The 72,089-nt window shown below is 42.8% G+C and overlaps 10 protein-coding genes across 10 annotated transcripts; 4 read left to right on the forward strand and 6 right to left on the reverse strand.

The window, feature by feature from the left end:
* Positions 1-976: 976 nt before the first annotated feature.
* LOC311004687 (trace amine-associated receptor 13c-like) lies at positions 977-2,153 on the forward strand (the record flags this gene model as incomplete). Its single annotated transcript, XM_083996859.1, has 2 exons — positions 977-1,149; positions 1,361-2,153. The coding sequence occupies 2 exons, from the start codon at positions 977-979 to the stop codon at positions 2,151-2,153; spliced, it is 966 nt and encodes a 321-aa protein (XP_083852985.1).
* Positions 2,154-5,398: 3,245 nt separating this feature from the next.
* LOC311004688 (trace amine-associated receptor 13c-like) lies at positions 5,399-6,543 on the reverse strand (the record flags this gene model as incomplete). Its single annotated transcript, XM_083996860.1, has 2 exons — positions 5,399-6,191; positions 6,311-6,543. 2 exons carry the CDS (start codon positions 6,541-6,543, stop codon positions 5,399-5,401), a joined length of 1,026 nt encoding a protein of 341 aa, XP_083852986.1.
* Positions 6,544-10,353: 3,810 nt separating this feature from the next.
* LOC311004689 (trace amine-associated receptor 13c-like) lies at positions 10,354-11,498 on the reverse strand (the record flags this gene model as incomplete). Its single annotated transcript, XM_083996861.1, has 2 exons — positions 10,354-11,146; positions 11,266-11,498. 2 exons carry the CDS (start codon positions 11,496-11,498, stop codon positions 10,354-10,356), a joined length of 1,026 nt encoding a protein of 341 aa, XP_083852987.1.
* Positions 11,499-14,747: 3,249 nt separating this feature from the next.
* On the forward strand, positions 14,748-15,962 carry LOC311004690 (trace amine-associated receptor 13c-like; the record flags this gene model as incomplete). The annotated part of the gene is made up of 2 exons (XM_083996862.1): positions 14,748-14,914; positions 15,146-15,962. 2 exons carry the CDS (start codon positions 14,748-14,750, stop codon positions 15,960-15,962), a joined length of 984 nt encoding a protein of 327 aa, XP_083852988.1.
* A 3,250-nt stretch (positions 15,963-19,212) lies between these two features.
* On the reverse strand, positions 19,213-20,442 carry LOC311004691 (trace amine-associated receptor 13c-like; the record flags this gene model as incomplete). Its single annotated transcript, XM_083996863.1, has 2 exons — positions 19,213-20,029; positions 20,267-20,442. 2 exons carry the CDS (start codon positions 20,440-20,442, stop codon positions 19,213-19,215), a joined length of 993 nt encoding a protein of 330 aa, XP_083852989.1.
* Positions 20,443-24,091: 3,649 nt separating this feature from the next.
* Positions 24,092-25,318, reverse strand: LOC311004692 (trace amine-associated receptor 13c-like; the record flags this gene model as incomplete). Its single annotated transcript, XM_083996864.1, has 2 exons — positions 24,092-24,908; positions 25,143-25,318. The coding sequence occupies 2 exons, from the start codon at positions 25,316-25,318 to the stop codon at positions 24,092-24,094; spliced, it is 993 nt and encodes a 330-aa protein (XP_083852990.1).
* Positions 25,319-30,622: 5,304 nt separating this feature from the next.
* LOC311004693 (trace amine-associated receptor 13c-like) lies at positions 30,623-31,862 on the reverse strand (the record flags this gene model as incomplete). Its single annotated transcript, XM_083996865.1, has 2 exons — positions 30,623-31,439; positions 31,687-31,862. 2 exons carry the CDS (start codon positions 31,860-31,862, stop codon positions 30,623-30,625), a joined length of 993 nt encoding a protein of 330 aa, XP_083852991.1.
* A 2,566-nt stretch (positions 31,863-34,428) lies between these two features.
* Positions 34,429-35,660, reverse strand: LOC311004694 (trace amine-associated receptor 13c-like; the record flags this gene model as incomplete). Its single annotated transcript, XM_083996866.1, has 2 exons — positions 34,429-35,245; positions 35,485-35,660. 2 exons carry the CDS (start codon positions 35,658-35,660, stop codon positions 34,429-34,431), a joined length of 993 nt encoding a protein of 330 aa, XP_083852992.1.
* A 2,937-nt stretch (positions 35,661-38,597) lies between these two features.
* Positions 38,598-39,931, forward strand: LOC311004695 (trace amine-associated receptor 13c-like; the record flags this gene model as incomplete). The annotated part of the gene is made up of 2 exons (XM_083996867.1): positions 38,598-38,761; positions 39,127-39,931. The coding sequence occupies 2 exons, from the start codon at positions 38,598-38,600 to the stop codon at positions 39,929-39,931; spliced, it is 969 nt and encodes a 322-aa protein (XP_083852993.1).
* A 2,148-nt stretch (positions 39,932-42,079) lies between these two features.
* On the forward strand, positions 42,080-48,583 carry LOC311004696 (trace amine-associated receptor 13c-like; the record flags this gene model as incomplete). The annotated part of the gene is made up of 3 exons (XM_083996868.1): positions 42,080-42,527; positions 47,227-47,410; positions 47,782-48,583. The coding sequence occupies 3 exons, from the start codon at positions 42,080-42,082 to the stop codon at positions 48,581-48,583; spliced, it is 1,434 nt and encodes a 477-aa protein (XP_083852994.1).
* Between the last annotated feature and the right edge of the window lie 23,506 nt (positions 48,584-72,089).

Below are 72,089 nucleotides of genomic sequence, written 5' to 3' on the forward strand. Positions count from 1 at the left end.
AACGTCAAAGTCACTGTTCTGCTTGACATGTTTCTTTCCACAAAAAGCTTGTTTTCTCAGTGTTTTGGTCAAAAACTGCTGTTTTTGGCGAAACCAGCCTACGTTCTACTGCTGTTTACAAAAGAACGGAAAAAGGTAGAAACAAACTTTTTTTTCCTATTGAACAAAGAGAGTCTACTCTTTCTCTTGGTAGTTTCGGTGTTTATATAGTCATAGAACACAATATTCTGTGGGTCTTATAAGATCGTTCAAAATGCTCTAAAACGGCTGGCAGTATGGGGCTCTCTGATCTGAAAATGGCTGGCAGCCAATGAGTTAATCTGCGATCAGCCAGCAGTGCCAGAAGCAAAAGCACAGGTGTGGGAGGAGTTCAGAGAGGCCTGGTAGAAGGACTTTCAGGATATTCTGGAAAACCCCTTTGGCGACTCAGGAAAGGGAAGCAAAGCTTGACCCAGGCCATGTACAATTGGGAGGGGGTTTGACCAGTCAGTCAGCATGTGTTTTGTAGACTTGATGAAGGCATATGACTATGTCCCCCAGGGGACCTTGTGGGGATGCTACAAGCCATTTGGTGTCTGTACAACCAAATTGAGAGGTGTGTCTGCATTCTTGACTCAAGGTCAAACACATTTCCGGTGAGGGTTGAGTACGGCCAGTTTGGTGAGCCTCCGGATCGTATCTCTGCTTTTTGCAGATGATGTTGTCCTGATGACATCATCAGAACAAGACCTCTGGTGCTTGCTAGAACAGTTTGTAGCAGAGTGAGGCTCTAGTAATTATGTGATGTTTGAGCTTAAAAAAATGTACACGAATTTCAGCTCAAGATGAAGATGAGCACTGGAAACTTTATTATTTTATTCAGTCTCTGTGGAGACAAAAAGGTGGTGAGGTCATGGGAGTGGGCAGAAAGGAAAGAGATAAATCAGCTGTATGACAAAGAGCTACAGCAGCTCAGCAGCAGCTCATCTCTCTGGTGATGAAGACCTTGGAGGGAAGTGAACTCTGCTTTCCACAACTGCTCAACGCCTCCTGCAGGAAGCCAAAGTATCCTCACTTTGAGATCATGCTGACTTACACTGTGCTGTCATCCATCTCTCTGCTCACTGTGACTCTCAACCTGCTGGTCATCATCTCTATCTCGTACTTCAAGTAAATAAATATTTCATTTCCGCATAAAAGTGCGAAATAGTGATGTTAAATTAAGAATCAGTGGTACAGAATACAGGGACTGTCTGATTTCAGTTTGAGAAAATGTTCTTTACAGTGTTGTTAGGAAAAAATATTTAATTTTGACTTTGTTTTCATCTGAATTATGATTATGACTTTTTACCTATAGTGTTTTAATGGTCTTTCTCTCCAGGAAACTCCACACCCCCACCAACCACCTCCTGCTCTCTCTGGCTGTATCAGACTTTTCTGTGGGGCTCCTCATGATTTTACAAATGACGGTCATAGATGGCTGCTGGTTGCTCGGTGACCTGATGTGTGCTCTCTATCAGTATCTGGCATATATTATCACATCTTCATCAGTAGGAAACATGGTGCTCATATCTGTTGACCGCTATGTGGCCATTTGTGACCCTATGCATTACTCCACCAAAGTCACTCAGAAAACAGCTCAAATCTGTGTTTATTTGTGTTGGTCAGGTTCTTTAATCGTACAAAGTCTTCATCTGATGGACAACCTGAAACAACCAGGCAGGTATAACTCCTGTTTTGGAGAGTGTGTGGTTGGCATCAACTACATTGCTGGATTTACAGATGTTATTTTGACCTTTATTGCTCCAATTACTGTTATTGTTGTTCTGTATATGAGGGTTTTTGTTGTGGCTGTTTCTCAAGCTCGTGCCATGCGTTCTCATACTGTAGCTGTCACTGCTAAGAAATCTGAGCTGAAAGCAGCCAGGACTCTGGGTGTTGTTGTGGTTGTGTTTATCATATGTATCTGCCCATATTATTGTCTCTCTCTTTCAAGCCAAGAGCAATTGGTGAATGCTTCATCTGCAACTTTTTTAATATATTTGATTTATCTGAACTCCTGTCTAAACCCAATCATCTACACCTTGTTTTACCCATGGTTTAGGAAATCAGTGAAACTCATTCTTATACTTAAGATACTGCAGCCTGACTCTAGTTACATGAACATACAATAGAGGGAGACACTGAAATGAGCTCCTTACTATGAACAGGGAGATTAACTTCTTGTTTAATGTTGTAATGAAATAACATGTGCAAAACTCTAAAAGAAGATATCAAGAGTTTCAAGTGGTTTATTGTCTCTCTTACATGCAAATTACTCTTTTACATTGTGTGTTACACAACAGAACTGACTGAGAAAAAACAAGCACTGAAACTCTGCAATGTTTGCTGCCTCACACAGGATTTTAAATAATTTTATATGAATTACATCTGATTGAGTCTGTCCTTAGTCCTTACCTGAGACTATGAACACAGTTACAGGGTTCCCACTCTTTTCTTGAAATCATTTTCCAGGACATTTTCAGTTGCTACAGTCTGACCGACATGTTATTACGTCACGTATACACTAATACATCCCCCGTCCCATTCAGGCTTTGAAGAAGTTTGTTTGTTTTTCATATTGTAAGAATGCTGGGTAGCTTTAAAAAAAAAAAAAAAAAAAAATTTTGATTGTTTTTTCTCTGATATTTAAAAAAATCTTTACTATTATATATTTAAATACTGTTAACCTTATTGGTTCCAGTATTTTCTGGGTTAGTTTTGTTTTTATGTATGTTTGTTTGTTTTTCATATTGTAAGAATGCTGGGTAGCTTAATTTAGCATAATATAAGCATTATGATTCTGCCTGTGCCTTTTCAGTGACTATTTTGTCGATAATGTTTGTAGCTATTATGTGATGTGACTGAATAAAGAATTTCATCATCATCATTGTACCTTATATTGTACATTTAACCAGTTTGTTGTTTATTCCTCTCTCACCCCCAGAATTCTGATTTAAAGAGATAGTTCAACATTTTGGCAAATTGGCCTATTGTCATAATCCCTATAGTCATAGCAGTAGGTTCGTTGCCTTTAATTGTCGGTACAAGCTATTTTTAGATTGGCGGAGCAGAGCTGCTCAGAGCTACACTACGGAGGCTCATGGGATTTCTTGGTTTCCCTCATCAAACTCATCACATACACAATCCAACAACTCCAAAACGCTCTGGTGGACAAGTTGTGACCTGCACATTCACCACGCTATGAGATAATAACAGAATGTTATTATATGAGACAGAGTTGTTTTAGAGGCAAATTCATGCAAAACCGCTGATTTGCATTCCCGTCGGGGGCAGTTTTTCAGCAAGCAGTCTTTGTATTTGCCTCGAAAACAACTCTGTCTGGTAACATTACATTATAATCTCATATTGGTGAATGTGCAGGTCACAACTTGTACACCAGAGCGTTTTGGAATTGTGTATTTGATGAGTTTGATGAGGGAAACCAAGAAATCATGAGCCTCCATAGCATAGCTCTGAGCAGCTCATGGCTCTGCTCCACTGTTCTAAAAATAGCTTGCACTGACAATTAAAGGTAACGGGGCCCATTTGCCAAAATGTTGAACTATCCCTTTAAAGATGTGCAGTCTGTGGCTCCGATTTATGTATGAAATAATCTCTTACATGCTTAGAAAGTATGTCAAATTTATCAAAGAACAACACAAAAACAAGTTTTTGTTTTTAAACCAGGGTTAGGGTTCTCTGTGCTCTTGGTCCAACACTGGAAACACTCATCAACTAACAGTCTATAGTTTTCTCACTCATAATTTCTTTGGAAAACAAATCCTTATATTAGTGGGGTCTGAAAAAGTCAAATCGAGCTCTGGTAGCTGATGTCACGATGTGATAAATACATTTCCAGGACAACTCAAGCTTTTATTTGACTTTGTCTCTCATTTTCCATGTGTTTTCCATGACTGGAAAATTGGTCAACCATTTTCACATTTACATCAGTAGCCTAAAATGAATTACAGTAAAATGATTTACAGTGAACCGATCGGTCTACATTTAATTGAATAATTAAAGAATACAACAGGGGGAAATTCGGTGTGACCTGCTTGGTTTTTTGGGCCCGTCCGTGTCACAAAGCTCCTTGCTTCTCTCCGGTGTTGAGTCAGACCGGGTTCTATAGCCCTGTTATCCTCCCCAGTGTTTCACATTCATTCATTCATTCGTGGTGGTGGCCGCCGCAAATAGATTTTTCGGCTTTTGGCTCGACCAACGCAAAATTGTTCTGTTCATTAATTCGCTGTTTCTCTGTTATTGTCACACACACACAGAAGCGTGCATGCATGCATGACAGTAGTGTGTGGTAAAAGCAAAACTCGTATGGTCCGACCCCCCCCCCCCCCCCTTTTTTATTTGCGTCATTGCTTTTTTTTTATTTGCGTCATTGCTTTTTAAAAATTTGCATCCCAGCGTTCCTTTTTATTTGCAGCGTTTCTTTTTATTTGCAGCTTTCATTTTTATTTGCAGAAAGTGGACTATTGGATGGCAAGATTCATGACTGGCTGGTTTACAACGTTAAAGAAATGTACTGTTGTGACTGTCGTATGCATGGCTCTGAGAAAGTCAAATCAAATCAATTTGTAATTGCAGCGGTGTCTGGCAGTGCGTGTGTGCATGCGTGTGTGTGTAAACGTGGTACGTGTGTGTGATCAAGCTAACTGTGAATTGTCATTCATATTTTTAGGATGGATGAATTGAAGGGGTTAAATGCAAACCAGGCCCCAGTCTTCATGCACTCCATAGCAGAAGTTGAAGGGAAGAAGGTGAAATAGGAGATATCTGCCTCCAAGTTTATCTCCAGAATGGTAGATGGATTCACAGACAGCAGTGTAATAGAAGATGAGGTAATCTACAGACCTTAGATCGAGTAGAGAAGGAAAGTCAAGGTGCAGTTTGTGGGGATCCAGGCACTGAACATGTAACAGACGCAGTGTGCTCCATGTCTGCAGTCAATAGCAGTGAGAATGAATGGAAGGAGAAACTAGTTGCATGTGCAACAGATGCAGCAGTAATGACAGGATCTAAGACAGGCATGGTCATCCGGCTTCGTGGGGAAAAGTCCTAGGAGTCCACTGTATGACACCCCGCTTGGAAATGGTGTTTAAAGTTGTCATGAAAACCAACAGTCTGTGTAGAAAAGTTGAGGATCTTGACTGGCCTGTTTTATCACAGAAGCCCACTGAACAGAGCCACATTAATAGAAATCATAATGACAATGTTTAAATTATTCTTAATCTTCGTAGTTGACAGTTTCAGTCAGTTCTGTTGTGTAACAGACATAACATTTTAGAGTTTTTCACGTGTTATTTATTTTTAAATCATTAAACAAGAAGTTCATTTTCCTGTAAGAGGATCATTTCAGTGTCTCTCTCTATTGTATGTTGATGTAACATGAGTCAGGCTGCAGTATCTTAAGTATAAGAATGAGTTTCACTGATTTCCTAAACCATGGGTAAAACAAGGTGTAGATGATTGGGTTAAGACAGGAGTTCAGATAAACCAAATAAATTACAAAAGATGCAGATGAAGTATTCAGCAAGTTATCTTTGCTTGAAAGAGAGAGACAATAATATGGGCAGATACATATGATAAACACAACCACAACAACACCCAGAGTCCTGGCTGCTTTCAGCTCAGATTTCTTAGCAGTGACAGCTACAGTATGAGAACGCATGGCACGAGCCTGAGAAACAGCCACAACAAAGACCCTCATATACAGAACAACAATAACAGTAATTGGAGCAATAAAGGTCAAAATAACATCTGTAAATCCAGCAATGTAGTCGATTCCAACCACACACTCTCCAAAACAGGAGTTATACCTGCCTGGTTGTTTCAGGTTGTCCATCAGAAGAAGACCTTGTATGAATATAGAACCTGACCAACACAAATAAACACAGATTTGAGCTGTTTTCTGAGTGGCTTTGGTGGAGTAATGCATAGGGTCACAAATGGCCACATAGCGGTCAACGGATATGAGCACCATGTTTCCTACTGATGAAGAAGTGATCATATATGCCAGATACTGATATAAAACACACACCAGGTCACCGAGCAACCAGCAGCCGTCTATGACCATTGTTTGAAAAATCATGAGGAGCCCCACAGAAAGGTCTGATACAGCCAAAGAGAGCAGGAGGTGGTTGGTGGGGGTGTGGAGTTTCCTGGAGAGAAAGACCAGTAAAATATTAACCATATTATATGTAAAATATACATTATAATTTAGATAAAATCAAATCATCGCTATTTGGCAGTTGTATGCAGAAATAAAATATTTATCTACTTGAAGTGGGAGATAGAGATGATGACCAGCAGGTTGAGAGTCACAGTGAGCAGAGAAATGAACGACAGCAAAGTGAAAGTCAGCATGATCTCAAAGTGAGGATACTTTAGCTTCCTGCAGGAGGTGTTGAGCATTTGTGGAAAGCAGAGTTCAGTTTCCTCCAAGGTCTCCATCACCAGAGAGATGAGCTGCTGCTGAGCTGCTGTAGCTCTTTGACCAAAGGTCTGTGTCATACAGCTGATTTATCTCTTTCCTTTCTGCCCACTCTTCCATGACCTCACTACCTTTTGTCTCCACAGAGACTTAATTACAAAGTTTCCAGTGCTCATCTTCATCTTGAGCTGAAATTCATGTAATTTTTTTAAGAGCTCAAACATCAAATTGTCACTTGAACCTCACTCTGCTGCAAACTGTTCCAGCAAGCACCGGAGGTCTTGTTCTGATGATGTCATCAGGACAACATCATCTGCAAAAAGCAGAGATACGATCTCACAAAACCGGTCGTACTCCAACCCTCACCGGAAATGTGTTTGACTTTGAGTAAAGAATGCAGACACAAATCTCACTTTGGTTGTACAGGCACCAATTGGCTTGTAGCACTGAGCCCTGTACCCCATACTCCGACAGTTCCCCCCACAAGGTCCCCTGGGGGACATAGTCATATGCCTTCCTCAAGTCTCCTCCGACGCACCTTCAAATGCATAATAAAAGATTTATCAGCCTTAATAAGACATTGTTCTCGCTTTAGATCCAGTACCTGCAAAAAGCACAGTTTACTGTAAACAAGTAAACTTATAATAGATGAGCAATAAAGTATAATGTTAATAAATCAAACAAAAAAAAGATTAATAAAGGCATGACAAAGACACCATGGTTGGGTTAGATTGATACTCATGAAGATTTTATTAATGTTCTTAAGCATCAACAAACAGTTAACAAGTTTCTTATAAGTTATTATAAATCTCTTATAGTCTGCTATTAACTATATTATAATGAGACTATTAATACTTGTTAGCACTTATAAGAGCCTTATTACCTATTAACTAACGCTTATTACACAGACCTTAAGATTAATAAAGACATAATGATTGGGCTAGTTGAGTCAATATATGTGTTTGTAATGTTATTATGAACAATTATAAGATACTCATAAGGATTTTATTAATGTTCATAAGCATCAACAAACAGTTAACTAAGTTTATTATAAGTTATTATAAATCTCTTATAGTCTGCTATTAACTATATTATAATGAGTCTATTAATACATATATAGTCTTATAAATGCATAATAATGTTAATAAGCATCTTGTAATCACTTATAAGGGCCTTATTACCTATTAACTAATGCTTATTACAAGGACCTTAATATAAAGCGTTACCGCTTAATTTAGCATAATATAAGCATTATGATTCTGCCTGTGCCTTTTCAGTGACTATTTTGTCGATAATGTTTGTAGCTATTATGTGATGTGACTGAATAAAGAATTTCATCATCATCATTGTACCTTATATTGTACATTTAACCAGTTTGTTGTTTATTCCTCTCTCACCCCCAGAATTCTGATTTAAAGAGATAGTTCAACATTTTGGCAAATTGGCCTATTGTCATAATCCCTATAGTCATAGCAGTAGGTTCGTTGCCTTTAATTGTCGGTACAAGCTATTTTTAGATTGGCGGAGCAGAGCCGCGAGCTGCTCAGAGCTACACTACGGAGGCTCATGGGATTTCTTGGTTTCCCTCATCAAACTCATCACATACACAATCCAACAACTCCAAAACGCTCTGGTGGACAAGTTGTGACCTGCACATTCACCACGCTATGAGATAATAACAGAATGTTATTATATGAGACAGAGTTGTTTTAGAGGCAAATTCATGCAAAACCGCTGATTTGCATTCCCGTCGGGGGCAGTTTTTCAGCAAGCAGTCTTTGTATTTTCCTCGAAAACAACTCTGTCTGGTAACATTACATTATAATCTCATATTGGTGAATGTGCAGGTCACAACTTGTACACCAGAGCGTTTTGGAATTGTTGGATTGTGTATTTGATGAGTTTGATGAGGGAAACCAAGAAATCATGAGCCTCCATAGCGTAGCTCTGAGCAGCTCATGGCTCTGCTCCACTGTTCTAAAAATAGCTTGCACTGACAATTAAAGGTAACGGGGCCAATTTGCCAAAATGTTGAACTATCCCTTTAAAGATGTGCAGTCTGTGGCTCCGACTTATGTATGAAATAATCTCTTACATGCTTAGAAAGTATGTCAAATTTATCAAAGAACAACACAAAAACAAGTTTTTGTTTTTAAACCAGGGTTAGGGTTCTCTGTGCTCTTGGTCCAACACTGGAAACACTCATCAACTAACAGTCTATAGTTTTCTCACTCATAATTTCTTTGGAAAACAAATCCTTATATTAGTGGGGTCTGAAAAAGTCAAATCGAGCTCTGGTAGCTGATGTCACGATGTGATAAATACATTTCCAGGACAACTCAAGCTTTTATTTGACTTTGTCTCTCATTTTCCATGTGTTTTCCATGACTGGAAAATTGGTCAACCATTTTCACATTTACATCAGTAGCCTAAATAAATGATTTACAGTGAACCGATCGGTCTACATTTAATTGAATAATTAAAGAATACAACAGGGGGAAATTCGGTGTGACCTGCTTGGTTTTTTGGGCACGTCCGTGTCACAAAGCTCCTTGCTTCTCTCCGGTGTTGAGTCAGACCGGGTTCTATAGCCCTGTTATCCTCCCCAGTGTTTCTGTTTCACATTCATTCATTCATTCGTGGTGGTGGTCGCCACAAATAGATTTTTCGGCTTTTGGCTCGACCAACGCAAAATTGTCCTGTTCATTAATTCTCTGTTTCTCTGTTATTGTCATACACACACAGAAGCGTGCATGCATGCATGACAGTAGTGTGTGGTAAAAGCAAAACTCGTATGGTCCGACCCCCCCCCGCCCCCCCTTTTTTATTTGCGTCATTGCTTTTTTAAAATTTGCATCCCAGCGTTCCTTTTTATTTGCAGCGTTTCTTTTTATTTGTAGCTTTCATTTTTATTTGCAGAAAGTGGACTATTGGATGGCAAGATTCATGACTGGCTGGTTTACAACGTTAAAGAAATGTACTGTTGTGACTGTCGTATGCATGGCTCTGAGAAAGTCAAATCAAATCAATTTGTAATTGCAGCGGTGTCTGGCAGTGCGTGTGTGCATGCGTGTGTGTGTAAACGTGGTATGTGTGTGTGATCAAGCTAACTGTGAATTGTCATTCATATTTTTAGGATGGATGAATTGAAGGGGTTAAATGCAAACCAGGCCCCAGTCTTCATGCACTCCATAGCAGAAGTTGAAGGGAAGAAGGTGAAATAGGAGATATCTGCCTCCAAGTTTATCTCCAGAATGGTAGATGGATTCACAGGCAGCAGTGTAATAGAAGAAGAGGTAATCTACAGACCTTAGATCGAGTAGAGAAGGAAAGTCAAGGTGCAGTTTGTGGGGATCCAGGCACTGAACATGTAACAGACGCAGTGTGCTCCATGTCTGCAGTCAATAGCAGTGAGAATGAATGGAAGGAGAAACTAGTTGCATGTGCAACAGATGCAGCAGTAATGACAGGATCTAAGACAGGCATGGTCATCCGGCTTCGTGGGGAAAAGTCCTAGGAGTCCACTGTATGACACCCCGCTTGGAAATGGTGTTTAAAGTTGTCATGAAAACCAACAGTCTGTGTAGAAAAGTTGAGGATCTTGACTGGCCTGTTCACCTTTTATCACAGAAGCCCACTGAACAGAGCCACATTAATAGAAATCATAATGACAATGTTTAAATTATTATTAATCGTCGTAGTTGACAGTTTCAGTCAGTTCTGTTGTGTAACAGACATAATGTCATTTCCATGGAAGAAAGACAACAAAAAAATTCTTTATATCTTTTTTTCTTTTTCTTTTTTTTTAGAGTTTTTCACGTGTTATTTATTTTTAAATCATTAAACAAGAAGTTCATTTTCCTGTAAGAAGCTCATTTCAGTGTCTCTCTCTATTGTATGTTGATGTAACATGAGTCAGGCTGCAGTATCTTAAGTATAAGAATGAGTTTCACTGATTTCCTAAACCATGGGTAAAACAAGGTGTAGATGATTGGGTTAAGACAGGAGTTCAGATAAACCAAATAAATTACAAAAGATGCAGATGAAGTATTCAACAAGTTATCTTCGCTTGAAAGAGAGAGACAATAATATGGGCAGATACATATGATAAACACAACCACAACAAAACCCAGAGTCCTGGCTGCTTTCAGCTCAGATTTCTTAGCAGTGACAGCTACAGTATGAGAACGCATGGCACGAGCCTGAGAAACAGCCACAACAAAGACCCTCATATACAGAACAATAATAACAGTAATTGGAGCAATAAAGGTCAAAATAACATCTGTAAATCCAGCAATGTAGTTGATTCCAACCGCACACTCTCCAAAACAGGAGTTATACCTGCCTGGTTGTTTCAGGTTGTCCATCAGATGAAGACCTTGTATGACTATAGAACCTGACCAACACAAATAAACACAGATTTGAGCTGTTTTCTGAGTGACTTTGGTGGAGTAATGCATAGGGTCACAAATGGCCACATAGCGGTCAACAGATATGAGCACCATGTTTCCTACTGATGAAGAAGTGATCATATATGCCAGATACTGATATAAAACACACACCAGGTCACCGAGCAACCAGCAGCCGTCTATGACCATTGTTTGAAAAATCATGAGGAGCCCCACAGAAAGGTCTGATACAGCCAAAGAGAGCAGGAGGTGGTTGGTGGGGGTGTGGAGTTTCCTGGAGAGAAAGACCAGTAAAATATTAACCATATTATATGTAAAATATACATTATAATTTAGATAAAATCAAATCATCGCTATTTGGCAGTTGTATGCAGAAATAAAATATTTATCTACTTGAAGTGGGAGATAGAGATGATGACCAGCAGGTTGAGAGTCACAGTGAGCAGAGAAATGAACGACAGCAAAGTGAAAGTCAGCATGATCTCAAAGTGAGGATACTTTAGCTTCCTGCAGGAGGTGTTGAGCATTTGTGGAAAGCAGAGTTCAGTTTCCTCCAAGGTCTCCATCACCAGAGAGATGAGCTGCTGCTGAGCTGCTGTAGCTCTTTGACCAAAGGTCTGTGTCATACAGCTGATTTATCTCTTTCCTTTCTGCCCACTCTTCCATGACCTCACTACCTTTTGTCTCCACAGAGACTTAATTACAAAGTTTCCAGTGCTCATCTTCATCTTGAGCTGAAATTCATGTAATTTTTTTAAGAGCTCAAACATCAAATTGTCACTTGAACCTCACTCTGCTGCAAACTGTTCCAGCAAGCACCGGAGGTCTTGTTCTGATGATGTCATCAGGACAACATCATCTGCAAAAAGCAGAGATACGATCTCACAAAACCGGTCGTACTCCAACCCTCACCCGAAATGTGTTTGACTTTGAGTAAAGAATGCAGACACAAATCTCACTTTGGTTGTACAGGCACCAATTGGCTTGTAGCACTGAGCCCTGTACCCCATACTCCGACAGTTCCCCCCACAAGGTCCCCTGGGGGACATAGTCATATGCCTTCCTCAAGTCTACAAAATACAAGTTGACAGACTGGTCAAACCCCCTCCCAATTGTATATGGCCTGGGTCAAGCTCTGCTTCCCCTTCCCGAGTCGCCAAAGGGTTTTCCAGAATTTCCTGGAGGCCAACTGAAAGTCCTCTTACAAGGCCTCTCTGAACTCCTCCCACACCTGAGTTTTTGCTTCTGGCCCTGCTGGCTGCTCGCAGATAAAGTCTTCCAACTGATGTACCCAGTTCACCTTCACTACTCATTTGGGTTTACTGGGTCTGTCCATCAGCCTACACCACAACTTGATCCAACTCACCTCCAGGTGGTGATAAGTTGACAGCTTTTCCTCTCTCTTGAAGTAAGTGTCCAGAACATACAGTCAACAGGTCTGGACATGGGACCACCATGATCATCAAACATAGGCTTAAGGTGCTCTGGTACCAAGTACACTTATCCGGGTCCGGGTGCACTCACTCACCCATAAAGGACGTGCAAACCAGACTACAAAGTAATCATTGAACTCTTGGCGCAATGGTTTGCATCATCGGTTACCGTGTGGGAGATCAGGGTTCAAACCCCACCGGGGGTAGTCTGTACCGAAACATAATGCAGAGGGCCAGATTAAAGCAGAAGTAAGCGATTCCGGTCGTTTTGGCTAACTTCTTGTCAGCCGATGGAGTTAGCAGTCCCAGCCCTCATCCCTACGTCACCACATTCACGCGCATCCCTTGGCTGCACACACAGAGAGGACCGCCCCTTTATGCCGTTCTCTCTCCTCATTGGATAAAGGTTGTAGGATACAAGGAAAGTTTTCTCCTCGGCTTACAGCAGAGCAGAGTGTTGACAGACCCGTGTTTCGGACCAAACACTCTATATAAGTGATTGCTGTCGGAAGATATAACTATTTAAAGATCCCATATTATACTCTTTTTACTAAATTTCACTGAGCTGTCAGACATCCAACTAAACTGTAGTATTCGAAATGTATTGCCCCAAACTGATCCGTGGTCCTGAATGTCGGCTGTCTAAAAGTCGCTCAAATAAGCTCTACTGAGAACAAGCTGTTTCTGTGCCTGCACCTTTAAGTAACATGGTTACTGTACACGGCAAAGATTATTACCACTTTATGACTTAAAATTGGTCTGTATTTCATCAATTTAGCTCAGGAGTTTCTTGCTGTGCACTGCAGCCTTAGAAATAGACGTGGTAGGCGTTTTATCGTGCTGAGAGGCCGGCCTCACTCCCGTCGTGACATCACCACAGGAGCTGAGTCTGAACAGCCTGTATGAGCACCGTTTTACCAGTCGGTGGGCTGCAGAGTCGATGCAGGACCCGTTTGCTTTCCTCATTCTAGGAGTTGGTAGGCTCAGGGAGGATCAGTTTATGTATGTAGACACCAGAAAAAACATGTTTTTCATAACATGGGACCTTTAAGACTTATATGAACACAAACATTCCGCTTACTTCTGCTTTAACATCGGCTACACAACAACATCATACACTTCAATTAATTAAAATAAGAGATAAAAATGATTAAATCCCAGGGTTATCGAATGCATATTAAAAACAGATTAAGTGCTAATTAAAAGCCAAAACATAAAAATGGGTTAGGGTTAGGGTTTCCCTCTCAAAGGATAATCACAGTTTTTTACCATCTGGACCTAATTTCTTGCATAAAATACGATCATTTACTCACCAATAACTTCGTATAATGTGAGTCTACAGGGCAGCGGAATGCAGCCTCTAAATAACACATTTTCTGCCACAAAACTTGTTCATTTCACCAGTATTTTGTTATGATACGCTAGTGCTATTCCCCTCTGAGTCCGGGGTGACCTGTTATCAACATCCGGGGTCTGTAGTTTGTTGACCTACTAACCTCTGACCTGGATGACATCATCTCCGAGCGCTGCCCGACTCATTGTGATAATAATCATTCCGCTTCGGCATTCAGCTCCATTTTTAGTGCAACTAGCCGGAGCTTTAGTGAGTCCAGGTTGTGCAGAGGAAGCCTGTGGAAGCTGAACTTTGTCCAGCTGCTCATTTTGTTCTGACAAGTCGGAAACACACAGAAACAAACCGTAGCATTAGCAGTAGCAACAAGCCGTGCAGCGCGGCGCTCGGAGACGACATCATCCAGGTCAGAGGTCAGTAGGTCAACCTACAGACCCCGGATGTTGATAACAGCTAACCCCGGACTCAGAAGGGAATAGCACTTGCATATCATAACAAAATATTGGTGAAATGAACGAGTTTTGCGGCAGATAATGTGTTATTTAGAGGCTGCATTCTGCTGCCCCGTGTACTCGCATTATATGGATATACGCGGCTCTCCGCTAGATCTAATTTCGTCGGAACGACTTGTAATGACACCAAAGTTATCTGGGTGAGTAAATGATCATATTTTATGCTAGAAATAAGGTCCAGATTGTAAAAAACGGTAATTATCCTTTAAGGTGCTTCTTGAAAGCCTCAACAGAATCAGCTTTTCTAATCACCATGATCCTTTGTTGTTTTTTTTACAAAATCATCAACATTAATCTTTGCTCCCTGTTTTGATTAAGAGACCCCTAGTGACTGGAATAACACACTGTGGATTTAAAACAAATAGTTTTTTCAACATTCCTGTATTTACAGTGAATCCAGACCAAAGGATGAAGTAGATTCTCAGATGACAAAAAATCTAAATAAGAAATGGAGGAAGGAGTTGATGCAATCGCATCGAAAAATTGCAGTAGTAGACCACAGGAGATGATGGGAGGGGCCTTACGTCGACGATGTAATGGATGAGATATGGTCAAAATTGGGAGCTTCAATCTCTGACGATGGAGACTCCAAAAGGAACTGAACTCTGCTTTCCACAGCTCCTCAATGACTCCTGCAAGAAACCCCTGCCGCCTCAGTCTTATACTGTTTACACTGTGATCTCCTCCATCTCTCTTTTCACTGCAGCCCTCAACCTGCTGGTCATCATCTCCATCTCACACTTCAGGTACAGATACTTGCTTATGCCAATTTTTTCTTGTAATGATAATTCATGGTTCAAGTTATTTAATTGAAGTGAAAGTTGTTAATGAAGTTGTTCTTTCAATTTTTTTTAAACTCCTAACTTGACATTATTTATGAATTAAAGAGAGTGAGGAAGATGTCATTTTTAAACATGCGAATGTCAACAATTGCTATTGCTTATCATCTTACATAGTATTATATCCTCTATCCCCAGGAAGCTCCACAGACCCACCAACCTCCTGATCCTCTCCCTGGCCGTCTCAGACCTCCTAACGGGTCTGCTGCTGATGCCGGTTAAAATCCTTCAAACAGAGGCCTGTTGGTTCCTTGGTGAACTAATGTGTGCTCTATATTACATTGTAATTTTTATCATTACCTCCTCGTCGGTTGGAAATATGGTGCTCATTTCGATTGATCGCTTCATGGCTATTTGTGACCCTCTACGTTACACCACTAGAGCAACTCTGGGCAGAACGAGAGTGTGTATTTGTCTGTGTTGGATCTGCTCAGCTCTATACAATAGTCTAATTTTAAAAGACTTTTTGCAACATCCTTATTCACAAAACTCCTGCCATGGAGAGTGTGTTGTGTTCTTCAGCTATATTACAGGAGTTATTGACTTTGTTTTTACCTTTATTGGACCTGTTGCCGTCATCATAGTTCTGTACATGAGAGTATTTGTAGTGGCTGTGTCTCATGCTGTGAGGCCTCGAATTTCACCTGCAACACGCCAGCGTTCAGTGAGCGTCACTGCTAAGAAATCTGAGCTGAAAGCAGCCAGGACTCTTGGTGTTGTTATAGTTGTGTTTTTAATGAGCTTCTGTCCGTATTACTGTGTCAGTATCATTAGCCAGGCAACCTGGTTCAATTCTTCTCACCTTCAAGCCTTTATCTTGTGCTTGTTTTATATAAACTCCTGTCTAAACCCTGTTATCTATGCCCTTTTCTATCCCTGGTTTAGGAAGTCTGTTAGACTCATTGTTACTCTTAAGATACTGCAGCCATCCTCCTGTGAGGTCAGCATGCTGTAGAGAGAGACTCTGAATGAAACCTTCAATAATGACATTGCTGAGTAATTTGTATTAGCAGTTTTATTTGCCAATACTGGGCTGTGGTACATATTCCGGCTCGCTGTGAAAAGAAAGTATAGGTTTAACTTCTAACTCTTTAAATTGTGACCCACAGTTGTCAGCAGATACATCTGCCAAGTTTGTGGTGTAAATAACAGTGACCTGAAACCACAAAAAACGTAATGTTATTATGTATTTTAGCTACAACTAACTACTTAAATGTAACAGTTTGTTCCTTTCTTGGCCCTGGTTGTTTTAGAGTACTATAAGAGAGGTCTTTCTTTACAGAAAACCCTAATAAAACACAAATAACAAATCCCTATCCATCGTCTTGCCTCTCTGTATATAAAAAATACAACCGTCAGTGGCAGCAAACAGATGTTTACCGGTTGCATGTTCATCCTCTACACCCAGAAGAGTAATTATCTGTTATGTAAGTGTTCCTAAAATGTTGAAGTGGCCTCTAGTGACAAGTCTGTACAGATGTTTCCAGCAAGCAGCTGATAGATTGTATTGTTATGTTGATGTGACACGCACTCCTGTTTTGTGACACTAACTGATTAACTTTAATTGTTCACACAAACATAATGACACCTTCGAACTAAGTGGATCTAAAATAATGCAGGTTTATGAGAAAGGAAACACATTCAACACACCTAGTTGACCTTCAGGATTTTGCAAGATGCACAAAAAACACTACAAGGCTGACTTTAAGGTTTGACAGCTTTGGGCAGTTGATGAGCACAAGTGTCCCTCTTGGGAAAAATCTGTCTAACAAACCTGTAAAGCAGGTTTCTTAAGATGCCCAAATATAGACTTCCATTGAGACCTGTCACCGCTGTCAAAAGAAGCCGTCACGCTCCTTTGTCTGCACCAAACTTAAGCCCTTTGAGCTTTTAATAACTTTCAGGCTCATTCTTTGGTTCAGGTTTGGCTGCAGTGCTTAAAGGGATAGTTCACCCTAGAATGATATTTCGCTCATTATCTACTCACCCTCATGTTGACTAAGGGCTGGAAGAATTATCAGAGTCCACCGTCCCTTCTCTGAGTTACAGGGGGTCTCGGCGTAGCAGTGCATTTCAATGCAACGGTTGCAAAGGGACACCAGAGCTCTTCGTAAAAAAACACACACAAAAAAACATCCAAATACCTCCATGATGCTCGTATGTAATGTCCGTCTTGTGCTGAAGCCCCAAATTGCGTAATTGTCCCGAAAAAAATTAAATAAGTCTATATTTTAAGCTTGTTTGTAGCGGAAGCTTCTCGTCTTCTTCTTCTTCTCCTATTCCTGGTCCGTCCAAATATCGCGTGATTCGCAGTAACCGCACTGACGCCGGCGCAAATCACGCGATATTTGGACGGACCAGGAAGAGGAGCTTCGAGAAGCTTCCGCTACAAACAAGCTTAAAATATAGACTTATTTAATTTTTTTCGAGACAATTACGCAATTTGGGGCTTCAGCACAAGACGGACATTACATACGAGCATCATGGAGGTATTTGGATGTTTTTTTGTGTGTGTTTTTTTACGAAGAGCTCTGGTGTCCCTTTGCAACCGTTGCATTGAAATGCACTGCTACGCCGAGACCCCCTGTAACTCAGAGAAGGGACGGTGGACTCTGATAATTCTTCCAGCCCTTAGTCAACATGATGGTGAGTAGATAATGAGCGAAATATCATTCTAGGGTGAACTATCCCTTTAATTTACTTTAATGTCTGACTACATATCCAGGTGCACGACTGATGCACACTCTCTATAGTTAATTAGCCACTAGGACAATTTTTATGTGTTGTTATTGACAACCTCAGTGATTGTGTGAGAAGGAACAGGGTTCAGTGTATTTGGCTTCACCTGATTGAAAAACAGACAAAAACACAAGACACATAAGTGCCCTTCAGGCTCTGGTAGTGTTGTCAAAGGGCTCCTAATGGCATGAACACTTACTTTGACATGTAAAATATGTAAATGGTCCTTTGAAGACAAGAGAGATTTCTTCTTTCATTAGTTCCACTGCATTGCAGCTGGAAAATTCTCTTTTACTGGATGAAACTAAAAAACGTTTAATCTTCTTTTTCTCCTTTTTATTTTGCAAATAATAACCCAAGACAACACAACGTAGCACAGCACAACACAATATTCACTGAAACATGGTCCCTGACTGTGTAGTCAGGAAATTTCAGATGTAAGAAAAAAGAGAAACTTGAGAAGAAGCCATATATGTTGCAACATGTTGCACTTGCTACATTTGCAGTTTGATTATTGGAGAATTCAATTCAATTGAATTCAATCAATTCAAGTGTCTAGCAGCTCTAATCAAATAATAGTTTAATAGTAGTTTAATAGTATTTATTTTAACTAAATTTTAAATATTTACTGGCTTTAGAGAAATTGAACACAATGCTAAGAAATTCATCACGGCATTAGGTTTTTACAAGTTTCCACATGTGCCTCATTTACATAAAAAGGGCCACAGATTTTGTGAATTATGCATATTTACAGTGCACAATACACAAACAAGACATATAAACACAGGGTGTTATTATGTTTGTTTATTTATGACACTTATTATTCCTCTTTTATGTAGGAAAGACTAACTGATGATGTCTGTCATTGTTTTTAAATAAATGCAATAAAGCTCATTATATGAATGCAAAGAATTGGGAACCAGGTTCATGGAGACTTAAGATTTTTCACAAGACCTTTCATAAGGTGCTTCATGAGGCATGACTCAGCATTCATACATCGGGTTACATTGCTATGGAATAATGACCTGCACAATTTTTTTCAAAATAAAAGCCCCCTAATTGCACTGGGAAATACAAGAACAAAATACCCCTATTCAGCTTTCTATTGCAATGGTTCATTATTTTGTATGTCACTTTACAATACAGTCAGTAAAGACTTCATAAGGGCTAGGAGTTATTGTAAATCTTTCATGGATGGTTTATGAATGTTACATCACTTTACTATGTAGGTGGTGAATTATTCATAACTGAATGGCAAATGATGCTACCACTGGAATGGTTTGGTGTCAGAGTAACTTTGAACAAAGTAAACAATGCATCAATTCTGCATACATGACTTTAATTTAGCCTTTGTACAAGTTGGCATTTTATCCCAGTAAGCCTACTTCCAGGTGTGATAAAATGACTTGGATGAAACATCTGGGTAACCCACACAATATGCATCTGTGACTGTGGCTTAAGTCTATCTATGCTATCCCGGCCTCACAGGAGCCAGGCTCCAATATTTGAAGTGTCACAATTAGTTTGATGGACTTTCTAAACCAGGGATAGAAGAAGGCGTAGATGACAGGGTTCAAACAGGAGTTAAAATAGAACAGACATATTACAAAGGAAGCAGTTGAAGCATTGAGTAAGGTGTCCTGGCCAGTGAGTGCAACACAAAAATATGGGCAGACACAAATCAGAAACACAACTATAACGACGCCCAGAGTCCTTGCTGCTTTCACCTCAGATTTCACAGCAGTTACTTTGACTGAACACTGGATTGTGACAGCTGCAATGTGAGAGCGCATGGCGCGAGCCTGAGACACGGCAACAACAAACACTCTCATGTACAGAACTACGATGACACTGACAGGACCAATAAAAGACAAAAACAGATCAGCGACTCCAGCAACATGATCAATAATAACCACACACTCTCCAGAGCAGGAGTTGTACCTGCCTGGTTGTTTCAGGTTGTCCTTCAGCAGCAGACTGTGACAGAAAGCAGCACACAACCAACACACACAAATGCACACTTGAACTCTCTTTTGAGTGACTTTGATGGGGTAATGCATGGGATCACAAATGGCCACATAGCGGTCAATAGATATGAGCACCATGGTTCCTATTGAGGCAGAGGTGATAATGTAGTTCATGACATGATACAGGATGCACATGAGGTTGCCGAGGAACCAGCAGCCGTCTATGAGGATAATCTGAAAAGACATGAGGAGGCCCACGAAGAAATCTGAGACAGCCAGAGAGAGGAGGAGGAGGTTGGTGGGAGTGTGGAGCCGCCTGGAGAAGAAGGAGAGCAACATACAACAACATACAGCAGATTGAACACCAAAATATTGCTCTGTACTGATAAAATATATGACTATATGGGTATAACTGTCTCCACATTATTATAACAGACATGATCCACAGGTAAAAGCAGTAATCAGCACTGAAATGTACATCTAGCAGATAAAACCAGATCAAAACACACAAAAACATAACTACACTTCATAAAATTACTGTTTGTGTCTGTACTTAAAGTGGGAGATGGAGACGATGACCAGCAGGTTGAGAGTCACAGTGAGCAGAGAGATGGACGACAGTATGGTATAAGTGAGCACAGACACAGAGTGAGGACGCATGGTCCTCCTGCAGGAGGAGTTGAGTAGTTGTGGAAAGCAGAGCTCATCTTCTTCTGGGGTTTTCATCATCATCATCAGAAAGAGGAGCAAATAAGTTGCTGAGCTCTGTCTGCAGCCGTCTGAAGCTCTCAGACACATCATCGATTTAAATTTACCCTCCCCACCCCCGCCCCCCCCACATACACACACCCCTTCAGGTAGTATGAAATCCATACAAATTCCATACAACCTGTCGGGGTTTATTTCTCCATAACAACCTCCGAACTATACATTATCCCTTACAGAAGAGGGGCGTAGGGATTCCGGGGGGAGGCCGGGCAGGAGAGCACAGAGAGTCTGGGGGTCAGCCCGGAGATGGAGCAGGAGGACGTTGGCCCTGGTGAGTCCTCTTTGGAGGCCCGGCAGGAGGGCGACGTCGCTTGTGGGTCTGGAGACCAGGGAGGCGGACCACCCACCAACGACCCAGAGATAGGCGGACTGCCGACTGCAGTCCAAGGGCAAAGGTGGGCTGTACTGGCAGCTGGATACTGCCGAACTGGCCTCCTGCTGGACACTGGAAACGGGTTAAGCACGCCAACTGCTCGACACCAGATGGGCCTCTGGCTGGACACAGGAAACAGGAGCCAGGCACTCTGCAGGCTCGACACTGGAAACAGGGACCGGACTCTCGGCCAGCTGGACAAGGGGAACACTTGTGGCGTCTGCCGGGACCCGTGACGCCGGAACTGGAGTGGCACCCGAGAATGCTGCAGCTCTGGAGGTGACCACCAACGAAGCACGTGGCAGGGCTGTGGGCTGTTGAAAAGCCGAGGAGCTGAGCTGCTGAGAGGCCGGGGCCGGGCAGCTGGGTTGCAGGAGCTTCAGGGACTGCAGGGGCTTCAGGGACTGGGCTGATGACTGCCGCACAGCAGGTAAGGGACGTGGAGGGTGCGACACAGCCAGAGAAGGGACTAGAGCCAGTTTCGGCTCAGCTGGCACAGGTGGTGGTTGCAGCAGAGCAGGGCCAGGAAAGCGGCTAATAGGCCTGAACTAGGCCTGTGCTGCTCTGTTAGCCCGCAGAACGGAAAGGGGCCCCCCCGTGCCAGGCGGGACCCCCAGAAGGGGCTTGTCTCCGTGGGGCAGGTGGGTTGATGGAGGAGAAGCTGGGGTTGCTGCTGCTGCTTCCGACGAGAGGCTTTTCTGGAGAGTTTTCCAGAAGGTGAGTCGGTGGCAGATGATGTCTTCCTGGCCGTTTCTTCAGCCAGGTGAGCAAAGTACTCAAAGAGCGTCATCATGCAGTGGGGAGAATGGTCCGGTGGGTCCTTTCTTGGTCGCGTCATTCTGTTAGGGTTGAGGGTGAAGGCTGGACCCAAATTCAAACTCAAGAGCAGGGTATGGACAAAAAGGTCTTTATTCTCACCGAATAATAGTCTCAGGGACAACAGGAACACACAGGGAACAAGGATGACCACAAGGATAGTGACAATGACACGACAAAAGACAATGGACAACACAGAGGTTATACACGAGAGAATGAGACACAGGTGGTGCAATCAGACAGGTGAGTCGGTGGCAGATGACGTCTTCCTGGCAGTTTCTTTAGCCAGGTGAGCAAAGTACTCAAAGAGCGTCATCATGCGAGGAGGCGAATGGTCCGCTGGGTCCTTTCTTGGTCACGTCATTCTGTTAGGGTTATGAACATCTGCACAGTAACGAGCCCTTTGAAGCTTTCCAATCTGGATTCAGAGAACACCATAGCACTGAAACAGCACTGGGCAAAGTCTCTAATGATCTTCTTATAGCTTCAGACAGAGGTCTCGTCTCTGTACTTGTACTTTTGGACCTCAGTGCTGCATTTGACACCATCGACCACAGCATCCTTCTACAGAGACAAGACCATGAAATTGGGATTAAAGAACTTGCCCTAAAATGGTTTAAGTCATACTTATCTGACAGGTTTCAATTTGTTAATGTTAATAACGAGCATTCGGAGTATAGCAGAGTTACATATGGTGTACCACAGGGTTCAGTTTTAGGGCCAATTCTCTTCATTCTTTACATGCTCCCATTAGGTGATTTTGATTGATTGATTTTTGATTGAAATGTTTATTTCGAATATGAAAATAAAGTAATAAAAAAAGAGAATAAGACAAAACATTTAAACATGAAAAAAATAGAATGCATATTCGAAAAGGAGTGAGAAGAAGTAAAACTTATAAACTCCCACCCCCTCTCCTTATATATGTCTAGCTAAGATCCTTGTCTAAACATATCTTATGTTACAAAATCATGAATATAATTTATTTATAATTTACTTTACGTTTTAATTTAATTTACCTTTACTAATAATTTACTTATACACACTAATTATGCATACATACTAATTATACAAACATACAAACATACATACATATGGTGGGCGTTTATTTTATGTTTTCAATACATAGCCTTACTGGCTTATTTTTTATTTATTTGTGTTTTCAGTACTTAGCCTGACTGGCTTATTTTTTATTTATTTTTGATAAGAACAGTGGATACAACCTGTCTAAGCTTATGTGTAAAGGTCTGAATAAAAAACAGTTTGACTGTTTTTCGGTCTATTGATTGATATACTGCCCTCTGGTGGACAGAACATAGAACAACAGAAAAACGACTTTTTTATACCAATATAGATATTACTGGAGGCATTTAATGATCAAAATATTATCAATAAATATTCGAATATATTCGAATATTAATATTAATAAACAAACGAAGTTCGAATATTATTTTTTGGGCAAATGTCAAAGCCCTAATGTGAAGCCCTTTGAGACAAACTGTTTGTAAAAACGGGCTATACAAATAAAATTGCCTTGCCTTGCCTTAGGATTGAGGGTGAAGGCTGGACTGAAATGCAGACTCGTGAGCAGGGTATGGACAAAAAGATCAGAGAAATATTCTCCAAAAACTAGATGAAAGTAATTAGACTGTGCAGGGATAATGTTTTTAGTTGACCTCCCACCACGAAATGTACCGCAATAACAGCAGAAATGAAGGTAATTGCACCATTATAATGTTCAACTGGAAAAATGCACCGATGCAGCAGTGATGACTCTCAAAACCCTCTGTCAGCTTTTTACAACTTTGTATTGTAGCACTGTTTGTTTATATTCCACTGGATGCCCACATTTTGCAGGCTCACAAATGGACATTCAAGCCGTTGTGAATGCGTGATGTGCTATGCCCCCACCTGTCAAGTTAAGTGTTACCAAAAGTTCATCAGGTCATTAGGTTTTTACAAGTTTCCACATTTGCCTCATTTACTTAAAAAGGGCTAAAGATTGTGTGAAATATATATACACAATGCACAATACAGAAACAAAGCAAGTACAAATACAAACACAGGGTCTTGTTGTGCATGTTTATTTATGACACTTACTATTCCTTTTTTTTTTTTTTTTTTTTACATAGAAAAGACTACACTATCTGATGATGCCTGTCACTGTTTTAAAATGAATGCAGTAGAGCTCATATAATATGAATGCAAAGAATTGGAAACCTGGCTCATGGAGCTTTAAATGCACTACATGAAATAAATCATTTTTCCTATATATTTCAATTTTCTTTGTCACTGACACAACTCTGTTCAACATATTGGTATGAATTAAAAATACCAACAGTGTGTGAATGAGGATCCTTAAGTGTATGTGTATTTGACTTTGACTTAAATGCATCTCAGGATTCAGTTGCTTAACTCTATCTATGATATCCTGGCCTCACAGGAGCCAGGCTCCAATATTTGAAGTGTCACAATGAGTTTGATGGACTTTCTAAACCAGGGATAGAAGAAGGCGTAGATGACAGGGTTCAAACAGGAGTTGAAATAGAACAGACATATTACAAAGGAAGCAGATGAAGCATTGAGTAAGCTGTCCTGGCCTGTGAGTGTAACACAAAAATATGGGCAGAGACAAATCAGAAACACAACTATAACAATGCCCAGAGTTCTCGCTGCTTTCAACTCAGATCTCACAGCAGTTACTTTGACTGAACACTGGATTGTGACAGTTGCAATGTGAGAGCGCGTGGCACGAGCCTGAGACACGGCAACAACAAACACTCTCATGTACAGAACTATGATGACACTGACAGGACCGATAAAAGACAAAAACAGATCAGCGACTCCAGCAACGTGATCAATAATAACCACACACTCTCCAGAGCAGGAGTTGTACCTGCCTGGTTGTTTCAGGTTGTCTTTCAGCAGCAGACTGTGACAGAAAGCAGAACACAACCAACACACACAAATGCACACTTGAACTCTTTTTTGAGTGACTTTGATGGGGTAATGCATGGGATCACAAATGGCCACATAGCGGTCAATAGATATGAGCACCATGGTTCCTATTGAGGCAGCGGTGACAATGTAGTCTATGACATGATTCAGGCTGCACATGAAGTCGCCGAGGAACCAGCAGCCGTCTATGAGGATAATCTGAAAAGACATGAGGAGGCCTACGAAGAAATCTGAGACAGCCAGAGAGAGGAGGAGGAGGTTGGTGGGAGTGTGGAGCTGCCTGGAGAAGAAGGAGAGCAACATACAGCAACATCCAGAGGATTGAACACTGATAAAATATATGGCTATACTTAAAAGAGGAGCATCATGGGTATTACTGTCTCCACATTATCACATAATAGATAGGTAAAAGTAGAAATTATCACTGAAATGTACGTCTAGCAGATAAAACCAGATCAAAACACACGGACACAAACATAACTACACTTGATGAAATAACTGTTTGTGTCTGTACTTGAAGTGGGAGATGGAGACGATGACCAGCAGGTTGAGAGTCACAGTGAGCAGAGAGATGGATGACAGTATGGTATAAGTGAGCACAGACACAGAGTGAGGACGCATGGTCCTCCTGCAGGAGGAGTTGAGTAGTTGTGGAAAGCAGAGCTCAGCTTCTTCAGGGGTTTTCATCATCATCATTAGTATTATCATCAGAAAAAGGAGCTAAGGAGCTGCTGAGCTCTGTCTGCAGCCGTCTGAAGCTCTACGACACGTCATCGATTTATACCCCCCCCCCCCCCCCCCCCCCACACACACACACACACACACACACACATCAAAAAGGAAGTTGAAATGGTTCGGTCATCTCTTTAGGGGTTCTAAACATTTTTGATTTTTATCACCACCAACCAGTCACAGTGTTTGTGATGGGAAACAGCGACACCCAAAGTTTGTTCCTTATGGCCAGTGTACTCTGTAATCTTGTTTTGGTGCTGTCACTGTGCATACTAACTTCCACACCAAGTGCTCAAGCTGTAAAGACAGACAGTTACACCTTGAGGTGGACGAACAGTCCACGCCTTTATTTGAAGTTTACCACCTTCTCTACGTAAACAGTGTCACAGCTCTTGTCAATCAGATTTATTTGTCTTTTCAATATTGAGATATAGAGATAATCTGTTTGAAATGGAAGCAGGGTCTTTCAGTGCTTTTGTGACAATCTCAGGGTATTCTGCTTGGTTAACAAGAGCTGATGAAGGCAGCTTCTGGTGGGAGGGAAGGCAGGGAGAGCAGGCCAGCTTAATGGGAGTAGTGGTTGACAGACTGTTTTGTGGGTGTCAGGGTTGAGGGTGAGGGCTGGACCCAAATGCAGACTCATGAGCAGGGTATGGACGAAAAGGTCTTTATTCTCACCGAATAATTGTCTCAGGGATGACAGGAACACACAGGGAACAAGGATGACCACAAGGATAGTGACAATGACGCGACAAGAGACAATGGGCAACACAGAGGATAGGACAAAAAAACAAGGACAACAATAAGATGACGATACCATGGGGAATGCTGGGCAGAGGGGCCCGGAGACTCGGGAGGGAGGCCTGGAGGCCGAGCAGAGGGGCGTAGGGATTCTGGGGAGAGGCTGGGCAGAGTTTGGGGGACGGCCCGGAGGTCGGGCAGGAGAGCACAGAGAGTCTGGGGGTCAGCCCGGTGTCCAAGCAGGATGACGTCGGCCCTGGTGAGTCCTTTTTGGAGGCCCAGCAGGAGGGCGATGCTGCTTGCGGGCTCCCTCCGGAGACAGGGCAGGAGGGTGACGTCGCTTGCGGGTCTGGAGACCAGGAGGGAGGCGAACTGCCCACCAACGACCCAGAGATAGGCGGACTGCCGACTGAGGTGAGCTGTGCTGGCAGCTGGATGTCGACCGGTGTCGGGCAGACCACCAGTTGGAGGCTGGAGACAGGGACTGGATGGGCCTCCGGCCGGACACGGGAAAGAGGAGTAGGATACTCAGCCAACTGGACAAGGGGAACACTTATGGCGTCCACCGGGACCCCCGACACCGGAACAGGAGTGGAGTCTGCCTGAACAGGAGTGGCGTCAGCCGGGACACCCGATGCCGGAACCGGAGTGGTGCCTGCTGGAACCCCCGACGCCAGAACAGGAGTGGAGTCTGCTGGAACTGGAGTGGCGCCCGAGAATGCTGCAGCTCTGGAGGTGGCCTGAACACCAACGAAGCACGGGGAGCAGGAGTCGGCCGGACCGCCAACGAGGCACATGGCAGGGCTGTGGGCTGTTGAAAGGCCGAGGAGCTGAGCTGCTGAGAGCCCGGGGCCGGGCAGCTGGGCTGCAGGGGCTTCAGGGACTTCAGGGACTGGAACTGCCGCACAGCAGGTAGGGGACGTGGAGGGTGCGACACAGCCAGAGAAGGGACAAGAGGCACCTGCGGCTCAGCTGGCACAGGTGGTGGTTGCAGCAGAGCAGGGACAGGAAAGCGGCTAACAGGCCTAGACGAGGCCTGTGCTGCTCTGTTAGCCCGCTGAATGGAAAGGGGTCCCCCCCTGACAGACGGGACCCCCAAAAGGGGCTGGTCTCCGTGGGGCAGGTGGGTTGATGGAGGAGAAGCTGGGGTTGCGGCTGCTGCTTCCGACGAGAGGCGTTTCTGGAGAGTTTTCCAGAAGATGAGCCGGTGGCAGATGATGTCTTCCTGGCCGTTTCTTCAGCCAGGTGAGCAAAGTACTCAAAGAGCGTCATCATGCAGTGGGGGGAATGCACCGGTTGGTCATTTCTTGGTCGCGTCATTCTGTTAGGGTTGAGGGTGAGGGCTGGACCCAAATTCAAACTCAAGAGCAGGGTATGGACAAAAAGGTCTTTATTCTCACCGAATAATAGTCTCAGGGACAACAGGAACACACAGGGAACAAGGATGACCACAAGGATAGTGACAATGACACGACAAGAGACAATGGGCAACACAGAGGTTATATACACGAGAGAATGAGACACAGGTGCTGCAATCAGACACAGGTGACACATGAGGTAATCAAACAGGCGGAAAACCTAACAGGAAGACAGGAATCAGACACCAACTTCAAAGTAGAACAGAGGCCTGTACCACGAAGCAGGATTACTGTCTTAGCGAGGTAACTTCAAGGTTAACCCTGGCTTTCCGGTACCACGAAGCTGGATTCATTCTTACCGAGGTGAGTTACCATAGTAACTTACTCTGAACGGCAAACCTGCTCCGTGTCAGGGTAGCTTTCAGGATTGATCTGAATCCAGTAAAAGGCTCCACCCGCCGGCCAATCACCTGTACGGGAATAATGACACGTGTCCTTTCACCGGTAACCGGAGCCCAGATAGTGAGAAGAGCGTTATGGCTGTAATGTTTTATGATGCTCAGTGTGCCCTTATTTTGAAATCCTTGTACCGGGGGTTACTGTTACCACGGAGACGGAAATAAAAGTAGCAAAGCTCCGGACAGAGTTGCGGTGATTGTATCCACTTTATGATACATTATGAAAACACGTGAGTCTATCACAACAACGGATTTTCCGGGACAGATCAAATCCGTTGGATTATCACGCTGATTATCCATACGAGAGGTAGGCTCGGAGTTCTGGCAATAGTTTTATTTTTTTTTTGAGAGTGTGTGTGTGTGCCGAGCGGACCCGTCTATAGAGACAGGCGTCTATATGGAACAGGCTTTTATTTAATTCAGAACAAACCTTATGCTCAGCAAAGATGGAAAATATATAGTATATAATAAAATGGTTCTGTTGTTTGGCCACTGTTTAAAAGAATCCAAATATAAGGAAAGAATCGGATCCAGAGCAGCATCATTTACAAGTTTAATCAGCACTTATTAAACATTTAATAACTCGGGTCGGGCCACGGCCGCGGGCTTTTTTTTTTTTTTTTTCTTCCTTACAGGAGTGCGCGCTCCGGTGCGCTCACCTCGCTTTTCTCTGACGCGTCGGTGCTCATGGTTGTGATTGGCCTGCTGCCTTGAATCCGCCCTTTGTACGTGCGCGTTCACAGATTCACAGTAAGACAAGCCGGGGTTGAGTTACCGAGTTGATAACCAGCATCGTGGTACCGCTGATCCGGAGTGACAGTGTTGTGGATAGATTCAGCTGGATAGGCTGACAGTAACCCCGGGTAGGCTGAGCTCGCTTCGTGATACAGGCCTCAGGAAACAGGAACATAACAGAGAATGAAAGACAGACCAAGGCACACAGGACGCAGAACTTCAAAATAACTACAGAGAACACAACACTAAGACCAGACACAGGGAATTGACCACACAAGACAAGGAACACAACAGGGACGCAAATCATGACGGTGGGAAGGGAGGGCAGGCCAGCTTAACAGCAGGGGAAAGGGGAAGGAGCAGTGCAGGCAGCTGTTGGTGCAAAGAGATGGAGCTCCGGTGGTTCTGTGGAAACACATAGTCCCAAGAAAAATCAGTAACACTTTACTTGAAGGTCTGATCATAAGAGTGACATGACACTGTCATAAGAGTGACATGTCACAGTCATGAACATGTCATAAACATTATGTCAATGTCATAACACCCGGATTTGTAGTGTTAGAGTTAGGGTTAACTGAATGACACTTAATAACAATGTTATGACATTGACATAATGTTTATGACATGTTCATGACTGTGACATGTCACTCCTGTGTCACTCTTATGATCAGACCTTCAAGTAAAGTGTTACCAAAAAATCTTAGAATTGCTTGAATTCTTAGACTTAGACTTTTCCCTTAAAGTTAAGAGTAGGACCTTGTAAAGACAAAAGTTATTCACAAAGCATCTTAGCCCTGAAGAGAGCTCCTAAGTTGACAAACTGTTAAGATGAGTTGGAAGAGGAGTTTTAAGAGGCCTAAGAGTTTCTTAAGCAGAGAAGGAAATGGCAGAAAGACAGAAAGATCAGAGAAATATTCTCCAAACACTGGAACACACATATTAGACTGTGCAGGGATATTGTTTGTGTTCAACCTCCCACCGCAAAATACTGCAATAACAGCAGAAATGAAGGTAATTTGACCAATATGATGTTCAACTGGAAAAATGCACCAATGCAGCAGTGATGACACTCAAAACCCTCTGTCAGCTTTTTACAACTTTGTATTGTAGCGCTGTTTGTTTATATTCCACTGGATGTCCACATTTTGCAGGCTCACAAATGGACATTCATGGACATAGCAGAGTTTCTGGTGTTGTTGATGTAATTGATCAGACAACGATACATTCATTTGCTGTGTGATGTGTTCCATGACATAACATTATTTTCACATTTACTCCATGTCTTAATAGCCTAACTAACGATGGCTTCTAAATGCTAAATAGGGGTATTTTGTTCTTTTATTTCCAGGTGCAATTAGGGGACTTTTATTTTGAAAATAATATCCCAGTTATTCCATAGAAATGTAACCCCATGTATGAATACTTTTTCAAGCCGCCGGGAATGCATTACGCACACCTTAAATGCCTTATGAATGTGCTATGCACCCACCTGTCAAGTAAAGTGTCAGGTCATTAGGTTTTTACAAGTTTCCACATTTGCCTCATTTACTTAAAAGGGCTAAAGATTGTGTGAATTATACACACAATGCACAATACACAAACAAGGCAAATACAAACACAGGGTCTTGTTGTGCATGTTTATTTATGACACTTACTATTCCTTTTTTTTCCTTTTACATAGAAAAGACAACAGTATCTGATGATGCCTGTCACTGTTTTAAAATGAATGCAGTAGAGCTCATATAATATGAATGCAAAGAATTGGAAACCTGGCTCATGGAGACTAAATTTTTCCTATCACACTACATGAAATAAATAATTTTTCCTACATATTTCAATTTTCTTTGTCACTGACACAACTCTGTTCAACATATTGGCATGATTTAAAATAGCAACAGTGTGTGGATGAGGATCCTTAAGTGTATGTGTATTTGACTTTGACATCTCAGGATTCAGTGGTTCAACTCTATCTATGCTATCCTGGCCTCACAGGAGCCAGGCTTCAATATTTGAAGTGTCACAATGAGTTTGATGGACTTTCTAAACCAGGGATAGAAGAAGGCGTAGATGACAGGGTTCAGACAGGAGTTGAAATAGAACAGACATATTACAAAGGAAGCAGATGAAGCATTGAGTAAGGTGTCCTGGCCAGTGAGTGCAACACAAAAATATGGGCAGAGACAAATCAGAAACACAACTATAACAATGCCCAGAGTTCTCGCTGCTTTCACCTCAGATTTCACAGCAGTTACTTTGACTGAACACTGGATTGTGACAGCTGCAATGTGAGAGCGCATGGCGCGAGCCTGAGACACGGCAACAACAAACACTCTCATGTACAGAACTATGATGACACTGACAGGACCAATAAAAGACAAAAACAGATCAGCGACTCCAGCAGCATGATCAATAATAACCACACACTCTCCAGAGCAGGAGTTGTACCTGCCTGGTTGTTTCAGGTTGTCTTTCAGCAGCAGACTGTGACAGAAAGCAGCACACAACCAACACACACAAACACACACTTGAACTCTTTTTTGAGTGACTTTGATGGGGTAATGCATGGGATCACAAATGGCCACATAGCGGTCAACAGATATGAGCACCATGGTTCCTATTGAGGCAGCGGTGATAATGTAGTTCATGACATGATACAGGCTGCACATGAGGTCACCGAGGAACCAGCAGCCGTCTATGAGGATAATCTGAAAAGACATGAGGAGGCCCACGAAGAAATCTGAGACAGCCAGAGAGAGGAGGAGGAGGTTGGTGGGAGTGTGGAGCTGCCTGGAGAAGAAGGAGAGCAACATACAGCAACATACAGCAGATTGAACACCAAAATATTGCCCTGTACTGATAAAATATATGACTATATGGGTATTACTGTCTCCACATTATCACATATAACAGATATGAACCAAACATAAAAGCAGAAATCAGTACTGAAATGTACGTCTATAGGTGATAAAACCAGATCAAAACACACACACACAAACATAACTACACTTGATAAAATAACTGTTTGTGTCTGTACTTGAAGTGAGAGATGGAGACGATGACCAGCAGGTTGAGAGTCACAGTGAGCAGAGAGATGGATGGCAGTATGACATAAGTGAGCACAGATACAGAGTGAGGACGCATGGTCCTTCTGCAGGAGTAGTTGAGGAGTTGTGGAAAACAGAGCTCAGCTTCTTCTAGGGTTTTCATCATCATTATCATTAACATCAAAGTTTTCTGAACTGAACTGAAGTTTTCTGAACTGAACTGAACATCAGAAAGAGAAGCTGAGGAGCTGCTGACCTCTGTCTGCAGCCGTCTGAAGCTCTCAGACACGTCATCGATTTATATCCCCCCCCCCCCCCCCCCACATACACACACACGCACACACATCGACAAGGAAGTTGAAATGGTTAGGTAATCTCTTTAGGGGTTCTAAACATGTTCGATTTTTATCACCACCAGCAAGTCACGCTGTTTGTGATTGGAAACAGCGACACCCGAAGTTTGTTCCTTATGGCCAGTGTACTCTGTAATCTTGTTTTGGTGCTGTCACTGCAGAAAACCCAGCTTCACAGAGATAATCTGTTTGAAATGGAAGCAGGGTCTTTCAGTGCTTTTGTGACAATCTCAGGGTATTCTGCTTGGTTAACAAGAGCTGATGAAGGCAGCTTCTGGTGGGAGGGAAGGCAGGGGAATGCTGGGCAGAGGGGCATGGAGACTTGGGAGGGTGGCCCGGTGTCCGAGCAGGACGCCCGGCAGGAGGGCGATGCTGCTTGCGGGTCTGGAGACCAGAAGGGAGGCGGACCGCCCACCAACGACCCAGAGATAGGCGGACCGCCGACTGCAGTCCAAGGGCAGAGGTGAGCTGTCCTAGCAGCTGGATACTGGGGACAGGAACCTGGCAGGCAACTGGCTGGACGATGCCGACTGGTGTCGGGCAGACCACCGGCTGGAGGCGGGGGCCCAACTGGCCTCCTGCTGGACGCTGGAAACGGGTTGAGCACGCCAACTGCTCGACACCAGATGGGCCTCTGGCCGGACACAGGAAACAGGAGCCAGGCACTCTGCAGGCTCGACACTGGAAACAGGGGCCGGACACTCGGCCAGCTGGACAAGGGGAACACTAGTGGCATCCGCCGGGACCCCCTACGCCGGAACTGGAGTGCCGCCCGAGAATGCTTCAGCTCTGGAGGTGGCCTGACCACCAACGAAGCACGGGGAGCATGAGTCGACCGGACCACCAACGAGGCACATGGCAGGACTGTGGGCTGTTGAGAGGCAGAGGAGCTGAGCTGCTGAGAGGCCGGGACTGGGCAGCTGGGCTGCAGGGGCTTCACGGACTGGGCTGATGACTGCCGCACAGCAGGTAGGGGACGTGGAGGGTGCGACACAGCCAGAGAAGGGACTAGAGGCAGCTGCGGCTCAGCTGGCACAGGTGGTGATTGCAGCAGAGCAGGGACAGGAAAGCGGCTAACAGGCCTGGACGAGGCCTGTGCTGCTCTGTTAGCCCGCAGAACGGAGAGGGGTCCCCCCCCCCCCGTGCCAGGCGGGACCCCCAGAAGGGGCTTGTCTCCATTGGGCAGGTGGGTTGGAGGAGAAGCTGGGGTTGCTGCTGCTGCTTCCGACGACAGGCTTTTCTGGAGAGTCTTCCAGACGGTGAGTCGTGGCAGATGATGTCTTCCTGGCAGTTTCTTTAGCCAGGTGAGCAAAGTACTCAAAGAGTGTCATCATGCGAGGAGGCGAATGGTCCGCTGGGTCCTTTCTTTGTTGCGTCATTCTGTTAGGGTTGAGGGTGAAGGCTGGACCCAAATGCAGACAGGGTATGGACAAAAAGATCAGATAAATATTTTCCAAAAACTAGATGACAGTAATTAGACTGTGCAGGGATAATGTTTTTAGTCAACCTCCCACCACGAAATACTGCAATAACAGCAGAAATAAAGGTAATTGCACCATTAACTGGAAAAATGTGCCGATGCAGCATTGATGACTCTCAAAACCCTCTGTCAGCTTTTTACAACCTTGTATTGTAGCGCTGTTTGTTTATATTCCACTGGATGCCCACATTTTGAAGGCTCACAAATGGACATTCATGGACATAGTAGAGTTTCTGGTGTTGTTGATGTAACTGATCAGACAACGATACATTCATTTGCTGTGTGATGTGTTCCATGACATAACATTGTTTTCACATTTAATCCATGTCTTAATAGCCTAACTAACGATGGCTGCTAAATGCTAAATAGGGGTATTTTGCTCTTTTATTTCCAGGTGCAATTAGGGGACTTTTATTTTGAAAAATAATATCCCAGTTTGTTATTCCATAGCAATGTAACCCCATGTATGAATGCTTTTTGAAGCCATCGTGAATGCATTACGCACACCTTAAAGGTCTCATGAATGTGCTATGCTCCCACCTGTCAAGTAAAGTGTTACCAGAGTTCATCAGGTCATTAGGTTTTTACAAGTTTCCACATTTGCCTCATTTACTTAAAAAGATTGTGTGAATTATATATACACAATGCACAATACACAAACAAGGCAAATACAAATACAAACACAGGGTCTTGTTGTGCATGTTTATTTATAACACTTACAATTCCTTTTTTTGTTGTTTTTACATAGAAAAGAGTATAGTCTAGTACTACTGACGCAACTCTGTTCAACATATTGGTATGAATTAAAAATACCAAAAGTGTTTGAATGAGGATCCATAAGTATATGTGTATTTGACTTTGACTTAAATGCATCTCAGGATTCAGTTGCTTAACTCTATCTATGCTATCCTGGCCTCACAGGAGCCAGGCTTCAATATTTGAAGTGTCACAATGAGTTTGATGGACTTTCTAAACCAGGGATAGAAGAAGGCGTAGATGACAGGGTTCAAACAGGAGTTGAAATAGAACAGACATATTACAAAGGAAGCAGATGAAGCATTGAGTAAGGTGTCCTGGCCAGTGAGTGCAACACAAAAATATGGGCAGAGACAAATCAGAAACACAACTATAACAATGCCCAGAGTCCTCGCTGCTTTCACCTCAGATTTCACAGCAGTTACTTTGACTGAATACTGGATTGTGACAGCTGCAATGTGAGAGCGCATGGCGCGAGCCTGAGACACAGCAACAACAAACACTCTCATGTACAGAACTATGATGACACTGACAGGACCAATAAAAGACAAAAACAGATCAGCGACTCCAGCAGCGTGATCAATAATAACCACACACTCTCCAGAGCAGGAGTTGTACCTGCCTGGTTGTTTCAGGTTGTCTTTCAGCAGCAGACTGTGACAGAAAGCAGCACACAACCAACACACACAAATGCACACTTGAACTCTTTTTTGAGTGACTTTGATGGGGTAATGCATGGGATCACAAATGGCCACATAGCGGTCAATAGATATGAGCACCATGGTACCTATTGAGGCAGATGTGATAATGTAGTCTATGGCATAATACAGGCTGCACATGAGGTCACCGAGGAACCAGCAGCCGTCTATGAGGATAATCTGAAAAGACATGAGGAGGCCCACGAAGAAATCTGAGACAGCCAGAGAGAGGAGGAGGAGGTTGGTGGGAGTGTGGAGCCGCCTGGAGAAGAAGGAGAGCAACATACAACAACATACAGCAGATTGAACATCAAAATATTGCTCTGTACTGATAAAATATATGGCTATATGGGTATAACTGTCTCCACATTATCACATATAACAGATATGATCCACAGGTAAAAGCAGAAATCAGCAATGAAATGTACAACTCGAAGATAAAACCAGATCAAAACACACAAACATAACTACACTTGATGAAATAACTGTTTGTGTCTGTACTTGAAGTGGGAGATGGAGACGATGACCAGCACGTTGAGGGTCACAGTGAGCAGAGAGATGGACGACAGTATGACATAAGTGAGCACAGACACAGAGTGAGGACGCATGGTCCTTCTGCAGGAGGAGTTGAGGAGTTGTGGAAAGCAGAGCTCAGCTTCTTCTGGGGTTTTCATCATCATCATCATCACAAAGAGGAGCAAATAAGCTGCTGAGCTCTGTCTGCAGCCGTCTGAAGCTCTCAGAAACGGAGGGGGATTTATACCCCCCTCCAACCCCCCACCCACACACACACACACACGTACTATGGCGATCAATACGTCTCAAAAATCATGCACAACTATCAACTTAATGTGTCACATGAGCGTGCTTTGACGCCTGTGCAGCAAAGCAGCGACTGGCGTGTCATGCAGTTTCCCCATTGACTTAATGGTGCCCCGTTCACATGCATGTTCACGCTTGATGACTCATGTCGGCTAGCCCACATCAGTTTTCTTACCTCCATACCACTATTCTGCTTTACTCTCTGTATCAGTTTGAGGGATGTATTTTATATTTGGTTGGTTTTTATGGAACAAACCAGTCTGGAGGTTTTTGCTCAAAAATAAATGCTAGACATATACAAATGAAATCCAGCTTAATCATCACGTATGGGCTTCTAGTCCTGTGTGGTGGTAAGTCTGCATAGCAGAGTCCTCCATGGGTCAAATGTTGGAAACCCGTGTCAGCCCCGCCCATCAGTAAAGACAGTTGCAACCCGTGATCATCTGTAAATAATAATTATAATAATAATCTAATTCAGACCCGCCCTGCCCATTGAAAAAGACACCCGTTACCCACGCCACTAGTAATGACCAGTTCAACAATGACCTGCCTGTATTTTGGTCTTTTGCTTTGTGTTAATAATAATAATATCTTTATTTACATGGCACCTTTAAAAACACAAGTTTACAAAGTGCTTCAGAAACCAACATAAAAGAGACAAGTCACAAATGTTTTGTTGTGCACAAGGACGCGTCTGGGTGAAAAGTTGTGTTTTCTCCCCAGCCAGTGATGGAGCTCAGGTGAAGCTCCATGCAGCAGAGTAGGAGGGCTGCTAGCCCCACTAGCTGTCCCCGATGCTAGCAGAAGATGCTAGCCGCCACCGCTAACTTCTGCTAGCGGCTTACAGCTTAACACTCGATGCTCCTGTTGTCCGTGACGTCCGAGTATCGACCCACCGCTCCAGCGCTTCACTGGGAGGCTGCGCAGTTGAGCCAGAGAAGAGGGGCCCAGTTTGAATGTTTTGTTTACAAACTGCAACGAGCACCTCCCGGCTTCCATCCGTTCGTGCCCGAGGAAGCGATGGTGCATTCAGGTTGCCTCAGAACATGAAATATTCGATTTAACGGTGGAATTTACCTCTGCAGACATGCTAGAAGAGATGCATCGCAAATTCACCCTTAAATTATATCCAGTGCACCCTAAATATACCGGTGCCGTCGCATCGCAAACGGTTGTATTGGACCACCGATATGAATCGGTGAATGTCGCCATCCCTAGTCCATACTAAACATACTGTCACTCATGGATGAGGGCTCACGTTCATACCACTTAATGTAGTGTTGTGTCCTACACAGGCATCTGTGTCGTACATTTACTGAATGAACTGCAACACGTGAGACCTTCATAAATTATATGATACATTCGCGAACATGTGGTTTACTGAACATAGTACTGAAAGTAGTGTTGTGCTGGGGGGGCGACCGCCATTCCGAAGGACCGCCATTCCGACGGTCTGCCAGTCCGAAAATTCCCGAAGGTCCGTCATTTCGAACTTCCCCAGGGGCCGCCGTTCCGAATGTGTTTTATTTTGAAAATTGACCGGATTCTCTCGTGGTTTGACTTCCTGCCCGGCTTGACACGACGCGCCGCGGGGACAGTGCCCGACCGGCCCCTCCCCCTCCCCCTCCCCCTCCGCCTCCAAAGTTTCACCCAGGTGCGAGTCTGATGAATTACATCCATGGTCTGATGCAGCCGCGGCACTCCTGCTGAAAATAAATGTCCTTGCTCTGTGCTTTGGTTAGGTTTAGGCAATGTAGAAAGGAGTTGGTTAAGTTTAGTAAAAAGGTTAGGTAGAGGCCAATAAAATCGCAGCTAATATGTATCTCCCCCGGGAGTCGAACCCTGATCCACCGCGTCAAAAGCAGATGCTCTGACCACTACGCTACCACCGCAATTAGGCTTGTTTACTCCGTGCCGTAAACCATTCAAGATTTTTTCAGGTTCGGAATGGCACCCTTTCTTTCAGGTTTCACCCTTTTCCCATAAATAATTAAGGGTCGGCATTCCGACAAATTAAAGTAAACGTTCGGAGTGGCGGCCCTTCGGAATGGCACCCTGGAACCGTTGTGCTGTTCGCAAACGAGTCATTTTGTCGCTTGCAAACATCTGTGCCCATGAACACATGAGTATATTTTGTGAACTGAATCATGATCAGGTGGATGGTCAGACTATGCACCGTTCAGTTCGGGCTCACGCCAAGCACTTAAACGATTCGGTGCCCCAGTGGTTGGGAACCCCTGATCTATCTGTTTGCCTTTCTGTGCTGGTTCTCCAGGCACATTCAACAGGATCTGCCATGCCTAACCCTAACCCTAACGACAACAAGCAGAAGAACGTAGACAGACAACTAAACACAAAGACTCACTGCAAATATATTCAACACAAACATACAGCAATGCACCATGACTTCTGAAGTTCAGAGCATTGGACCAATGAATTCCCCAGGTGTGCCACTTCCACTGTTGTCTGTAGCCTACTACTTGGAGCTTATTTCTGAATTTGCTTGTGTTTCATCTGTTTCCATGTGTTTTCTCACTTGTTGACCTCTCAGGGCCACTGTGGATATCTGATATCTCTATTGATTGAAAGTTGACAAGAGGGGGCTGAAGATGAGAAAATTTGTCGTGAGTTGCTAATGCCTTCTAATTGTGTACTCTGTACTTCTGTTGTACAGAGAGGTGGGACTTCAATATGATAGAGAGAAAGAATAATAAATGGCTGACACTGAGAGAAGAGATAAATCTTCTGTATGAGTGAGAGGTTGGGTCACAGAGCTGCAGCAGCTCAGCAGGATGGAGGAGACTAAGCTCTGCTTTCCACAACTCCTCAACTACTCCTGTAGGAAGCAGAGGCGCTCCAACACTGAGACCGTGCTGGTTTACACTGTGCTGTCGTCCATTGCTCTGCTCACTACAGCTCTCAACCTGCTGGTCATCATCTCCATCTCCCACTTCAGGCACAGATATTTGCTTATGCTGATCAATTCTTATAATCATAGTTCAGGGTTCAAGTTATTTCATTGAAGTTACACAATACAAAGATTTAAATTGTTTTACAGTGAAAATTCCTAATTAAGTTGTTCATTTCAACTCCCAGCTTGACATTATTTATAAATTAAAGAGAGTGTAAGGAAGAAGTAATTTTTAACCATGTAAATCTCCAAGTAGACACAAACTGTTGTTTCATTAAGTGTAATAGTGTAAAAACGTTTGGTGTGTTTTCTGCTGGATGTACTGATTTCTGCTTTTACATGTGGATCATATGTGTTATATGTGATAATGTAGAGACAGTAACACCCATGATGCTCCTCTTTCAATGCAGGCAGCTCCACACTCCCACAAACCTCCTCCTCCTCTCTCTGGCTGTGTCAGATTTCTTCGTGGGCCTCCTCATGTCCTTTCAGATCCTCCTCTCAGACGGCTGCTGGTTCCTCGGCGATCACATGTGCACCGTGTATGGTGTTTTAGATTACATCATCACCTCGGCCTCCGTAGGAACCATGGTGTTGATATCTGTCGACCGCTACGTGGCCATTTGTGACCCTTTGCATTATCCCAACATAGTGACAGTGAGAGGAGTCTCAGTCTGTACGTGTCTGTGTTGGCTCTGCTCTCTGCTGTACAACAGTTTGGTGATGAAGGAGAACTTCACACAGCCGGGCAGGTATAACTCCTGCATCGGAGAGTGTGTGATTGTCATTAGCTATATTGCAGGAGTTGTTGATGTTATTCTGACCTTTGTTGGTCCTGTCACTGTCATCATAGTTCTGTACATGAGGATATTTGTGGTGGCTGTGACTCAGGCTCGTGCCATGCGCTCTCACATCGCAGCACTTGAACATTCAGAGACTTTGTTTGCGAAGAAATCTGAGATGAAAGCAGCGAGGACTCTGGGTGTTGTTGTCGTGGTGTTTCTGACCTGCCTCTGCCCATATTACTGCTCCTCTCTCGCAGGCCCCAACACCGTCACCACAGTCCCCGGCTTAGAGTCATGGCTCTTCTACTTCAACTCCTGTTTGAACCCGGTGATCTACGCTTTTTGTTACCCCTGGTTTATGAAATCTGTCAAGCTTATTGTCACATTTAAGATCGTTCATCCCGACTCCTGTGACACCAGCATACTGTAGAGAGGAGTTGCTGACATGATCTGGACACATAAAATGAAATAGCACTTTTCTGTCAGAAAGGACTGAAACATGTTGATGCTACCGGATTTACAAATTCAAAAATCATCTGCACATGTCTCTTATACAGCAGCTTCCAACTGTACATATATACACATAAACATCAACCCCAATAAAAATAAACCTAAGTAACTGTAGGACCACCATATACTCCCATTTAAACTGACTTTTAAAAATGCCTAAGTCTAATTCATTCTCTATCTTATTATTTCTAAACACTGTGGGTCAATGGATTTTACTATTTCATTGCTTTTGTTGTCATTCTCTTTTTCAATGTATTTATTTGATCTTAATCTGTTCAAGCGCCTTGTAACTTTGCTAAGAAATGTGCTATGTGAATAACAAATAAATGTTAATATTAGGAATATGTTGTGCTGCTGTTTTGTACACAACCCAAATGATATGATATCATAACAGCTGCCTGGTGGTGGCTGTAAGAGATGCCGGCTTGTTGTCTGTGATTTCTGTGGGCCTACAGGCTCTCTCTTGGTGTGCAGAAAACACCTGTTGCTTTGTGTGTTTGCATGTTTGTGCACTTTGAGCTTCAGTGATGCTTGTGCGTGACATTGCATAAAGCAGATCAGTGTGTGACAGGTCGGACACACCTGAGCTTCGCATGTGCCGGAGTCTTTCCCTAAAGCTAAAACTCTTATACATTCCACACCACATGTCTCTTATTGTGAACTGAACAATAGGATGTTTTATACGTGTTCAACCAGTTATAAATCGCACAGAAGCAAAATAGTTTATATTTAGACATTAAAGATACATATGACACAGACTTTGAATTCTGGACCAATAAAACTCTTAGTAATCATTCATTTTGGTGACATGGTGGTCAACATGTTTTTATCAGGGCTGGACTCCGTATGTACATTGTGTGACAGGGTTTTAATGAAACACTCTATAAGATGCACATTGTTATTATTAGTGTTATCTTCTTCATGATAAGTGGTATTTGAGGAATTGATTTGTCTGACACCGGATGCTGTCAGCTTGTAATTAAAGGTAATTACAGCATATTAGCCTATACAGCATATTATTACATGTTTCAATTTTCTTTGTCACTGACACAACTCTGTTCAACATATTGGTACAGAACAATGAGCAATACCCCCAGAGTCTCCCGAGAGGGGGGGGGGGGGGGGGGGGGGGTGAGAGACTCAATGGGATGGACACAACGGTAACGGCTATGGCAAGGACACGGATTACGAGACGGCTCACCCATACAGGTTCACCAAAACCCTGTTGGGCGAAGCAAGATCTGGGAGACTGACTAGCCCCAAAGCAGCTGTGGAAGAGCACCTAAAAGAGAGCCACAGTGATACGCTTATAGGGACCAAGCCTTGGTTGTACACCCAAGGATTGGAGGAAGCATAGCTCCTGAGGACGAGCTTTACATCAGAGAGCCAATGTGGAGAGAAGTCCAGGACCTTGTACAGAAAGCCCGGTCATCATCTGCCCCATATACCCCATAAGGTATATAAAAGATGTCCGATGCTTCTCCGCAGGTTATGGAAACTGTGGAAGATATCGGCGAAAGGCATAATTCCATCATCCTGGAAGAGAGCAGAAGGGTGCTTTGTACCTAAGGAAGTGGACTCGTCGGAAATCAGCCAGTTCCGGACCATTTCTCTCCTGAGCGTTGAATGCAAGATATTCTTCTCTGTCCTGGCAAGGAGGCTGACCGCTTACATGGTGAAGAACAAGTACGTTGATACATCTGGAACTCTCTCTCTCCATCACCTCGCTCATTAATGTGTCACTGTGTACTGTCTCTCCCTCGTCTCCCCCTGTATGTCTCTACCCTGTTTCTTTTGTGTCCTTGTAAGCGTCTTTGGGTTATTGAAAAGCGCTATATAAATTAAATGAATTATTATTATTACATCAGTCCAGAAAGGCGGTATCCCAGGCTTCTCGGGGTGTCAGGAACACACAGGCATCCTCAGTCAGCTGATCCGGGAGGCCAAGGAGACGAAGGGAAACTTAACAGTTGTCTGGCTCGACTTGGCCAATGCATATGGATCAATCCCTCATGACCTTATCGACGTAGCTATTGAACACTACCATATCCCTCACCACATCAGGAGAATGATCAACAACTACTTCGGAGGATTCAAGCTACGGTTCCAGACCGCCCATTTCATAACCCAGTGGCAGGTGTCACAGGGTGACTATGCCCATGTGTGGGACCAGTGGGGGGCGCTGTTTGTTAATCTGTCTCCACAGGCTTTTGGTGCCATTCAGGACTGCCCCGGAAGAGATCCGGAAGACTGCAGGTGTGCGGTTGGCGGAGGAACAGAGGAGGCAGGGTCTGGACAGGTGAAAGGGGAGCGACGGGAAGAACACAGCAGAGACGAGACGGGACAGGAGCAGACAAAGAGCGTGGTGCGACTCACGGAGCAAGACGACGGAAAGAGTGCGGGATCCAGCCTACGGCCGGACGAGAGAGAATGCAGCGGCGGAGCGAGCCACAGACGGCGCTGGTCGGCTGCAGGATACAGGGGAGACGCATCGCGGGAAACGTGGAGGGGTAGAAGTGAGCTTTGCCCCTCCTCCGAGCTAAGTACCGCTTTTATTTCACTCCCCTCATCATCGCTTGTTGTACAGACGGGAAGACAGAGAAACCCCTTGATTTTGTTTATTATTGTTTGTTTTGGACTTTACTTTGCATGTAGCCATTGTTTTGGTTTGACTTTGATTTATTTATTTATGGTTGTGTAGCACAGGTGCTAAAATTGTGCGTACTAAGACCTAGGTTCTGAGGAGTAATAGAGAGAGTTTTGGTACGGTAAGTAACAACTGACAGTTTTATTCCAGGAATGCAGGAAAATACCACTTTTACAGTGAATAGAAAAATAACAAACAAAATAAAATAGAGCTCTTTTCTTTTTTAAAAATAAAATAAAATAATAAAAATAATCTCAAAAAGAAATAAATGTCACTGGGTCCAGTTTCTTTTGTTCAGTTCTTGTTGTACTGGTACTGTTCTTTGTGTTGTTGGTCTTGTCTTTCTAATGTACACTACCCGGGTAGGAATAAGTGTGTGTTCATGTGCTTATCTGGGAATCCAACGTGTTCAAGATGATCCTTCTTCGCAAACCCTGCAGCAGCTGGCCAGTCTACTAGCAGGGATTGCCGATCTTCTCTCCATGGGTCCGGCTCGCCATCGAAGTCGTCCTCTCGGGTCCAGGGTCACAGAAAAACCAGTCTACACATATTGTGCAAACAACAAATCAAATTACTATATCATTTTTAATAAAAATGATATCACCATAAATGAATTACTGTCAGTTTCAATCAATTAATCAAGTTGTAAACTTAACTTTTCTTTAAATATGTAAACAGGGATAATCTCCCCATGAATTTACTATTTTTTAACAGTGTTCTTCTCTAAATAATCATTTATCAGATTTTTAACAGTATTTAGACATGAATTTCCTCATATCCACGCTCACCATGAAATTAGAGCATTTTTTAGATAATACAGTAACATCTTTTTAACCTTATTTAACACATTTTTCAACAGTGCTTTCAACGTGAAATAATGAACTCAACCACAATATAGCGATACAATACTCAGTGTATTCAGCATGTATAGCTTCCAAAACACTCCGACTGGTTTTAACTCTTGTTCTACTAAGCTCAATGATGCTAATATGGCCGCTTAGCTGACCGACGGTCTCATATGCTGACCGCCGTACTAGCCGCCAGCTACACATAAACAATGCCTTCACTCACCGGAGTTTCCAAGGTAAACAAACAGTTATCCTGCTCCGCTAATGTGAACGAACACTCTCGCCGACGCCGCAGCTCCTCTCACACACTTTTCCTCTCTTTTTCACAGGTTTTCTCCAAGCTCTGGATCTCACTAACACATGGGGGGTCTCTCTCTTTGTTTCTCTGTCTCGTCTTTTTCCGTAACTCTCCCGAGTGGAGGGTCGGCTCTGACGTAACTACAGGTGCCCACAGGTTCAGAGCAAAACACTCGCGGAGTTAACCCTATAGTGCCCAGACACATTTTAATGTGTGGGTTACAGTTGCACGTTGATTTAGTTTATTATTTTCAAAGGGGTTTCTCCGGTTTTAACCCAGAGTATTGACTGGTTATTCTCTGTACTACATGATAGTTGGAGGTGGCGCCGGGACTGGACCCCATGCACCTGAAGGAGAGAGGACACGAGTTTGGAGTTGAACCGTAACTGGACTGCGCTCTGCTACCACCTGCTCCCTCTCGTCATCGATACTCCATGGACTCCTTTTATTGTGTTTTTATTATAGCCTCAGCCTGCTTCTAATATAGCCCTGTTTTAATAAATATCCTCCGTTGTAACTACTGCTCGTGCTTGTTTGTGGCCAGTGGCTCCCCAGAAGAGACTACATTCATTCAGTTTTTATTCTTATTTTTTATTCTTAATTTACAACTCACACCCGTTACACAGGTTCTGGAAAAGGGAATCATCACGGGCTGTACAATCTCCCCCATCTTGTTTGTAATGGGAATGAACCTGCTCATAACAGCTGCAGGGAAGGAATCCAGAGGGCCAAAAATGGAGTCTGGCATCCGTCAACCTCCAATAAGAGGCTTTATGGATGACCTTACCTTAACAACCTCACCTTAACAACCTCAACCCATGGACAAGCAAGGTGGATTCTGAAAGCACTCGATGACGTGGCAACATGGGTTCGAATGACGTTCAAACCGAAGAAGTCAAGAAGCATGGTGATCAGGAATGGCAAAGTAACAGGCAAGTTTCAGCTACAAGTCCAAGGGGAGGCTATACCAATGATTGAGGAAAGTCCAATCAAGTGTTTTGGCAAATGGTACGATTCATCCCTCAATGACAGAAGCAGTGTCTCCATGACAGAGAAGCAGGCTGAGGATTGGCTAAGGAAGATGGAGAGCTCAGGCCTACCAGGCAAGTTCAAGGCCTGGCTCTTCCAGCATGGACTGCTACTAAGATTCCTGTGGCTACTGACAATTTATGAAGTGGCGATGACAACAGTGGAAGGAATCGAGAGGAGAGTGAACAAACACCTCCTCAGATGGCTTGGTATTCCACCAAGCTTCACGTCAGTAGGGCGCTGTACATCAGGTCCGGTCAGTTACAACTACCCCTATCATCGGTGGTCGACCCCTATCATCGGTGGTCGACACACACACACACACACACACACGTACTATGGCGATCAATACGTCTCAAAAATTATGCACAACTATCAACTTAATGTGTCACATGAGCGTGCTTTGACGCTTGTGCAGCAAAGCAGCGCCTGGCGTGTCATGCAGTTTCCCCATTGACGTGATCATCTGTAAATCTAATCCAGACCCGCCCTGCCCGTCGATAAAGACACCCGTTACCCACGCCACTAGTAATGACCAGTTCAACAATGACCTGCCTGTATTTTGGTCTTTTGCTTTGTGTTAATAATAATAATATCTTTATTTACAGGGCACCTTTAAAAACACAAGTTTACAGAGTGCTTCAGAAACCAACATAAAAGAGACAAGTCACAAATGTTTTGTTGTGCACAAGGATGCGTCTGGGTGAAAAGTTGTGTTGTCTCTCCAGCCAGTGATGGAGCTCAGGTTAAGCTCCATGCAGCAGAATAGGAGGGCTGCTAGCCCCACTAGCTGTCCCCAATGCCAGCAGCAGATGCTAGTCGCCACCGCTAACTTCTGCTAGCAGTGGCGGCTAGCAACTGCGGCTAACACCCGCTTTCCAGCTCATCACACCGGCCCTCCTACTCGTTACAGCATAACACTGGATGCTCCCGTTGTCCATGACGTCAGAGTATCGACCCACCGCTCCAGTGCTTCACTGGGAGGCTGCGCAGTTGAGCCAGAGTAGAGGGGCCCAGTTTGAATGTTTTGTTTACAAACTGCTACGAGCACCTCCCGGCTTCCGTCCGTTCGTGCCCGAGGAAACAATGGTACATTCAGGTTGCCTCAGAACATGAAATATTCGATTTAACGGTGGAATTTAGCTTTGCAGACAGGCTAGAAGAGATGCATCGCAAATTCACCCATAAATTATATCCAGTGCACCCTAAATATACCGGTGCAGTCGCATCGCAAAAGGGTGGATCGGACCACCGATATGAATCGGTGAATGTCGCCATCCCTAGTCCGTACTAAACATACTGTCACCCATAGATGAGGGCTCACGTTCACTGAACATACCACTTAATGTAGTGTTGTGCCCTACACAGGCATTTGTGTCATACATTTACTGAATGAACTGCAACACATGAGACCTTCGTAAATTACATGATACATTCGCAAACATGTAATTTACTGAACATAGTACTGAAAGTAGTGTTGTGCTGTTCGCGAATGTGTCATTTTGTCGCTTGCGAATGTGGCAAGGTGAAGAGTGCCGGGGCGGAGATTGAACCCACACCTCCCGGGTAAGAGTCACGCGCGCTTGCCAGTCACCCAAAGGGACATCCCCTTTGCCAAGTAGCCAGGGCACATGATCAATTGGAGGCATAGTGACAGGAACCTCAACTGTCACACAAACATCTGTGCCCATGAACATATGAGTATATTCTGTGAACTGAATCATGATCGGGTGGATGGTCAGACTATGCACCGTTCAGTTGGGGCTCACGCCAAGCACTTAAACCATTTGGTGCCCCAGTGGTTGGGAACCCCTGATCTATCTCTTTGCCTTTCTGTGGTGGTTCTCCAGGCACATTCAACAGGATATGCCATGCCTAACCCTAAACCTAACGACAACAAGCAGAAGAATGTAGACAGACAACTAAACACAAAGACTCACTGCAAATATATTCAACACAATACATGCTTTACTTTACTTTATTTGTTTATTTGGGTAATGAACAGCAATGCACCATGACTTCGGAAGTTCAGAGCATTGGACCAGTGAATTCCCTTCCCTTCCACTGTTGTCTGTACTACTTGGAGCTTATTTCTGAATTTGCTTGTGTTTCATCTGTTTCCATGTGTTTTCTCACTTGTTAACCTCTCAGGGCCACTGTGGATATCTGATACAGTGAACACAGATTTTTTTTTCTCTATTGATTGAAAGTTGACAAGAGGGGGCTGAAGATTAGAAAGTTTGTCCTGAGTCGCTAATGCCTTCTAATTGTGTACTCTGTACTTCTGTTGTACAGAGAGGTGGGACTTCATTATGATAGAGAGAAAGAATAACAAATGGCTGACACTGAGAGGAGAGATAAATCTTCTGTATGAGTGAGAGGTTGGGTCACAGAGCTGCAGCAGCTCAGCAGGATGGAGGAGACTGAGCTCTGCTTCCCACAACTGCTCAACTCCTCCTGTAGGAAGCAGAGGCGCTCCGACACCGAGACCGTGCTGGTTTACACTGTGCTGTCGTCCATCGCTCTGCTCACTGCAGCTCTCAACCTGCTGGTCATCATTTCCATCTCCCACTTCAGGCACAGATATTTGCTTTTGCTGATCAATTCTTATAATCATAGTTCATGGCTCATGTTATTTCATTGAAGTTACACATACAAAGATTTCAATTGTTTTACAGTGAAAGTTGTTCATTTCAAATTTTTAAAACTCCCAGCTTGACATTATTTATGAATTCAAGAAAGTGTAGGAAGAAGTCATTTTTAAACATCTCCAAGTAGACACAAACTGTTATTTTATTAAGTATAATTGTGTAGAAATGTGTGTGTGTGTGTGTTTTCTGCTCGGATATACATTTCAGTGTTGATTTCTGCTTTTACATGTGGATCATATGTGTTATATGTGATAATGTAGAGACAGTAATACCCATGATGCTCCTCTTTCAATGCAGGCAGCTCCACACTCCCACCAACCTCCTCCTCCTCTCTCTGGCTGTGTCAGATTTCTTCGTGGGCCTCCTCATGTCCTTTCAGATCCTCCTCTCAGACGGCTGCTGGTTCCTCAGCGACCGCATGTGCACCCTGTACGGTGTTTTAGATTACATCATCACCTCGGCCTCCGTAGGAACCATGGTGTTGATATCTGTCGACCGCTACGTGGCCATTTGTGACCCTTTGCATTATCCCAACAAAGTGACAGTGAGAGGAGTCTCAGTCTGTACGTGTCTGTGTTGGCTCTGCTCTCTGCTGTACAACAGTTTGGTGATGAAGGAGAACTTCACACAGCCGGGCAGGTATAACTCCTGCATCGGAGAGTGTGTGATTGTCATTAGCTATATTGCAGGAGTTGTTGATGTTATTCTGACCTTTGTTGGTCCTGTCACTGTCATCATAGTTCTGTACATGAGGATATTTGTGGTGGCTGTGACTCAGGCTCGCGCCATGCGCTCTCACATCGCAGCGCTTGAACGTTCAGAGACTTTGTTTGTGAAGAAATCTGAGATGAAAGCAGCGAGGACTCTGGGTGTTGTTGTCGTGGTGTTTCTGACCTGCCTCTGCCCATATTACTGCTCCTCTCTCGCAGGCCCCAACACCGTCACCACCGTCCCCTTAGAGTCATGGCTCTTCTACTTCAACTCCTGTCTGAACCCGGTGATCTACGCTTTTTGTTACCCCTGGTTTATGAAATCTGTCAAGCTCATTGTCACATTTAAGATCCTTCAGCCCGACTCCTGTGACACCAGCATACTGTAGAGAGGAGTTGCTGACATGATCTGGACACATAAAATGAAATATCACTTTTCTGTCAGAAAGGACTGAAACCTGTATGGAGCTATTATTGTTGCAATATTATTTGCAAATGCGTATCTCAATCTGTGTGTGCGTATTCAGATCTGTGTGTGTGTAATATGATCTGTGTGTGCGTATTCAGATCTGTGTGTGTGTAATATGATCTGTGTGTGTGTATTCAGATCTGTGTGTGCGTATTCAGATCTGTGTGTGTGTATTCAGACCTGTGTGTGTGTAAAAAAAATCTGTGTCCGTATTCAGATTTGCAAGTGAAGACAAATCTGCAAGTGCATGCAAAGATCTGTGAATGTGAACACAGATCTGTAAGTGTACATAGATCTGTAAATGTGTAAACCGATCTGTAAATGCGTACATAGATCTGTAAATGTCTGTCATCACTTACAACTCAGGCAGGAGCTCTCAATTGGCTGTGTTTTTACACGTGACTTTTGCAACACTTCTGCCGCGGCAGATCTGTGATCTGAAAATGTGTAGAAATGAGATTTGTCTGTGACCTCAGTGTTCCTTTGCCCTGAGCTCAGGCTCACAGGCTCACACTGCCTGGCTGCAGTAGCAGTACCGCGGTCCGTGTACTAAGTATAATTCAATTACGTCGTTCACTTTGTACCATGAGAAATGTCGTTTTTACTGGGGTAAATGGTAATCGTTTAGGAGGCGATTTGTTGTGAATTAAGTATTTAATTCGTTTCGGAGTTTTTCTTCTTCTTTCTTTTAAATTGTCCGTTGCTGTAGCCATCAAAACGCGGAGCTTTTACTTTGAAGGCTGGTTCCGGCTCTCGACTTCCTTTTTCAATTTTCATTGTACAAGTTGGAGAAAGGAACAAGCGGGCACTTCGGTGCGCTGAATTGCGTTGTACGTCTCACGTCAATCAAACAGGAAATACCGGTAAAAACGACATTTCTCATGGTACAAAGTGAACGACGTAATTGAATTATACTTCGTACACGGACCGGGTCGGTACTGCTAGTACTGCAGCCAGGCAGCATGAGCCTGTGAGCCTGAGCTCAGGACAAAGGAACACTGAGGTCACAGACAAATCTCATTTCTACACATTTTCAGATCACAGATCTGCCGCGGCAGAAGTGTTGCAAAAGTCACGTGTAAAAACACAGCCAATTGAGAGCTCCTGCCTGAGTTGTAAGTGATGACAGACATTTACTGTACAGATCTAAGTACGCATTTACAGATCGGTTTACACATTTACAGATCTATGTACACTTACAGATCTGTGTTCACATTCACAGATCTTTGCATGCACTTGCAGATTTGTCTTCACTTGCAAATCTGAATACAGACACAGATTTTTTTTACACACACACAGGTCTGAATACACACACACAGATCTGAATACGCACACACAGATCTGAATACACACACACAGATCATATTACACACACACAGATCTGAATACGCACACACAGATTGAGATACGCATTTGCAAATAATATTGCAACAATAATAGCTCCATAAACCTGTTGATGTCACCAGATTTACAAATTCAAAAATCATCTGCACATGTCTCTTATACAGCAGCTTCCAACTGTGAGTGTCCACAGGAGAAGTTAGCTGTAACAGAAATATTAATACATGCCTATGTGCGTTACATTATGTTGTGTTACATAGCATTTGTTGCATTTCATATGCTGTCTGTTAATTCTAAATAAGGAGATATGAGTTGCTTTTTGACTTAAACAATAACTAGTTAAAAACCTTTATTTTATTTTTTAAACAAAAAGTTAGCACAGTGTGCAGCCTGTATGTGTCATTATGGATTCAGGATTCTCTCTCTCTCTCCTACACATGGGTCATCTCAGAGCCTCTTCTGCTCAGCGCTCTCTGAACAAATGCAATGAGACAATTTTAAATGATCTCTCTGTCTAAAAACAATAATATTAAGCACAAAATGTCATAGCAATAAAACCTTTGAGCATTAGCAAAGGCTGAATTCAAGTGTTGTTGTCAATTGTCAAATTTAAATCTACCTGCCTCTACTTCTTTGTATGCACTGTACCTACTGAACATTAACATATCGGCCCGATATATAATGTCACATAAACATCAACCCCAATGAAAATAAACCTAAGTAACTGTAGGACCACCATATACTCCCATTTAAACTGACTTTTAAAAATGCCTAAGTCTAATTCATTCTCTATCTTATTGTTTCTAAACACTGTGGGTCAATGGATTTTACTATTTCATTGCTTTTGTTGTCATTCTCTTTTTCAATGTATTTATTTGATCTTAATCTGTTCAAGCGCCTTGTAACTTTGCTAAGAAATGTGCTATATGAATAACAAATAAATGTTAATATTAGGAATATATTGTACTGTTTTGTACACATCCCAAATGGTATGATATCATAAGAGCTGCCTGGTGGTGGCTGTAAGAGATGCCGGCTTGTTGTCTGTAATTTCTGTGGGCCTATACAGGCTCTCTCTTGGTGTGCACTGCAGAAAACACTGAACAGCAACATCCACCTGTTGCTTTGTGTGTTAGCATGTTTGTGCACTTTGAGCTTCAGTGATGCTTGTGCGTGACATTGCGTAAAGCGGATCAGTGTGTGACAGGTCGGACACACCTGAGCTTTGCATGCCGGAGTCCTTCCCTAAAGCTAAAACTCTTATACATTCCACACCACATGTCTCTTATTGTGAACTGAACAATAGGATGTTTTATATTTAGACACATCACGTGTTCAACCAGTTATAAATCGCACAGAAGCAACATAGTTTATATTTAGACATTAAAGATACATATGACACAGACTTTGAATTCTGGACCAATAAAACTCTTAGTAATCATTCATTTTGGTGACATAACGGTCAACATGTTTTTATCAGAGCTGGATTTCGTATCTACATTGTGTGACAGAATTTTAATTAAATATAACACTCTCCAAGATACACATTATTATTATTAGTGTTATCTTCATAACAGTGGTTTGAGAAATTGATTTGTCTGACACTGGATGCTGACAGCTTGTAATGAACGGCAATTACAGCATATTTGTGAGCTGGTATGTTCTGCACCAGGAGCCAGTTTGGGAAGACAAAAGGTCTCAAAAAAAAAGTGTGTGAAAGACTTCACTCTGTTGGAGAGTAAACATGTAAATTGACAGAGAGGGAGCAGACGAGTGTGCAGACACATCAGCCGAACCATCAGGTGAAACTTCAAACTGCTTGACTTCCCTACATCACATCCACAGGGTAAGAAAACATGGAAATATTTAACTAACACTTCAACTAACCCCTAACCCCTTGACAAGGGAAAAAAAATACATTTTGGAGCTATAATATAAAAAAACTGAAAATAAAATACAAATTATTTTGAAAAATGTTCAGGTAAAATGCAATTTAAAGTGCTTTACAAGCGATTCAACAATAAAATAAAACAAAATAAAAAATTTTTGAAACAAATGCACACTAACAAGAATATTATGAAGAGTTGAAATACTGTAATAAGAGGAGTTAGTAGTAAACAGTAATAAATAGTAGATAGTAATAAAAAATAACTCTTAACCCTATCTCAAACACTGAAATCATAAAATTATAGAAGACTCATGTTTAAAAGGATCAATATTGTAATAAAAAAATGTAAAGTAGATTAATGTAAAGGTTTTAAAATCGAAATAAGAAAATATACATTTAAGGATTTTCTAGAATATGGACAAGAAAAAAGAGGGATTGATATTTTTACAATTGGATACAGTTTGTAAAAAAATTACATATCACACAACTAAATACAAACAACAAAAGACAAATGAATTTCCCTTTGGGGATTATTAAAGTATTTTGTATTATATATAGTATCATATAAAAAGCATGGAGCACATTTACTCTGCTTTTGCACCGCATTAGTAATTAAAATAATAATGTTTGCTAGTTAACATTGATGTTACAGCTCTGCTACATTTTCACTTAATATAGTTCTGCTGGATGTAGGTTTGGGGGATTTAGTTATTTTTGCCCTTTTTGTTATTAAAAAAAGAAAAATAAATTGCACATTTTGGGTTCTATCATCATAATGTCATAGTGTAGAATAAAATACTTCAGTACAGGTTGAAGTATGATATAGTCAATCAATTGAATCTCTGAACTGGTATAACTAGATATTTATTTATATATTTAATGTCACAATCTGTTTAAACTGTCAGGTAAAAATTCTCCGAACCACTGATCCTCTCAAGAATTTTACAAATGCCTTTACCTAATAATTAGAGAAGGGGAATCAGGGATTTAACAGAAAAAACACAGATTTTTATATTTAAATACAATCCAGCCGTTACATATTCTACAAGCCATTCAGTAAACAGTGTGTAACCAGGCTTGTTGTGTTTCAGGTCGGTGCCAGTGGACCAGCAGCATGTTCTGCTTTGTACTGTTTCTGTCTGCACTCGGTGTGGTGTCGGGTAAGAAGGCCTCTGTCTTTATTTACTCTTATTCAACAGCCCATTTGTCTTGCTCTTTGCACTACACACACATGTCAAATATCTTGTAGGTGTAATAATTACTTAGTAGGCAATGAAAGCGATTCAGAATCAGATTTGGATAACTCACGTATAAAAACTATATCCAGGTTCAGAACCTCTTGCAACCTCTTGTTTTGTAAATGCAATGACAGTTGAAGCTCCGGGCAAGAGTCACCCACCAAGAAACCACTTGGTGTGACAAGGAAAACAAATAGCGCCTTTAAGATGGAACATTTCTGTGGGTTTGTTGGTTGGTTTACTCACAAAGCATGTGTCTTCTCCATCTCCTCAGGTACCATGGCAGCAGACCAGACTTTTACCAGGTCTGGTGAGATGAACATCAGCTCTTGCCCCATTACTTATTATGGACAACAATATGACAAAGTATATGTGAGTAATCTAAAGTCTCCTATATGTGAGTCCACCTCCTGTCATTGGTGAATCCATTTACTGTAGAGACCAGGACCAGAATAAGATGTTAGAATATGAGTGTACACTTGACTTTAATTATCGGGAGGTATGTACTTGTTGGTATGCATGTGCACAAAAAGCATCACAATCTTGTTGTCAAGCTAGCTTTACACTGTAGAACAAGCAGAACATGCTGCTGGACAGCTGCAGCTGTAACATATAGATTGTTTAAATGAAAAAAAAACACAAAAACAAAAATCTGTTGTTTTAATATATAAATGGGAAAGAAGTTGTGTATTGGTTGTGTCTCTTCAACAGGTGGCTTTCAATGCAAGCAGGTTTACAGTTTGTTTCAATGGCGCGTATGAACCTGGGACCAAAAATGACTGTATCATGATGTCTGGAGGAACGGCGGACAGAGGTGACCTAACGATACTTACAAGAGAGATACCCACCGGATCTGGAGTCCATCAACTTCTGCCAAACCTCAAGAATGCTGGGAAATGCATCAACATCATACCATTGAAAGACAATAATGAATCACAGGTGAATCTTTTTGATTTTGAGACAGATGTGGTAAGTAGGATTGTATTGTATTGTATTGTATTATATTGTATCCTCTTGTCAGATTGGACAAGTCGAACTTGGCAACTTTGGGACACAAGCAATTCTGGCAATCAAGACACTCTCTGGATACACGCCTGTTAATGTGGTGAGTACATACAAGTACAATATTCAGAAAAATATGCTTGAAAAACATGTGTAATGTCACTTGTCAGTTTCCCATTCTGGGTGATTTTAATTCAGGCTGTCAACATATGATTTTGACATATCACATCGCTACCACTGCACTAGCACAATCCATCTGTTTTCAATCAACAACTTGTTTTTACATGTACTTGACAAAATAGATTTCTCTTTTACTAAAACTCAGTTCTGAATAAAGAGTGTTGGATTTTGTGATAAACATGATGATCTATTTTCACTTTTTGTCCTCAAATGTTTGCGTTGTGTATCCAGAGTGTTATCCTGATTACTGTAATGCTTGAATTTTGATTTAAAAATGCACGGGAAGGTTCATGGATAAAGTGTTTTCTCATTGGAGCAACACGACAAAAAAAAAGGTTCTTCAAATGTATAAGAATCAATTCATGTGTTACATGGTATAGTGCAAAAAGTGATAATGTGTGTTGCAATGGTGGCTCCATCTGGTGGTCATTTCAGGGATCAACTTCATATTGAAGTCTATAGACCATTTGTTTTTTTTGTAACATTCCAGGAGGCAGTTGCACAAGTCAACGGACGCACAGTTTCTAAACAGAAATTCCAGACAAATAAAACAAGCAGCGGCGTCATCACCGATGTGAGCGGATGCAGACTCTCAGGTTAGGAAATCCAGTGCTTCTTAAAATGTTCTATGGAAAGATAGTGATAAACACAACAACAGCCGATTCATTGGTTCACTGTTTACCTACACAATTACCTACACTGACTTTTCCTAGGTGTTGTTTATAAGACAAACATGACAGTGCGAGACCCAAAAACCTGCTCCATGGTAACCTGTGATGTGAGCGGCATTGCCAGTGCTGTCAGTTACTGTGGTCCTATGGAGCGTTGCCAAGGTGATGGCAGGTAAATATTTGAATAAGCGATACCATTACAAAAACTAAAACTTTATCTTGTGTTGGTTTGGTCTTCAACACTGATGACGTATATTCTGTATCTCTGTCCATCAGATGTGTCTTGAACAGCATATGCACCGTGACCGGCTCCACCGTCATCGACTTTGTTGGCAGGGTCCGCTCTGTCCCGGACCGCTGTGGATACACTCTGATGAAGTCCTCATCCATCTCAGGCCTCCAGGTGCTGGGGCTTTTCCAGGAAAGACGGCGTACAGATGTGAGTTTTTTGGACCTTGTGATTCTGGAGCTGGACGAGGCAGGTGCTCAGATATCTCTGGACCAAGGGGGCAGAGTTCAGGTGAGTTACCCACTGCCACAGTTGCTCTTGTTAAAATATTTGTTTGAACTATTTCTCCATAATGTTCGGACCCCAGTGGTGGGCTACACATTTAATTGCACCGTCTAACCGATGCTTAGAGACCAAGACAGAGAAAATGGAGGGAAATTATTCACAAGGCACACAGTCATTGTAAATGCTTAAACAAATTGGCTTCAGCAGTAGTAGATGTACTGTCTGTATTGCCCGTGCTTTTAGAACCAGACATGCTGGACTATTTAATGTGTCATGCATGCAAAAACTAACAAAAATAAAACTTAAATGAACATAAAATGAATGGGCAGAGACGCCATCTTTAAAGGCCCTGGTCATGTGATCTCGCACACCTGTTGTGCATTTACAGTGAGATCCCATTCACAGTGAGATCACACGACCTTTAAAGATGGCGCCTCTGCCCATTCATTTTATCATTATTTTATTCATTTTAACATCTGAGGAAGAGCCGGCTTGGCTCGAAACCTCATGTTTGAATTAATTACACTTGCATCAGAGCCCCTTTGGTGTGCAGACTCTCCAACACCTTACTACATTGAGTAATGAAACTCAAGCTGTACCATGCAAACCAGTGTATTTCCCCCATTGAACCACTAGATGGCAGATCACCACACTCAGTTCTATGAAGTTCTGTTTGTGCAAAAACTGTTGTAACATCTTAGCACTGTGCATGTGTTGAATCCATAATCACTGTGTACTTGTCTCCTCCGCATTGTGTCTGTGATGAAGCTGAACGACGAAGTGCTGATGCTGAACGCCACGGCTCAGGTGGTGCACGGCGTGGAGCTCTCTAAGGACCAGATGGGCGTGACCGCTAAGATATTGGCGTCCAACTACACGGTGTCCGTCGTCTTTGATGGTTCCACCACAATGATCCACATGACAGGTGTGCACAGCTGAATGTGACCACAGAGACAGGTGGTCATATCATGTTCCTCTGCTGCCTACCCACACAAAGATACTGATTGTCATGTTCATAGAGGTAATTACTGCTGGATCTGTTTTCCTAAACAATGGCAGCAAGTGAGAAGTGAGGTGTTAGTGGCCTTCCACGCCCACACAGGTGTTTTTGGTTATTTTGGCTGGTTAGATCTCTAGTCAGAGTCATGGTGGGATTCATGTGCAGTATCAAATTCATCCAGTCCATCCAAGTGCAACAGGGTAGGGGAGGGAGGCATTGCAGGCAAGCACAATCTCCACAGGCCTGTGAAGAAGTATGAGTCAAAAATAATTTATTCATTCATTTAAAATAGGCTATTTTGTGTTGTGTTGTGCTGAGTTCAACATCAAATTTAATTTCTTTCCTCACCAAGAGCTGTAATTCTTTTCTTGTGATAACATTAGTGACTGTCACTTGTCATGTTGTTTGTTACATTTTTGATATGATAAATTAAACAATATTGATCTGTAAGACTTTCTCTCCTGAACATGATCAGGTCCGAGTGGAGCACAGATAGGTGGTTTATGTGGCGCTTCCAAAAGGACTGTAGGTGAAGAGAAGGTCTCTGCTTACAGTGCCACTGGGTAAGACCTCAAACACATTGTCCCATGGACTGTCTACTGTCCATCATGGTCTTTTATCTCATGTTGTGTGTTGTCCCGCAGCTGTGAGATGCAGTACAAAGACTCTGATGACAGTAGAATCAACTGCAACGCCACAACTAAATGGTAAATCCAGATAAACACAGATTAAGCTTCACTTTTATTGTGTTGGGAGAGCTTTGGAACATAGATGCTAAAACTAACATATCCGTTTTGTGCCCTCATCTCCTCTATGGTGCTGGAACAGGTGTAATCTGTTGAGGTGGGCTCCCTTCACTGCATGCAGCGAATACATTGACCCAGAGCCCTTTATTACTGCCTGCACAGAGATGATGTGCAAATATCCTGCAGAGGATGGTCTCAAATGCCGGTTCCTAGAGGCTTACGCTAAAGCCTGCAGCCACCACAGCAACATCACAGTGGAGGGGTGGAGGTCAAAGACCAGATGCTGTAAGGCTGTTTCTCTGAAGATGATCGAAGACAACTTTGAATGCTGTAGATGTTAATTATTCCTTTGTATTCTGTCTGTATGTGTGTTCCCAGCAGCTTCTTCTCAGGACCTCTGTCAGGACAAGTTCTGCAGTGCTCATGAGTTCTGTGGTGTGGACAGCAATAGTAGGCACACTCGCTGCCTCTGTCGGTCCATTTTTGCCTCCAAGTACAAACCGACAGAAGCCTTTGGTGAGTCGGCTTGACGCAAGACAGTCACAGTTTCTGGAAGGAACTTCAAAGGGATAGTTATTTCAGATTCACAGAGTAACAGGGGCATTTACAGACCACATCGAGGACTGGAGCACCAGAATAGATGATAGTGGACATTTTCTTTGATTAAAAACTAAGTAGCATTTGGTTAAACTTCGAAAAACAGCAATTTAGAGTTATCAAACTTGACCATATGTTCCTTACCCATTGGTGTTGGAAGTTGTTTGGACTGAAGCTGCGTGACCTTAACGGTTTCTAATCGGTGTTCAGGTGAGCCGACGGTCTGCAGGCAAAAGTCTGCTACACTAAATCTGGCTAAATGTCTCTTGGAGGACAAAGGCATCAACTACTCTGTCCTACACCTCAATGACCAGGCCTGCACAGGTGAAATGGACAACCTGACCCACATGGTGACGTTCAGCTTCAACGGTAGCTGTCCCTGTGGTACTGTGGTTGCGGTAGGTGCAGTAGCTGCTGAAGGCTAAAACCTTTAAATTAATTTAGTGAAATCTAAAAGTATTGGATGCACCTGAATGTACAGTGACCATGTCTGTGCCCATGCATCTCTGCAGGTAAACAATAGCCAAATTATCTACAAGAACAGCATCATGACACGGAACAGCTCAACGTTTGGTGTGATCAACCGTCACAGCCCTGTACATATTGACTTCTCCTGTTTTTACAACCAGCCAGATATCAAGAGCTTCGCTATTAAACTCAAACAAAGGTGGGTGCAATGTAGTTCCAGAGCTGTTGACTTTTTGTTACCAAGAGACAAGACAAGATAGGAATGATGTCTTTGCTTTCCAGTTCTATGTCCCAGCAGATTGCCTCTGGAGAGTGGAGTTACAATCTTAGCATGACGGCCTATAGCGACCCCGACCGCACTCAAGCTATCGAGTCAAGCAGCGACATTCAGCTGAATGACAAAATCTGGGTGGAGCTGAAGACGGAAGGGCTCGATGAGAATATGGCTGTCGTGGTGACTGACTCCTGCTGGGCCACCGATCAACCGTCGCCAAGTGGAAGTCTGAGATATGACCTCATCATCAAAGGGTGAGACACTCAGAGATGCTCATGGTGATTGAACCGGATGGGCCCCTCCTCATCCCGCCTGCTTTCTTGTTTTTGTGCAGTTGCCCAAACCCCGCTGACCCAACCGTGATGGTGGAGGGCAATGGACTGGGAACATCCAACTACTTCTCTTTCAACAGCTTCCAGTTCTCTGGAAAGACCAGTGACGTCTTCCTGCATTGCAGAGTGGAGCTGTGTGTCAGGGAGGGAAGTAGCTGCGTCCCGGTATGAAACAGTTCCTACAATGTGTTCACATAGATATATATGAATAGTCAAATTTAAGAATACCGGCTCAAAACACAAGGCATTTCCTACTATAAACCCTGTACAAACCAGAACATTGTTTTTTACCTGTCTCCCAGAGTTGCAGCCAGACTAAGAGAAGGCGCAGATCTGTTGTCACAAGATACAGAGATGAAAATCCTGCCCTCATCAACTTGGCCTGGTCTTATTAAGTGAGTGTGATAAATAGCGTCAGTACGAAATTCCAAGTCATTGCCATTTTTAGATTTCAACAACTGTTCAATAATCTCAGACTTTGGGCTACTCCCTTAACTTGCATTTGTTTACTTTTTTAGGTTCAATGGAAACTCGGACCGACCCCCAAGCTTGATGATTTCTCTTTTGGTTTAGTCCTGATGAAGGCTCTATACTAGCTTTATATACATATATATGATAAGTTTATATAGGTTTGGTCTGGTTATGGGATTTCCACTAAATGTCAGAGTGATAAGAAGGAGGCACCAACCAAGGCTCAATAAGCGAACACATGAACTTTGACAGTTAGATTGTGGAATATGTTTTATGTTAGTTGGTGATTTGCAGATTAAAGACAAAATTGATTAATCAATCGGTGATGGTCTCATCCTGCTCTCTTTTCCTGTGGTTGGAGGGACCCTCTCCTCTAACATAATTTCTCTGACCAGGTTTGGACCAGTCTGTGGCTTTGACACCACAACATTTTATTCCTATACCTGTCTGTACTATGGAACTGTCCAGTCAATAAAATCATCAGTGGAATACTATAGAGCTTTGATTAATTTATTCATCGTTATGCAGTGAGGCGATTCTCTCTGCTGTGTCCTTAAAGGGATATTCTGGCGTGAGTTTAACCCATGGTCTAACACACCATGAAACCGAGTAAGACTCCCCCCCCCCCCCCCCCCCCACCCCCACCCCCGTCCCTTGAGAGATCAGGTTTGCCAAATGCTAGTTGTAGCAACTTCAGTAAAAACCGCACAATAACAATACACTGCTGTCGATTCCTCCACCAACCAACCGCCATCAAAAAAGCCGCTAATAGCCACAAATAATGCTCAGAACAGCACCAAACATCAGCAACAGTACAAATAGGGGCCCAGCACCTAATACGAGGCATCAAACACCTGTTGACTTTGCCTGGTTTCTATTGAAAAGAGACCAAAACACAACTCACCCACTCTCCTCCAGCTGCTTCCTAGCTGTGGGGAAGCCCTGACGAGTCGATTACCGAGTGCATCAGTGTTCCTCTCTGTTTTCCCTCTCTGTTTCTAACAATAATTAGTGAGTGTTGACAGGAAAATGAACAGAGTTGAGTTGCTCAAACTATCACAGTCAGCAAAGCTGCTGCACTTTTGGGACTAAACATCGCTGGACTCCTTTACTTTTCTACTGCACTCGGTGATCGACTTGTTAGGGCTTCTGCATTAGTAGGAAGCGGCTGGAGGAGAGAGGGCGAGTTTTGTTTTCATCTCTTTTCAAAATAAACCAGACTAAACTAGCAGGTGTTTGATGCCTCATATTATGTGCCGGAACACTACTTGTACTGTTACTGAAGTTTGGTGCTGTTCTGACCATTATTTGTGGCTATGAGTGGCTTTTTGGATGGCGGTTTGCTGGTGGAGGAATCGACAGCAGTGTATTGCTATTCTTTGCGGGAGATAATCCCAATGTTCCCCACTTTTCCCCAAAAGGGTCCTATGTTCCCCGCTGTGTCCGGAAAGGGTCCTATGTTCCCCAAAAGGACCCGGGGAACATGCAATTTTTGTACCCATACCTGGAAGTGGAGTTGTGAGTGACTTGGCATATTTTTGGCCTAGTGAGAAGTTGAGTTGTGACTTTGGGTGAGAAGTGTAATTGTCCCATTGGTTGGGTTTAGGCAATGAAGAAAGGAGTTGGTTAAGTTTAGTAAAAAGACCAGGTAGAGGCTAGACAGGCCAGATAGATAGAGAGAGTCCAGGTAAGTAGAGAGAGTCCATCGACCAGCAACAGCACCCTCTGCCACCAAAAACTCTGTTTTCCTTTTCCGCACGTAAACGCAAAAACGGTGTTTCAAAAAGTCTACTGCCCAGAAGTTTTTGAAAATATCAGTTTTTAAGTACCAAAAACACTGTTCAAGTGTGGAATGATAGGCCCAAACATATAGAAAAGTATCTGGTTTTGGCTTTTTGGGTTACATGTAGACATGGTCTTTGACTTGGAAATCTACCCGTCTTTCTCACTCTTGCAGCTGTTTTGTTTTTCAACCTAAAAAAACAACAACAAAAAAACACTGTAATAGATCTTTCTGAGGAATCTTATTGAAGTGCAATTGAGCAAGGCTGTTAGCAAATCTGTGCAGACACATCAAACTGCTGTTGCTAAGTCAGAGAAGTTGTGAGAGGAAGAGGAGGAGGGAGGTCAAGAGGTGGGAAAAAGGTGGGTTGGCGAACACAACAAGAGACAAGTGGAGGTTTGTTTAGAAAGCTGCCAGAGCTCAGCAGCTCAGCCATGGACAGAGCTGAACTCTGCTTTCCACAACTCCTCAACTCCTCCTGCAGGAAGCCAGAGCCTCCTTACTCTGTGTTTCTTTACGTTCTGCTCTCAGTCATCTCTGTGCTCACTGCAGCTCTCAACCTGCTGGTCATCATCTCCATCTTCCACTTCAGGCACATATACCACTCATACAATATTTACACTGTTTACAGGAAGATTTAGATGTTGAATTATGCCAAGAAGTGGTGTTGATATGTTGATTCTTTGTGCATAGCTCCATTGGTGTGAGCATGACAGTGATGATATTTTCTCACCGCAGGCAGCTCCACACCCCGACCAACTTCCTCCTCCTCTCCCTGGCTGTCTCAGATTTCTTTGTCGGCGTCTTGGTGATACCAGTCGAGATGCTCATGACAGCGACCTGCTGGATGCTGGGTGACCTAATGTGTGCGATGTATTACCTGTTCCCTCTCATCATAACCGCTGCATCTTCAACAAACATGGTGCTCATATCTGTCGACCGTTACATAGCCATTTGTGACCCTCTGCATTACCCCACCAAATTTACTCTAAGAACTGGAACAATATGTGTTCTCCTGTGTTGGGTTTACTCTGTTGTCTATAGCATTTTCCTCCTGTATGATAACCTGAAGCAGCCAGGCAGGTATAATTCCTGCACTGGGGAATGTGTGTTCATCATCACAGGAGCTGTTGACCTGGTGTTTAGTTTCATTATTCCTATTTCACTCATCATAGTTCTGTATATGAGGGTATTTGTGGTGGCTGTGTCTCAGGCTCGTGTCATGAAGTCCCATGTTGCATCTGTAAAGCACTTGACAGTTGTGAAAGTTAACAAATCGGAATTGAAAGCAGCAAAGACACTCGGTATCCTTGTAGTTGTGTTTCTGATGTGTTACTGCCCATATTACTGTGTCTCTCTCACAGGCCACAACATCTTGGTTGGCTCTTCAACCGAGGTCTTCATGGTATTTCTGATGTATCTAAATTCCTGTCTGAACCCCATCATCTATGCCTTTTTCTACCCCTGGTTTAAAAAAGCTACTAGAATTATTGTCACATTACAGATACTGCAGACTAACTCCTGTGAGGCCAACTTACAGTGAACAGGCAGCATGTAGCATCTATGACTATATTTTCAATGGTTTCTGTTGTCTTTTACGTGAGATTTTTAAAAAATCACATATTTTGTAATGATAATAGACAGTATAAAAACCATAATCCTAATTTGTTTAAAAATCCTTAAATAAAGTACTTTACAGTAGATGAGAGCCCTTTCCATGCTCTGGATATTTTGTGAAATTTACTCATGAGTATATTGATAAATATACTGTAAATGCTTCAAGTGGTGATTCATCCACAAATTTGAAGAAAAAAACAACAACAAACAAACAGATTTGCTCATAAGACATCTAGACCGGGCTGCCCAAAGTCTTCTCAGTGAAGGGCCAAAAATGAATCGGGGTGGAGGGTTGTGGGCCAAAAGTATCCGGCACTAACATGTCCAGTGATTCTCTCACAAGTGGGCAGCTTTAAGGGCAGATATAACGGCACTGAAGAAGACACATCAGAGATTCAATCACTCACACTCACAGACATTATTTGTAAAGTAGAAGAAAAAGAAGGCCCAGTCCCATTTCTACCTCTGAGACCGATTTATCACATTCACATCGGGGTAAAGGGGTATCTTGATCCTCAAAGGGGTATGGCAAATTTCCATAAATAAACCTGGTACATCAACAAGATGGCTGCACAAGCACAACTAATGATACACATAAATGTTTTGTATTTTCGTCAATAATAAGGATTTAAAAATTGTGACAACCGTTCAGTCTTGTGTCGCCTTACATTACAACCCCGTAATATCATACGTTATCATATCATAGGAAGTCCAGTAGTCAAGTAGACTTCCTTTTTTACTACTTGTTTGATATCAATGCATTATGAAGCATATAGGATAATGTGTCATGGTAAAGTAGTGGTGTGGACGAATGAGATTGGGCCCTTATTCATCTAATCATTCAGAGCTCTGAGAGACAGAGACACAACAAAGTTATTTCTAAACTCATTAGACCAGAGTTCAGAGGTTAACAAAGGGTCTGATGAAGGGTCTTGAATTTACTTATTCAGTCATTCCTGTGTTGTTGTAACAGTTTTTTCACTGTCTCCAAAGTGCAAACTTCTCAGAAAGTTTCATCATACAGTACCAGCAAGATGTTTGACTGTCTTACATCATATTAAATATTAATACACAGCATTGTTGGGCCCCCATGAGTGTTAATTAAATCAGAACATTAAGCAGTGTTTAACTTTGTCATAGCACAAACAAATGCATGCACTTTCTGTTACTAAGACTGTTGCCTCTGGACTAACACAGTTAATAACAATGCATCTCTGTGGTTTTCACACCTCCCTCCACAAAGACCCGATGGGGACATCGGTGCAATTAAAGGTGTGAAGACAAAAAAACCTGATGCAGTGTCTTCACATCAAAACATGATGTTGTTATTGTTGAAGAAATACATAATTAAACATAGATAACAGAAACTTTTTCAGATGAATTCTTGACCTTTACAACTTTCTGATGCTCAGCCCAATAGAAGTGAATAATCATTTGTTTGTGACATTTCAAAAATGACATTTGGTTCTGTCTTTGGCAACAATCAAGACTATGACAATCACAAACAATCAAGACTGCTATGAACACATTGTTTAAGAATAAATATTGTTACATGACACAAATGATACTGTTGTAAAGTGTAAATTCCCATATGTAGAAGCACATGTAGTTCTTTATCTCACAGTTATGACAAATCTGTTTTGATTGAAATGATCAGTTATTAATGTAGATGAAGAATCTGTAACTGACAATAAATTATTGATATTCAGTGCCATCAAAGATTTTCACCACCTATTCATAATGCAATTGGTCTTTTAACTGTGAATGCACCTTGAATCTTGAACAACACATGCATGTATTTTAAAAAATAATGATACATCCATGCCAGTGCATCTCATCATGGCCATGAGTTGGATGACTTGAATCCATGCTGTTGTGGTTAAGACTATCTCCATTGTATTTATGTCTTTTGTTTGTGAAAACACTTACATTGTATTGTTTGAAGCATATATATGTAAAGTGATGCTGAATTTGTTGGTGTTTTTATATGATATTGTGTTTTTTTCTGTGACCTTTTATCTGCTTAGACATTATGTAATAAACTTCAACAGTCTCATTACTGCTGACACACACACACACACACACACACACACACACACACACACACACACACACACACACACACACACACACACACACACACACACACACACACACACACACACACACACACACACACACACCTCTCAGTGTGTAGCCCAATAGCTGTGTCTCTAGCTCAGAGACGATTCACACCTTCTTTCATTGGTGTCACATGACACTGCAGATGTGTTAGTGCAAGGGAAGAAAGACTCATACATGATGCAATCGTCCCTTACTTCAAAGTTACAAAAGTAATCAAGTGGGACTTTTTCTGACATAATCATAATAATCTGACAGAATTACTTAACATGTAATGAACAGATGATGTAATCCAGTGGTTCCCAAACTTTCTCTGCTGGGCCCCCCTTTGGTTGATAAGAAAATTTCCATGCCCCACCTCCCCAACCTGACACACACACAGCAATAAACTAAAACCTCTTCTGGAATGAGAAATAAATAACAAACAAACAAAATAGCACCTTTACAGTGTAATTATTTTAAGTGTAACAGTGTTTTTTTTTTTTTTTTTTACACTGGGTGACAGTATTCTTTGCTGTCAATGTATTTTCAAGCACCTTAACAGTGTAATGTTCAGTGTGACAGCTGTCATTTGGGAGGTGAAGGCAGAGTTTTACCTAAAGTATCATTATAACAGGCGGGGGTATTTTACTTAATATTTGTTCATCATCCTAACGTAGACGGATTCACTATGAACCGTAGGCTACGTTCATGAGCAGCAGCAGGTCAGAGGAGACAACTCACTTTCCAGTTAACAGTGAGTCATTACGTTTGCTTTTGTGAACTAACTGACACATGCTGAGAGAACGACAAACAATTTGTATGTAGAAGGATCATGATGTTGTTGTTGCTGCTGCTGCTGCGGTGGCGGCAAGATGTTGTTCAGAGGATACGAGCTCAGCGGCGCAGGTCACATAACTGAAAACTATATTTTAGACCTTTCTGATGGCTTCTCTCTGTTATCCCCGAACAGTTTTTTTCAGAATATATATATATATTTTTTTCCTGATATTTCCTTTGGAATCAATGCAAATATTGCAGAAAACCCCATAGGAGCATGGCTCGGAGCGAAAACTTGATAGACGTAGCAACAGTAACCAAGGGGGCCTCAAGTTGGGCGGACCTTACGCGGAGCGGACTCCGTGGACATCTGCACATACTCGAGGCGGACCCAAAGCGGATGTCCGCCGGACGGGGACAGCTCTCCATTCCGACACACCTCCACTTCGACACCCCGCTGTTCCGAAATACCCCCACTTCGAAACACCGCTACTCCGACACCGCCCCCTCCCCCCCGCAGCTGTCCAAGGTGCTGAACCGCGTGACGTTGTTTACATTCTGCTTTGTGGCTTGTCTGTGAAACGTGCGCTGCTCAGGGACTGGGCAGTGGGCAGATCTGTCCCACTTGCTTTCTCCCCGACTCCGTAGTTGGAGATCTCCCACACAGTAATAGAAATACACTCCCCCCGCCCTGGGGTGCATTTACATTTCGCTTACTGATCTTTCCCACAGTTTTTTAGCCCCTGGTAAAGTTTTGATCATGAAGACATTTTTTCACTATATTGACCGTTAGGAGTAACTGGCCACAAACTAGGTTGTAGCATTATGTCCAACTCTTAAGCCACATTGAGACACATCATGATAATAATGTAAAATCGTTAACATAAAATAACAATAGGTGACATTGTGAGAATGATATAACGTGATGACAACAAAAAAAACGAGATTTCACATTTTTTGCTTTTTTTTTAAATTATGAAACTAGACACTTTAACACACGTTATGTGTAAATTTGGGGACTCTACGACGATTAGAACTGAAGTTCTGCATGTGGATGCAGCACAGCTGCACAATGGCATAGCAACATAACACCGGATTCTCCCGTTGTTGGTGACGGTTGGCTATCGGCCCACGGCTCCAGCACTTCACTCGGACTGTATTTCTTTTCCTTTGCGGTCCTGACAACTGCTGCTGTCTGGGGCAGGAGGCTACAGCCTGAGAGGAGGGGCCCAGTTTGAATGTTTTGTTTACAAACTGCAACGAACAAAACTCCAGACTCTACCTTTACGTAATATAGACTGCAGGTTTATTCTGAAAAAAAGAGCAACGTTTAGCGTTTTTTTCCTCATCGGAGCGACCCTGGGTTCAATTCCACCCAGCGGCCCCTTTTCTGCGTGTCAATCCCCCCTCTCTCGCTCTCTCTCCAGCTGTCCTTTCAAAAGAAATGCGCAGAAAGCCCGAAAACCCCCCCCCCCAAAAAAAAACACTGACTTGTGAGCTGGTGGCGGTGAGAAATTTAGCGATAGATGTGCCAGCATGCCAATGATTATACCGCAACGTGCCAACCGTGGCACGCGTGCCAAAGGTGCACTACATTTAGTGTAAACTGTTGAGGGCTAGGACTGCCCTATTCCAGGGAGATGTGGCTGGGGTTGACCATCAGCTACAGCAACGGACAAAATATTTCACCATCAGAAAAAGTGTTGTTGCCTGTGCAATGTTTTAACCCTTTTGAGTTAGCCTCGTGTCACCAGGCTCTTCACAGAGGAGAAGAGCCTGGTTTCTGTTTACTCCGAATTTTGTCTGCATGATATGGTTCCGGTCTTCTAGTGGATCCGGAAATCACCAAATTCACCAAAGTAAAAGTGTTCACGAACATGAAACTTAAAATAGACAATACCTTGTAATACTATTAAATAGGGGACAGCTCTCCATTCCGACACACCTCCACTTAGACACCCCGCTGTTCCGAAATACCCCCACTTCGAAACACCGCTACTCCGACACCCCCCCCTCCCCCCCCGCAGCTGTCCAAGGTGCTGAACCGCGTGACGTTGTTTACATTCTGCTTTGTGGCTTGTCTGTGAAACGTGCCCTGCTCAGAGACTGGGCAGATCTGTCCCACTTGCTTTCTCCCCGACTCCGTTGTTGGAGATCTCCACACAATAAAAGAAATACACTTTTTTCTCCCCCCCTGCTCCGCTCGAGCGCGGCTGAAGCCGGCTTGAGCTCACACGGGCGCGAGGCTGCTGCAGCCGCCGCTCGTGCTCACAGCTGACTGAGGGAGGTGCTTTGGTTGGGCTTAGGCAATGAAGAAAGGAGTTGGTTAAGTTTAGTAAAAAGACCAGGTAGAGGCTAGACAGGCTAGAAGCATAATGAACATTATCATTAATATGAAGTATTTGCTTGTTTTGCAGTTAATTATGCACATGATCCGTTTGACCCCAAAAAGGAAAAAAGGATCAATGCGCACTGCGCACTGGGGGTTTCCCCCAATAGCCTTTTCGGAGTAGCGGGGTTTTTAGAAAAAATAGAAAACCCCGCTATTACGATGAATGGAAGTCTATTGTCGGAAAGGCGGGGCTTCGGAAAGGCGGGGTGTAACCTATTAAATACAATAAAAGAAAAAGGTTAACTTAATGGCTCAGGGATTTTCTTGTAAATTATATTCCTTAAATTAAAAAGTTTCACCGCAGGGTGGTATTCAGCTCAGTTGATAGAGCACCCGCCCCATGTGTTAAGGCTATAGTACTCACTGCAGGGGGCCTCGGTTCGAATCCCACGTTGAGCAGCCCTATCCTGCGTGTCATTCCCCCTCTCTCTGTCTCCCCATTTCCTGTCTCTCTCAAATAAAGGCATGCAAAGCCAAAAAAACATACTTAAAAAAAAATAGTTTCATTGCATTTTATTAGCTTGGTACTTTTATTTTGAGCCTGTCTCTCTCGCCCTGGTTCCGGCTGCTTACCAAAACAGCGAGTCAACGGCCCCAGACTACTTTTGAGTAGATGACCTACATTTTTGTTTGAAAACTTTTTTTTGTTTTGCTTTGATAGTTACCATAGGTTACAGTTCGGCCGGAGTATGATTTAATCAGCCTCCTGAATAACTGAAATTTAAATATGGGAGGGCAAGAAAGGAAAGATATAAATCAGCTGTGTGACATAGAGTTTTACTCAGAAAGCTGTCAGAGATTGGCAGCTTCTCCTCTCTCTGAATATGGAGGCCCAGGAGGAAACTGACTTTTGCTTTCCTGAGCTCAACAACTCCTGCATGAAGACGACGCGTCCTTACTTGGAGGCCACCCTTGTTAACAGTGTGCTGTCCCTCATCACTGTGCTCACTGTGGTTCTTAACCTTGTGGTCATCATCTCTATCTCCCACTTCAGGCAGAGATAGAATTTCTCTGCATGGCCTATACACAATGTTTATATTTTGGTTCCATGTAGCTGCATGATGAATGTCTGAGTCTGAGTTATGCAACATGTCTCTTCAGATTAGAACATGTAGTCAATCTATATCGATGTTTTAACAAGTGACTTACTGTGTAGAACATATTTACCATACTTGCTCTGCTTACTATAATTTTACTTTGTTTATTTTTGTTGCATTTAAAGCTAACGATGAGTTGATTGTTGATGAGGTGATTATGGTACTTTTGAGACAGTCAGCAAAAGGTCTATTGAAAAAAGAATAAGTTACAAGCTCAAAGATTTAATGTTTTCCTCTTTAGGCCTTTGATAGATAGACAGGTTATTTAAACATGCTTTTGTTACTGTAATACCGTAATATATATAGGCCTATGCATGATGTTACAGTGTTGTCGATACATTTAGAATTATACTGCTTATTTCCTCAACATTACATCTAACATTATTTTAAATGTTGATATTCTCTCTTTTCAGGCAGCTCCACACCGCCACCAACCTCCTCCTCCTCTCTTTGGCTGTTGCGGACTTCCTTGTGGGTTTCCTGCAGATGCCAGCTGAAATCCTTCTCTTACATGGCTGCTGGATGCTGGGTGACTTCATATGTGCTGTGAATTATTTTTTGGGTTACCTCACTGTCAGTGTTTCAGTAGGATGCATGGTCCTCATATCAATTGACCGCTATGTGGCAATTTGTGACCCCATGTTTTACTCCACCAAGGTCACTCTGAGAAGAGTTCAGTACTGTGTTTATCTGTGTTGGATATTTTCTACTGTTCACAGTGCTTGGATTCTTAGATATTTCCTAAAGCAACCAAACATATATAATGCCTGTGTTGGAGAGTGTGTAGTCATACTGACTTATCTTGAAACATATTCTGACCTTGTTTTCACATTTCTAGCCCCCATTTTAATAATTTCAATTTTGTATCTGAGAGTATTTGTGGTGGCTGTGTCTCAGGCTCGTGCCATGCGTTCTCATGTTACAACTGTCACACTTGAGCGCCCCGAAACTGTTAGAGTTAAGAAATCTGAATTGAAAGCAGCGAGGATTCTTGGTATCGTTATAGCTGCATTTCTTCTGTGCAACACTCCATATTATTGTTTCATTGTTGCAGCTGAGTACAACTTGATTAGTGCGTCAACATCAGCCATTGAGCTTTGGTTGTTGTATTTCAACTCCTGTCTAAACCCTGTGATCTATGTTTTTTTCTACCCTTGGTTCAGAAAATCTTTCAAACAAATTGTTACACTTAAGATACTGGAGCCTGGGTCCAGTCAGACCAATATAATGTAGAAATGTTGATTAGCTGGATTGGCTGCTTAAGGTTATATATTGATATAGATTCATATTCATATGGAAATGTCTCATTACTTCCCAAACAATCTCTGAGTGATTGTGGATTTTACCGTTGATATTTAGATATGACCACAGATAAGCCACATTATGTCATGCTTCACAGCTGCAAATGCAAAAGTAGTGGCATGGTGCAGTTATACTCTGACTTGCTTTTGCTGATTGAGAAACAGTGTATTGTTTTTTTTTTTTTTTTTTTTTAAATAAACATGTGTAAATTTTGTTCTCCATTTGTACTTTTTTCCTTTCCTGAACCGAATCAGAAAGAGCAGTTCAGGGGAAGCTTCGTTATAATATTACACTCTTTTCCTTATTTACAACACAAACATGCAGTTAAAGGAAGTATCATGAGTATAAATGGACAACAGCATTTCATATCTGTCCCCTGGGTTTCAGTGTGAATGAACAATGTACATAATCGGGATTGATTATTATTTAATCACCACCTGCTGATCCTGACTTCCTCCTACTAAACCCTAAACAGCTGTCGTGGGCCTTTACAAAGTCAAAGTTAAAGTTATGCCACTTTAAATACACTCAGGTTGTTTTTTTTGTTTTTTTTTGCACTGTACATTTTGAGAATGTGGAGTTTGAAGAGGAACTAAGCAGAATTTCTCCCGTGGCTACGCTACATTTTTACCTTAATTAAAAAGCTCTGGTGTAATTGTTATAGTTAACTACAAGACTTGTGACTTGTAACGATTACAATCTAAAGAGGAACTATGCAGGAATTTTTGGCTTAAAGTCCCACTCCCGCGACCCTTTTCGGCCATTTTAAAACCAGCTCATTAGCCATGCACATTAGCAATGCACCTCTGGAGGGTGGGCGGAGATTGCGCTGCTCTGCACCCGCCCAGCCACCTCCTCGCACCCCACCCCCCGCTCGCTGACAGCTGGACATTGTACAATTACAGATTCAGCGCGTTTAGCGTAAAACTCCACACTGGGATTCGATCCCAGACTGGAACATAGTCCTTGCTCACGGTGCAAGCTGCTCTACCAGGTGAGCTATACCTGTTATACCTTGACAGTTACACCGAGCTGCCAAGCCTTTCACCTCTGAGCCAGATGCAACGCGGGGCGGGAGCTTGTAGCACTAGTGCCCTCCCCTGGAGCTGTGACACATCAGCTCCAGTCTCCCTGAAACTGCCCGTTTGCATCTGCCATTGGTTCACAGCAATTTGAAGGCAGAAAAACTCAGAAATGCAATTTTGCACTTCCTTTTCTGCTGATATGTGCTCTAACACAAGAAAAATGCCACAGGAACATGTGAAAAGCTCAAAAAACACGATTTTCACGGGAGTGGGTCTTTAACTATGCTAGATTTTTTTTTACCTTAATTAAACAGCTTTGGAGTGATTGTCATGGTTTAATAAATGACTTGTAACTTGTTACAAGGGAGAATGGAGGCTCTCTGCCTTCCACTTACAGTAGCGTCTCTTGGGCTGAAAACCAACCTTGTAAGATCAGCGCCGCCGCGACACAAACATGCCCTGTAATCATCAATGCCACAATTTGAAGTGTAGATTTTAAATTTTTGTATTTATTTTAAAGGCAATCAAATTAAAATGGTTGAATTAAGGTCTGTATAATAAAGTTAAAGTGACATAAGTACAACTAATTTGAGTTAACACAGACAGCA

Source organism: Trachurus trachurus (genome assembly GCF_905171665.1).
Source record: "Trachurus trachurus genome assembly, chromosome: 21".
NCBI classification, from domain to species: domain Eukaryota; kingdom Metazoa; phylum Chordata; class Actinopteri; order Carangiformes; family Carangidae; genus Trachurus; species Trachurus trachurus.